General features: G+C 51.1%; 3 protein-coding genes and 1 pseudogene across 3 annotated transcripts; 2 read left to right on the forward strand and 2 right to left on the reverse strand.

The window, feature by feature from the left end:
* The first annotated feature begins 21,831 nt into the window (after positions 1 to 21,831).
* LOC136787615 (olfactory receptor 14J1-like) lies at positions 21,832 to 22,449 on the forward strand. The gene has a single exon (XM_066984928.1). The coding sequence runs from the start codon at positions 21,865 to 21,867 to the stop codon at positions 22,447 to 22,449; it is 585 nt and encodes a 194-aa protein (XP_066841029.1). The 5' UTR covers positions 21,832 to 21,864.
* Positions 22,450 to 29,221: 6,772 nt separating this feature from the next.
* Positions 29,222 to 30,584, reverse strand: LOC136787616 (olfactory receptor 14J1-like). Its single transcript, XM_066984929.1, has 2 exons — positions 29,983 to 30,584; positions 29,222 to 29,380 (listed from the first exon to the last, which is right to left on the reverse strand). Exons 1-2 carry the CDS (start codon positions 30,553 to 30,555, stop codon positions 29,222 to 29,224), a joined length of 732 nt encoding a protein of 243 aa, XP_066841030.1. The 5' UTR covers positions 30,556 to 30,584.
* Positions 30,585 to 36,984: 6,400 nt separating this feature from the next.
* LOC136787617 (olfactory receptor 14C36-like) lies at positions 36,985 to 38,274 on the reverse strand. The gene has a single exon (XM_066984930.1). The coding sequence runs from the start codon at positions 37,921 to 37,923 to the stop codon at positions 36,985 to 36,987; it is 939 nt and encodes a 312-aa protein (XP_066841031.1). The 5' UTR covers positions 37,924 to 38,274.
* Positions 38,275 to 45,864: 7,590 nt separating this feature from the next.
* On the forward strand, positions 45,865 to 46,512 carry LOC136787618 (olfactory receptor 14J1-like; annotated as a pseudogene).
* Positions 46,513 to 70,233: the final 23,721 nt, after the last annotated feature.

Consider the following 70,233-nt stretch of genomic DNA (forward strand, 5'->3'; position numbering starts at 1 on the left):
AAGACCAAGCCAGGCGCTACCAGAAAGGCAAGTCTTTTTCTGCACTCTTTGCCTGAAGACTCCTGCGGTGGAGGGGAGGCAGGTTCCATGGTAATGGTTTGTCAGGATTGTACAGGAGATTGAGACTCCTAGAGCATTGCAGAGAGGGACCAATATGCCATCAATGAACTTCATAAAGTCCCTTCCCGCACCTCAGCCCACAGACTGCACCAACATCATCATTGTGGTCCTCTCAGGCTTTATCCTAGCTGATATTTAGGAGCCGCAAACCCTCCGATGCCCAGTGCCCTGCCTTTGGGAGGTCTCTGCAGGCTTGAGGTGAGCACAGATCATTTGCAATGAGCAGGAGCTGCCTCCTCTGCAGGCAGAGCTGCAGCACAGGAGGGTGTGCTGAGTGTCCGTCTGTCCCTCCCTGGCCTTGCCTCCCCTGGCAGCAGCACGCTGCCATTCCTCCTGGCTTCTCCACCTGGCCGTGCTGCTGCTGCTCTTGTTCCCAGGCTGCCTGGGGATGGGGGTTTTACCTGCCCATGGAGTGAGCCCTCGGGGTGCTTGTGGGAAGGGGAGTACAGGGACAGGGTGAGGGATCTGGAGATGGGCACTGGGAGCCTGGATTCCTCTGCTCTCAGCAGTGTTCAAGCTCTTCTCAGGAGAACCTCCTTAGTGCAATTGTCCTGCAGTCGAAGAGATGCCAGCGCAGCTGAGACCAGCACTGATGGACAGACTGGCTGTCGTCTCTGTGGGACTCTCTGCACTAATGGGACAGTCTCTTTGCCTCTGAGGATCCACAAGGTCTTACTTGGAGTGCAGCAGAATACCCAGGATTTATGCCTTAGAATCACTCCTCAGGTGTGGTGGGGCAGCTAAAAACAAAAATACAAAACAAATAATTAAATAACTAAATCTCCACACCTCTTCTCTGCAGTTGGGTGAACTAGGAGCAAAACTGGGGAAATCTCTTTGATATCAGCAGTAAAGTGAATCGGAGAGTACCCCATGTTCCTTTCATGTTACTACCATGTTACTACCTCTGGCTGTAGTGCAGGACTGATTCTTCCATTGCCCACAGATGAGTCCCCTGCTCTCAGAGACGTTCTCAGGCAGAATCATTGAAAGAGACCTTCAAAATATGTGCCTGGAAATGGGAAATTTTTGGTGATTTTAAGTGAGAAAATGGAAAGAGTTTTCCTCTGATATGCCTGTGGTACATTATCACTGCCTTTGTCCTCCTTGTACAGGACCTGATGACCAGAATTAGCAGATGTCCAACAGCAGCTCCATCAGTGAGTTCCTCCTGCTGGCATTCGCAGACACGCGCGAGCTGCAGCTCCTGCACTTCGGGCTCTTCCTGGGCATCTACCTGGCTGCCCTCCTGGGCAACGGCCTCATCCTCACCGCCGTAGCCTGCGACCACCGCCTCCACACCCCCATGGACTTCTTCCTCCTCAACCTTGCCATCCTTGACTTGGGATCCATCTCCACCACTCTGCCCAAAGCCATGGCCAATGCCCTCTGGGACACCAGGGCCATCTCCTATCAAGGATGTGCTGCACAGGTCTTTTTCTTTCTCTTCTTTATATCAGCAGAATATTTTACTCTTACTGTTATGTCCTACGACCGCTACATTGCCATCTGCAAGCCCCTGCACTACGGGAGCCTCGTGGGCAGCAGAGCTTGTGCCCAGATGGCAGCAGCTGCCTGGGGCAGTGGCTTTCTCAATGCTGTCCTGCACACGGCCACTACATTTTCCCTGCCCCTCTGCCAAGGCAATGCTGTGGACCAGTTCTTCTGTGAAATACCCCAGATCCTCAAGCTCTCCTGCTCAGGTTCAGACTACCTAAAGGAAGTTAGACTTCTTGTGGTTAGTGCATGTTTAGCATTTGGCTGTTTTGTTTTCATTGTGGTGTCCTATGTGTTGATCTTCAGGGTGGTGCTGAAGATCCCCTCTGAGCAGGGCCAGCACAAAGCCTTTTCCACTTGCCTCCCTCACCTGGCCGTGGTCTCCCTGTTTGTCAGCACTGACGTGTTTGCCCACCTGAAGTCCCCGTCCATCTCCTCCCCATCCTTGGACTTTGTGGTGTCATTTCTGTACTCAGTGGTGCCTCCAGCATTGAACCCCCTCATCTACAGCGTGAGGAACCAGGACCTCAAGGAGGCAGTGAAGAAACTCTTTGCACACATGCTTTTGTGAACCATTAATATTCACTTGAGTTCCAGGTTTATTTCAGAAACAGGAAAATATTTTTTATTATTTGTCTTTTTTAATATTTTCTCCAAGTTGTGGTTTTCGTTGAAATAAAGTTATTCTTAACATTCTGCCCATTGTATTGTCTAACTTACTTTAACCGAATTGTGTCCTGTACTTATAAAACTGGGCTTCACGTGTAGATAAATACAGTAAAGAAGCCAGGAGAAATTCATTGTTATCAGCTGCCGTCTCTTCCCATCTCCTGTGCAGCTGGGGGAGCAGCCCCAGCACGCAGGAGGGGCTCAGGGCCCAGAGCCCAGCTGCCACAGGGAGGAGCAGCCCCGCTGGCCCTCGCGGCTGCCCCTCACTGCCCGCTGGGCTCTGCCTCTCTGCTGCCTTCGGGTCGGGGCTGCTGCTTCCCTGGAGCCATGGTCATGGCCAGCAGCAGGACGTGGCCTTTTCACTGCTGCTCTCTTCTGGCTTCCACATTGTGCTTCTTGTATTTGGATAAGCCCTGAGATCTCATGTATGTTGGTGACAGTCCTGTTATCTCTACACTGGCATCTCTTCAATCTCTCTGCACGCCTCTTGCAAACCTGGTTTCAGGAATACACCCAAGGAGCTGCTTCCTGAACAGACCTCTTGCTTTTCTGGGCCTCACAATGGATCAGAACCCCAGAGTGATCAGTGAAGGACCAAGGGCTGGACTGGGAGCTGCCTTCTTTGCTGTCCATGGCTCAGAAAACAGTAACTGGCCTTGACTGGCCTGGTACTGTCCCAGTGGTACTGGGTCTGATGGCAAATGGCATCCTGGAGAGGAATCTGGAGCTGCTCTGTGCCTGGGCCAGGCCTCTTGTGCTGGCCTGGGGAGCGGGGCTGGCCCTGCGGGGCACAGGCACTCTGTGCTGGGGATGTCCCAGGCAGGAGAGCAGGGCTCCTGCAGCTTCACGGCCCTCCATCTCCTGAGCCGTGGCTGGCCCCAGCGCGGGGGCTGCTGGGGAGGCCCAGAGCCGCCTTTGTGCCAGCAGCTGCGGTGCCTTGCGAGGGGCTGGGGCTGTGCTGGCCGTGCCCAGAGCCCTGCAGCAGCCTGCGGTGGGCACTGGCCTGGGGCCAGCCCAGCCTGGGCTGCTGGGCTGGGGAGAGGTCCGGGAGGTGGGGAGAGGTGGGCAGGGTCTGGGCTGGGCTGGGCAGTGCCCGGCAGAGGGCACCAGCAGCGTCAGGGAGCGGTGGCAGCATGCAGGGGAGGGCTCCCAGCAGGGCTTGGTGCTGCAGAGCCAGGGCTGGGGAAGGGAGCCCCGAGCTGCAGGGGCAGGGGACACGAGGCCGCTCGGGGCCCTTGCTGGCCTGGGCAGAGCAGGAAGGGGGCCCAGGGCATTCGTCCCCTCACCGCAGCCTGCCACGACCTGCACGGCGCTTACGGAGCATCCAGGGCCAGGCTCTGCCCCGTGGTGCGCAGGGAGAGGGCAAAGCCTCTCTGAAGAAGAGGCTGAAAGTGAAAAAGGTCCCTCCGCTGCCCCGTGGTGTGACAGGGCCTGGGTGGGACAGGTTACTTTTATAGGATGTAGTTCTTGTGTAATTTGCATTGGTGATGGCACAAAAAGACAGTTCCTTCACCAGTGATGTACATCCTTCTTCATGTTAGGACACAACTCAACATCCTTCACTCTGCTTTATCTCACAGATGAACTGGATTAGGTCTCCTTGATTATTCTGAGGCACAATGCAATGCTTTTTGCCTTCTGACACTCCAGCACAATATGTGTGACTTTCCCTTCCTCTGTGCATTGACCTGACGGGTCATTTCACATTTTTCACTTTCATATCCCTAGTTGGAAGGGGATGATTCCCCAGAGTGGGGCAAGCTGATGGGTTCCTTCTCAGGCATTTGAAGTGTCCTGCTCTTGAGTCTTTCAGCCCGAGTTTTCCACATGTAAGGAATGGTCCAGCAATTCGTGCTAGTAAGGGATTTGAACGGTTAACATTGAGGCCTGAGTTTAGGTGATAAGAGAAGAAAGGGATTTCTTCAGAGAAAAACTGCTGACTCTGCACGGACATTCAGTAACTTCTGACAACTGGCCAAGAGACCACTAGATATGGAGGAAGAATATGAGCCTCCCCGTCCGAGCAGCCCCCAAGAGACTAACAGAAACTGATAAGCAGGCGCACCTGGGAGGACTTTGGATTCGGGAAACCAATTATAATAACCCTGCCTCTTCTAGAAGTAGTAATGAATATGTATTAGCCTAGGAGCATAAAAAACAGCCGCCTTACGTAACAGGTGTGCGTCCTGGTGGAGCCAGGTGCACCCAGCGCTGTTTGCTTGCCTCTATTCCTTTAATAAATTGTAAACTTTGATTGTTATCCTATTTGGGACTCAGTCATTTATAACACACAGGTGACCTAGGACGGTAAATGAACGTTTAGGTGTCTACTAGGAAGGAGGGAGAGTGTCTTCGGATCCCAAAGGCCATTTCAAATTTAGGTCTATCCCAAGAAACGGCTGAAGAAGGAATTTGCCTTGAAGAGGTTTCCTGTGCTGGGCTGGGCTGCAGTTTCAAGGAGAAAGAGCACTGCTGGCAGTGGAGGTGCCCCGGAAACATCACCTGTCTCCACTTTATCCACCAACGGGCTCTGGTCTCCTGCAGGTCCTTTCAGACAGCTTCCATTCCAGGGAATTACTCTAAATGCACCAGAGCCTCTGGAGGCCTAATGATTTCATTGGAAGCAGAACCAGGAAATGGGATTTCAAGGAAATATTTCAAATGTGAGTAAACTACTCTGAAGACCTTGGCACTGGTTGTTTATGGTCAGACAGCAAAGCTCTGCCTCAGTACCCAGTATTTTCTTCAGTACCTAAGTCATAAAGCAACTACTCATTACCTCAACTGATTCAATCCCTTCCGTAAAATGTCACACAGTGTAGTTTCTCTCATGAAGAAATAGGCATTTTCAGGATGTATATTCATCACATAAAAAGAAATACTGGTGTTCACCTGTACTTGCATTGTCATCGCTTTGTCTATCATGGTGTGTTCCCTCATCTCCCAGGTACATCCACCTGTCTTGATTAAGCAGTCCATGTTGAATGTCTCTTTTCCATCTGCCTCTCTGGACTTATGCACTTCCCATTCTTCTGGTTTGCCCTCCCCTTAGTCTTTGATCATGCAGACCGCTCTCACCGATCCAGTTGCTGCTTTGGGCTTCAGGTAGAAGCAGCCCAGCTTGCCCATCTATCAGCAGTATATAATTTTTTTCCTTAGCAAGAACCTCATCATTTATCATTGAATTCATATGGTATGGATGAATACTAAGACTATTGTTTATAGTTTCCTACCTATCAGTATAAAATACTTCTTGTACAGTCATTTTTAAAAATATTTATTTATTTATTTACTGAAAATTTCTACATTTTTTCATGTTCTTTGTTTGGAAATAGGAAAATCCCTTCTGTACCTGTGTGCAGCCAAGTGTCTTTGGAAAGCAGGCAGGAGCTAGTGCAAAAGGGCTGTAACATCCAGCTGCAGCCTTGAGTGAAGTCTGGTGTAAGGAAATGAGAAGCAAGTGCCACATTGCCAAAGAGAGAAATGTCAGGGCTGGGATGGTGAGGAGCAAGGTTCTCCATGCAGTGTCAGAGCTCAAGAGTCTGCTTTTCCTCCCTATGCAGGTCTCCAAAGGAGACACCCTGGATCAATATCAGTTGGAGAATAATGCTCCAAAACGAAATTCAACTAAAGGCATCCTTAAAAAAGAGAAAAGATTTTTTTCAGGTGCTTCTTGAAATCTTCCTCCTTAACTACACCATGAAAACTCTCCCATTAGCTGCACAAGACTTGAAGAAAATTATGGGAGAGGTATGTCTGCTTAGGACGTTCTGCATTTTAATGATTTCCATGGTGTATTTTGGTGCTCAGTCTATGAAGCTCAGGTACTGAGAGGAGAATGATGCAACTGCTTGAGAAAGTAAAGTCACGAGGAAAAGTTGAAGTGACTTGGAGTATTAATGGGCCCCACTGAGGGCTGTTCCTAACAAAGCCTCCCCAGGGACTTGTTAGGGCACATAATTGGAGGCCATGATTGCAGACAGGCAAAGCGCTGTGCTGAGAAAAGTCTTGGTTGGTTTTGGTGAAGCAGAAGGGCCAAGGCCTGACCCCAGCCCTTGGGAGGGGAGATCCTGCACCCCCACATCTGGCTCAGGGTTCTTCTTGGGGTCTGTATGATGTGGTAGGCAGTGTGATGCCACGAGAAGAACTTCATTAGGACACCTCCCCACCCCTGCACAGGGTATCAAGGAAGCAAAGAGGCTCCATTGCAATGACTCTGTCTCGTCTCGTCAGAAGCTCTAGCCAAAGGGACAAAAAGGTCAGGGCTGTTGGGGCCTTCCATTCCTGCCAGCACCCTCTGCCTTCTCCTCTGCAGGCTTTCCTGTGCTGTTCCACATTTTATCCTATTTCCTTGAAGTCTGCAGACACCCATCTCTGTTCACCACCTTGATCTCATCCCGGCATTTCCATCATTTCACCCATGTTTCATCAACCCTCACCAGCTGTTCCTTGAAACACAAAGCTAGGATCTGATCATAGATACTCAACAGCATCTTCCAAGCCAGGGGCCTGCTGCTGGCCTTGCAGCTTCTTGGCTAGGCGCTGCCAAGCCTTGTGCCTCCTGCTGTCCAGTCCTGGACTCAAGCAGAAGGGACAGGACAACCCCTCTGCAGGCCTTCTTTCTGTCTGGGTCGTCCTGGGGATGGAGGCAGAGGGGATCCCACAGGCAGCATGCCAAGCAGGGGCCTTCTGCTGGCCTAGCAGGGCCACTGGCAGATGTCAGCCCCAAAGTGCAGATCCCAGGGGGAAGCCAAGGGTGACCTGCCACCTCCAGAGACAAGGGACCTCACAGTCCCTTTGCGTGACACGTTCCTGCTGCTGCCCTATCAGCTGCAGAGACAGAAGTGACCTCCCAGTCACTGCCCCAGTCCCATTCCTCCTGCTGGGGCAGGAGATCCTGAGGCAGAGCTGAGCGCAGCAGAGCATTGCCACCCATCTCCTCCTTGTGGCCCACAAGCTGATCAGATCCACGGCCCCTCACATCCATCTCTGAATGCCATGGGACTGCACAGCAACCTCGAGGCTCCTGCCTTGCCCCAAGGGGCCAAGCACCTAAAGTTAAGGGCTAAAAAGTGTCTGAAGGTGGGGGGGTTAATGCACAGGAACAAGTGCTTTCTCTGTTCCGTGTTCAGGTTTTGATTAGGGACCTGGACTCACTTTTCTGGGTTACAATTTAATCAGTTATTTCATGGGCAGGTTTGGTGTTCTGCTTACGGTGTCAAGGTCTGTGGTTAGGGTGTGACCAAGCTTTGTGGTTTAGGATTTTGTTTAGGTCTGCCAAGAAGTCTAGGGTCAAATAAAGCATTTAAATCTAGTGTTAAGGGGAGGGATCAAGGTAAGGAAAAGTGTAAGTGTAAGGTAAAGAATTTTGGCTTCAGGAGTTTCTTTGAGGTCAAGCATTAGGGTAGTAGATTGCTGTCATTGTATGGAGTAATATTTAGCTTTAGGAATTAAGTTTAAATTTATTAAGTTTTGTTTCCAGAATGACTTCTATGGTCCAGGGTTCCTTTTTCCAGGCCCTCACGCATGGTTTTGTTAAGGATGTGCAGGGATGGGATAAGGAAAGCCAAGGCACGGATGGAACTGAGCTTGGGACGGGATGCAAAGAATAACAGGAAGAGATTCTACAGATACATGGCTCAGAATAGAAAGGCCAAGGTGTTCCCCCTCTGATGGATGAGAAGGGTGAACTGGTAATGACAGCCATGGAGAAGGCTGAGGGACTCAACAACATCTTCTCCTCAGTCTTCACTGCCAGTCAGGCTTCCCAAGTCTTTCATTTCCCTGAACCCAGAGATGGAGGCTGGGGGTCAAAGTCCCGCCTGCTGGAAGTGAAGAGCAGGCTTGAGACCACCTGATGAAACTCAACACATACATGCCTATGGGGCCTGATGATTTGCACCCCAGGGTCCTGAGGGAACTGGCTGATGTAGTTGCCAAACCACTCTTCATCATATTTGAAGAGTCCTGGATGTCGGGTGAAGTCCCTAGTGACTGGGAAAAGGGAAACGTCACTCCCCTTTTGATTAAGGGTAGAAAGGAGGACCCAGGGATCTACAGAATGGTGAGCCTCACCTCTGTGCCTGGCAAGATCATGGAAAAGATCCTCCTGGAATCAATGTCAAGTCACATGCAAGAGAAAGAGGTGATCAGAGACAGCCAGCATGGCTTCACCAAAGGGTAAATCATGTTGGCCCAATCTGGTGGCTTTCTACAATGGAGTGACCACATCAGACAGCAAGGGAAGACCGACCGATGTCATCTACTTGGAATTGTGTTGTCACAGTCAGCCATGATATCCTGGTCTCCAAATTGGAGAGATACGCGTTTGATGGGTGCACCATTGAGTGGATAGGGAGTTGGCTTGAAGGTCACATCTAGAGAGCGATGGTCAGTGGCTCTATGTCCAAGTGGAGGCTGGTGATGAGTGGCATCCCTCAGGGGTCTATCCTGGGAGTGGTACTGTTTAATAACTTTATCAATGACAGGGACAGTGGGGTAGAGCGCACCCTCAGCAAGTGTGCAGATGACACCAAGCTGAGTGGTGTAGTTTATTGCAACAGAGGAAGGGATGCCATCCAAAGGGTCCTGGACAGATTTGAGAAGTGGGCCCATGTGAACCTAAGGAGGGTCAACAAGTCCAAGTGCAAGGTGCTGCACGTGGGCCGGGGAAATCCCAGACATGGGGATAGGCTGGGAGAAGAACTCATTGAGAGCAGCCCTGCAGAGAAGGACTTGGGGGTTCTGCTGCATGAAATGCTCAACATGAGCCAGCAGTGCGTGGTTGTAGCCCAGAAGGCCAACTACATCCTGGGCTGCATCAAGAGAGGAGTGGGCAGCAGGTGGAGGCAGGTGACTGTCCCCCTCTGCTCTGCACTTGTGAGGCCCCACTTGGAGTCCTGCATCCAGGTCTGGAGCCCCCAGCACAAGAAGGATCTGGGCTGTTAGAGTGGGTCCAGAGGGAGGCCACAAAGATGATCAAGGGGCTGGAGCACCTCTCCTATGAAGAAAGGCTGAGAGAGCTGGGGCTGTTCAGCCTGGAGAAGAGAAGGCTCTGGGGTGATGTCATTGCAGATTTTCAATACTTAAAGTGGTCTTATAAAGTGGATGGAGAAGGACTCTTTACTCAGGTAGATAATGATAGGACAAGGGGAAATGGTTTTAAATTAAAAGAAAGGGGAAATTCCTATTAGAGGTTACCAGGAAAGTTTTCACTCAGGATAGTGAGGCACTGGAACAGGTTTTCCACAGAGGTATTGGATGCCCCATCCCTGCAGGTCTTCAAGAGCAAGTTAAATGAAGTCCTGAGCAACTATGTTCTACTGGGAGGTGTCACTGCCCGTTTTATGGGGGTTGGAACTAGATGATCTTTGAGGTCCTTTCCAGCCCAGGCCATTCTGTGATTCCACGATTCTATTACTGCTTAAAAATATTTTTAAAACTTGTTACGCAGAAGGATAAGAATAACATTATTTCTATCAATATAACATGTTGCTAAAATATTAATAAAAATATACTTAAGGAAATCATTCTCTCAGTTTCCCAAATAACCAGGTAGTCCTGTTAGGATTATTTCTAATATTACATTTTGATAATAAATATAATGACAAAAATGATATGATAATAATCTCAATAATGAAGTCATTCTTGATGATGAAGAAGCATGTATAGAAATAGTTTCCTCACTGCATCTTTGAGCTCCTGGTTCCTCATGCTGTAGATGAGGGGGTTCACTGCTGCAGGCACCACCGAGTACAGAACTGCCACCACCAGGTCCCTGGGTGGGGAAGAGATGGAGGGGGGCTTCAGGTAAGCAAACAGGACAGTGCTGACAAACAGGGAGACCACGGCCAGGTGAGGGAGGCACGTGGAAAAGGCTTTGTGCCGGCCCTGCTCAGAGGGCATACTCAGCACTGCCCTGAAGATCTGCACATAGGACAGCACAACAAAAAAAAAACAACCGACACCTAAATCAAAGGTGACTGCAGTAAGCCCAACTTCCCTGAGGTAGGCATCTGAGCAGGAGAGCTTGAGGATCTGGGGGATTTCACAGAAGAACTGGTCCACAGCATTGCCTTGGCAGAGGGGCAGGGAAAAGGTAGTGGCCGTGTGCAGGACAGCATGGAGAAAGCCACTGCCCCAGGCAGCTGCTGCCATCTGGGCACAAGCTCTGCTGCCCACGAGGCTCCCGTAGTGCAGGGGCTTGCAGATGGCCACGTAGCGGTCGTAGGCCATGACAGTAAGAGTAAAATATTCTGCTGATATGAAGAAGAGAAAGAAAAAGACATGTGCAGCACATCCCTGATAGGAGATGTCCCTGGTGTCCCAGAGGGCATTGGCCATGGCTTTGGGCAGAGTGGTGGAGATGCAGCCCAGGTCGAGGAGGGCGAGGTTGAGGAGGAAGAAGTCCATGGGGGTGTGGAGGCGGTGGTCGCAGGCTACGGCGGTGAGGATGAGGCCGTTGCCCAGGAGGGCAGCCAGGTAGATGCCCAGGAAGAGCCCGAAGTGCAGGAGCTGCAGCTCGCGCGTGTCTGCGAATGCCAGCAGGAGGAACTCACTGATGGAGCTGCTGTTGGACATCTGCTAATTCTGGTCATCAGGTCCTGTATAAGGAGGACAAAGGCAGTGATAATGTACCACAGGCATATCAGAGGAAAACTCTTTCCATTTTCTCACTTAAAATCACCAAAAATTTCCCATTTCCAGGCACATATTTTGAAGGTCTCTTTCATTGATTCTGCCTGAGAGTGTCTCTGGGAGCAGGGGACTCATCTGTGGGCAATGCAAGAATCAGTCCTGCACTACAGCCAGAGGTAGTAACATGGTAGTAACATGGTAGGAACATGGGGTAGTCTCAGATTCACTTCACTGCTGATATCAAAGAGGTTTCCCCAGTTTTGCTCCCAGTTCACCCAACTGCAGAGCAGGGTGCGGAGATTTAGTTAATTATTTGTTTTCTATTTTTGGTTCTAGCTGCCCCACCACACCTGAGGAGTGTTTCTAAGGCATAAATCCTGGGCGTTCTGCTGCACTCCAAGTAAAACCTTGTGGATCCTCAGAGGCAAAGAGACTGTCCCTTTAGTGCAGAGCGTCCCACAGAGACGACAGCCAGTCTGTCCATCAGTGCTGGTCTCAGCTGTGCTGACATCTCTTTGAGCTACAGGACAATTGCACTAAGGAGGTTCTCCTGAGAAGAACCTGGGTACTGCTGAGAGCAGAAGAAGCCAGGCTCCAAGTGCCCATCTCCAGACCCCTCACCCTGTCCCCGTACTCCCCTTCCCCCAAGCACCCCGAGGGCTCACCCCATGGGCAGGTGAAACCCCCATCCCCAGGCAGCCTGGGAACAAGAGCAGCAGCATCACGGCCAGGTGGAGAAGCCAGGAGGAATGGCAGCGTGCTGCTGCCAGGGGAGGCAAGGCCAGGGAGGGACAGACGGACACTCAGCACACCCTCCTGTGCTGCAGCTCTGCCTGCAGAGGAGGCAGCTCCTGCTGGGGACAGCGGGGGCTTGAGGGCAGAGGCTGTGCTGGTGGCAGAGGAGAGCAGGGGGTGTCCCAGGGAAGGCGCCTGCCCTGCAGGGGATGGCAGGGAGGTGCCTGAGCCCTCCCTCGCACAGCATTTCTGGCAGCAGCTCCCTCTAACCGCCTGCCCATGTCCCTGCTGCCTGCCCGTGTCCCTGCTGGGAGCCGCTTCTGCGTCCCCACGTCTCCTCCCTGTCCATGCTCACAGACCCATCCCACAAGATGTGTACTCGGATTCACTCAGATTCCCCTCCAATGCAGGAATCTGAAAGCACAGAGTCCAAAAAATCTCTTCCCTTCAGATAAACCAAGCCTCTGTCTTCCCTTTGAAATTTCCTCTTATAAATGCCATTCTCTACAGCTTCTTCTACACTTTGCTGGAGAAAGAGAGAGACCCATCCCGACAGATGCTGTCAGGCATCGGATGTGCCAGCTGCAGAAGACCCCTCTGGCAACCCCACCTGCATGGTCCTGCAGCCAGAGACGTACCTTGTCAAGGGCTGTGCAGATTTCTCCTGCAGGCAGCTCTCAGCATCCTCCCACTGCCAACTGCCTCCAAGCCCTCTCTCCTTCTCTCCTCTCCCCGTGCCACCTGCGGTCAGAGCCCCCAGCCCTGCTGCGCTGTGCACAGGAGCTGCTCCTGGGCAGAGCTGTCTCTCTGCACCAGGGCCCTCTTGCCACGAGCTCTCTCTGTCCCACGAGCCCGGCCCAGCTCAGCACCACACGCCCAGCCCAAGGCATTGGAATCCCCCCTCGGGGGGCTTTGGGGAGGAGCCCACGAACCTCAGGCACTGAGAGACAATTGAAGCCATCTCTCAACAAGTCCAAGTCAGAGGCAAGTTTCCTGCAGTGTCCCCCTGAGGGCCAGCACTGACACAGCCTCTCTTGGAGCTTGTTAGAGCAGAGCATTGGAGGCAGTGAGGGCAAGGAGTCAAAGGCAATGTGAAGGCGGCACTGATGTGTAGGAAAACTGGATGTGTTTCACCAAGCAGAAGGGCCAGGCCTTGACCCCCAGCCCCTGGGAAGGGAGATCCTTTCCCTTCACACCTTGCTCAGGGCTCTTCGTGGGGCAGGAGGAGATGGGGATGTGCATGGGCAAGTGCAGGAGAATGGTACGAGCCCTGCCTGGTTCATGGGTGGGGGCGAGGAGGCAATGAGGCCCTGGTGCTTTACCGAGAAGCTGTCTCCTCCTAGGCCTCAGTGGCAGAGACAACAGCCAGAGCCATGGACACAAAGCCCTGGGTCCTGTTGGGACTCTCAGCCTTGCCTATTTCCTTGGTCCTCTGATGACCAGTGTATCCTACCATCTCCCAGACCTGTACTTTCTCTGCTGGCTGTAGATCCTTCTCCATGAGCTGTCATACAGGGTCTTAGCTGAGTAGCTCATATGAGACCACTCGTGGTACCCGGGCCCTCCTCCTCCTGGGCACTGCTCACTCAGCAGGGTCCCAGACTGCCCTGATGTGTGGGGTTCCTCTTCCTCTGGTGCGGGACTGGGCTCTCCTTCTTTTAAATGTCAAGATGTTTTTGTAGGCAAAATCCTGCAGTTTCTCAAGTTTTCCCTGGACAGATGCTCCCTTCTGTCAGCTGTTAACATCTGCAGGAAGACAGTTCAACCTTTGTGTGATTGTGCTATCTCTGACAAGCAGCATCAGGAGCTGCAGGAATGTTTGGATAAAACAGCACAGAGTTTGTTTGGATGAACAGCACAGAGTCATAGAAGTGCCCGGCAGAGGGCACCAGCAGCATCAGGGAGCGGTGGCAGCATGCAGGGGTGGGCTCCCAGCAGGGCTTGGTGCTGCAGAGCCAGGGCTGGGGAAGGGAGCCCCGAGCTGCAGGGGCAGGGGACACGAGGCCGCTCGGGGCCCTTGCTGGCCTGGGCAGAGCAGGAAGGGGGCCCAGGGCATTCGTCCCCTCACCGCAGCCTTCCACAACCTGCACGGCGCTCACGGAGCATCCAGGGCCAGGCTCTGCCCCGTGGTGCGCAGGGAGAGGGCAAAGCCTCTCTGAAGAAGAGGCTGAAATTGAAAAAGGTCCCTCCGCTGCCCCGTGGTGTGACAGGGCCAGGGTGGGACAGCTGACCTTTATTTGGTGTAGTTCTTGTGTAATTTGCATTGGTGATGGCACAAAAAGACAGCTCCTTCACCAGTGATGTACATCCTTCTTCATGTTAGGACACAACTCAATGTCCTTCACTCTGCTTTATCTCACAGATGAACTGGATTAGGTCTCCTTGATTACTCTGAGGCACAGTGCAGTGCTTTTTGCCTTCTGACACTCCAGCACAATATGTGTGACTTTCCCTTACTCTGCGCATTGACCTGACGGGTCATTTCACATTTTTCACTTTCATATCCCTAGTTGGAAGGGGATGATTCCCCGAAGTGGGGCAAGCTGATGGGTTCTGCCTCAGCCATTTGAAGCGTGCTATGCTCGAGTTTTTCAGCCTGAAATTGCTAGAGATGACCCAGGAAGGTAAATGGATATTCATGTGTCTAGTAGGAATAAGGAAAAGTATCTCAGGTTCCCAATGGCCATTTCTGATTTAGGTCAGTCCCAGGAACCCACTGAACGAAGGTGTTGTCTTTGAAGGCGTTTCCTGTGCTGGGCTGGGCTGCAGTTACAGGGACAAAGACCACTGCTGGCAGTGGAGGTGCCCTGGGAACTCCACCTGGCTCCACCTGATTTTCCCAAAGGGCTCCGGTCTCCTGCAGGTCTTTTCTGACATCTGCTGGTCCAGGGAAGTGCCTCAAACACAACGGGGCCACAGGAGGTTTTCCCTGGTTGTGCTTATGGTCAGACAGCAAAGCTCTGCCTGAATACCCAGTAATTTTTTTAGTACTTCACTAATAATGCGACTACTCATTACCTCAAATGATTCAATCCCTTCCTTAAAAAGTCTCACGTAAAGTGGAATTTCTATCATGAAGAAATGCTAATTTCCATGATCTATATTCAGCACTGGAGAAGAAATACTGGTGTTCACCTGTACTTGCATTGTCATCGCTTTGTCTATAATGGTGTGCTCCCTCATCTTCCAGGCACAAAACCCATCTTGATTACACAGACCCTGCTGAATGTCCCCTTTCCAGCTGCCTGTCTGGACCTATGCACTTCCCATGGTTCTCCTGCTTTGCCCTCCCCTTACTCTTTGATCACTCAGACCGCTCTCACCAACCCAGTTGCTGCTTTGAGTTTCAGTGAGTTCCAGCTCGCCCATCTCTCAGCAGTCTGTCTCATGGTTCCTTAGCAAGAAACTCATCATTTATCATTGAATTAGTATGATATGGGTTAATATTAACAATATAATTTTAAATTTCCTATTAATCAGTGTAAAATACATCATGTACCGTCATCCTTTTGGGAAGGTAAACTTCACTGGAGGGAAAAAAATGAGGAACTTGAACTTTGTTTTTTTTTGTTGTTTGAAAATTGCAGCATGGTTTCCTATTCTTTGTTTTTAAATAGGAAAAACCCTGCTCTTCCTACCCTAGGCAGAGCTCCAAAGGAGAAACCCTAGACCAGTATCTATAGGAGAATGATGCTCTAGACTGAAATGGTATAAAATTCAGACTTTAAAATGAGGAAACATTTCTGTTAGTTGCTCTTTGAAATCTTCCTCCTTAACTACACCATGAAAGCTCTCCAATTAGCTCCACAAGTCTTAAAGACGTGAAGAAAACTGTGGGAGAGATATGGCTCCTTAGGAGATTCTGTGTTTTAATGAGCTCCATGGTGTATTTTGGTGCTGAGTCAGTGAAACTTGGGTACTGAGAGGAGAATGATGCAACTGCTTGAGAAGGTAAAGTCAGAAGGAAAAGTTGAAGTGACTTGGAGTATTAATGGGCCCCACTGAGGGCTGTTCCTAACAAAGCCTCCCCAGGGACTTGTTAGGGCACATAATTGGAGGCCATGATTGCAGACAGGCAAAGCGCTGTGCTGAGAAAAGTCTTGGTTGGTTTTGGTGAAGCAGAAGGGCCAAGGCCTGACCCCAGCCACTGGGAGGGGAGATTCTGCACCCCAACGTCCGGCTCAGTGCTCTTCTTGGGGTCTGTATGATGTGGTGGGCAGTGTGATGCCACGAGAAGAACTTCATTAGGACACCTCCCCACCCCTGCACAGGGTATCAAGGAAGCAGTGAGGCCCCATTGCAATGACTCTATCTCGTCTCCTCACAAGCTCTAGGCAAAGGGACAAAAACGTCAGGGCTGTTGGGGCCTTCCATTCCTGCCAGCACCCTCTGCCTTCTCCTCTGCAGGCTTTCCTATGCTGTCCCACACTTTGCCCTATTTCCTTGAAGTCTGCAGACACCCATCTCTGTCCACCACCTTGCTCTCATTCAGGACTTTCCATCATCTCACCCATGTCTCATCAACCCTCATCAGCTGTTCCTTGAAACAAAAAGCCATGGTGTGATCACAGACACACTTTGGGTGACCTCTGGCACCACAGCACGACCCTTAGAGGGACATTTCTTCCTCCTTCTCGCCAGTGCCAACCTTCCAATATGCTCCTTGTGGCACTTTTTTCTCTCTTGCTCTTTCCTACCACCAAAGAAAGCTCCATCAGGGTGGAAACCACTCCTGAAGCAGGCATCCCAACCCATCAGGCTCCTTGCGGCCTGTCAGCCAAGCACACAGAAGTCACCTCAGCAGCATCTCCCAAGGCCTGGGCCTGCTGCTGGCCTTGCAGCTTCTTGGCTAGACAAAGCCAAGCCTTGGGCCTCCTGCTGTCCAGTGCTGGACTCAAGCAGAAGGGACAGGACAAGCCCTCTGCGGGCCTTCTTTCTGTCTGGGTCGTCCTGGGGATGGAGGCAGAGGGGATCCCACAGGCAGCATGCCAAGCAGGGGCCTTCTGCTGGCCTAGCAGGGCCACTGGCAGATGTCAACCCCAAAGTGCAGATCCCAGGGAGAAGCCAAGGGTGACCTGCCACCTCCAGACACAAGGGACCTCACAGTCCCTTTGCGTGACACGTTCCTGCTGCTGCCCTATCAGCTGCAGAGACAGAAGTGACCTCCCAGTCACTGCCCCAGTCCCATTCCTCCTGCTGGGGCAGGAGATCCTGAGGCAGAGCTGACCTCTCTCTAGACCCCTCAGTACCTATTTTTCACATTTTGTGTTAGAGATTTAGGAAAGTTTTATTGGGAGTGTTTGGTATTCTGTTTGTGGTGTCAGGTGTCCGGTTAAGGTATGGACAAGCTCTGTGTTTTAGGGTTTTTTAGGTCTCCCAAGAAGTCCAGGGTTAAATAGAGCATTTTAATGCTAGTGTAAAGGAAAGGGATGAAGAGCGAAAATGGATTCCTTTCAGAGTGTTGTGGTAGCATTTAGGTTTAGAGATTAAAATTCCTGGTTCAAGTAAGGTAAGGGCCATACATGACTGTTTTAAGTCAGTGTTAAAGCAACATCTACATTACATGAACCCTCTTACCTCTATGAAATCATAATTTCCTGCTGTCCAAGCTCTTCTTCCCACCCTGAAATCTCACATCTCTCTTGTTCAGGCTGCTCCTGACCTCCCCATATCTTATTGAGATCAGCTTTCTGATGACATTCTTGATCCTAGAGTATCTGTCTCGCCTCTGTTGGCTACTCTTGTCTTGAGAAGGAAGTGGCATTGTTGTCAGGAGGGAAAGGGCACAAAGGTCTCTAGGATCATCCTGCTCAACATGCCCATCAGCTCTGCACCTCCACAAAACTGCGTTTCCTACCTACAAGTTTTGTTTTCAGAATGGCTTCTATGGTGCAGGGTTCCTTTTTCCATTCCCTCATGCATGGTTTTTTTCGGATGTACAGGGATGGGATAAGGAAAGCCAAGGCACGGATGGAACTGAGCTTCAGAGGGAATGCAAAGAATAACAGGAAGAGATTCTACAGATACATTGCTCAGAAAAGGAAGGCCAAGGAGAGTGTACCCCCTCTGATGGATGAGAAGGGTGAACTGGTAATGACAGACATGGAGAAGGCTGAGAGACTCAATAACGTCTTTGCCTCAACAACGTCTTCTCCTCAGTCTTCACTGCCAGTCAGGCTTCCCAAGTCTTTCATTTCCCTGAACCCAGAGATGGAGGCTGGGGGGCAAAGTCCCACCTTCTGTAAATGAAGAGCAGGTTCAAAACCACCTGATGAAACTTAACGAGTACAAGTCTATGGGGCATGATAACTTGCACCCCAGGTCCTGAAGGAACTGGCCGATGTAGTTGCCAAGCCTCTCTCCATCATATTTGAAGAGTTCTGGCAGTCGGGTGAAGTCCCTGGTGAATGGGAAAAGTGAAACATCACTCCCCTTTTGATTAAGGGTAGAAAGAAAGACCCAAGGAACTACAGAATGGTGAACCTCACCTCTGTGTCTGGCAAGACCATGGAAAAGATCCTCCTGGAATCAATGTCAGGCACATGCAGGAGAAAGATGTGATCCGAGACAGCCAGCATGGCTTCACCAAAGGGTAGGTTGTGCCGGACCAATCTGGTGGCTTTCTACAATGGAGTGACCACATCAGACGACAAGGGAAGACCGACCAATGTCATCTACTTCGACTTCAGATGATCCAGATGATCTTTAAGGTCCCTTCCAGCATGGGCCATTCTGTGATTCGATGGTCTCACAAACTATATCTCAAGCATGACTCCCATCCCATCAGCCTTCCTGTGGTCTCTCACCTGATCAGAACAGAAGGTGCCTCGCCATCATCTTCAGTGCCATGTGCATGCCTCTGCCCTTTACGGTCCCTGTCTGGGCCACATTCCTGCTGCTGGTCCGTCAGCTCCAGAGACAGAAGTGACCTCCCAGCCTCCTTCCCAGCCACGTGCTTCCTGCAGGCCTAGCAGATCCTGAGGCACACCTGATCCCATCACAGCATTCCCAGCCAGCTCTTCCTCGTGGCCTCTGCTCTGATCACATACCTGTCACCTCACATGCCTCTTCCAATGCCATGCCAGTGCTGCAGGACCTCACAACCCCTGCCCTGCCACAAGGGGACAAACAGCTGAAGTTAGAGGTAGGAGTGGGGTTGAATCTGAGATGTGCTGTGTGCATGGTGGAGGGCTTTGGGGGTTAGGTGTTCAGGACAAAGATTAGGGATTAGAGGTCACCTTCCGGGGTTAAGGGAATGGCAAGGGCTTTAAGGGAGGGATTGGTGTTCTGCTCAAGGATCCTGCTCAAGGTTTAGGATAAGGGCAAGCTTTGAGTCTTATAGTTTAGTTCTTGGTTGAGGGCTAGGGTTAAGTCTGGGATTAAGCTGGTTAGACGTAATCATCCTTCTGCTTGCTCTTCTAGTAGAAAATGGGTTTAATATCTGCCTTTTCCAAGTCTCGGGGAATGTCTTTGATCAATCTGTCCTTTCCAAGGTCTTTGAGATGTGTCTTATGACGATGTCTGCAGCTCCACCAACACCTCTCTCACCCTTCCAAAACCACCTCTAAGCAATCTAAGGACTGACCAGGAGGATGATGAAGGTTTGGGAAAGGCCTTGATTAAGATCTCTGAGGAGGGCTGTTCTGCGCTTCGCACAGTGATGATGGTGTCGTAGGAAACAGTGACACTCATGAGGACAGAAGAGCAGGTGGATAAGGCCTTGGGCCTGGCAACACAGGATGCACACACTTGAAAACTGCATGGGAGGGAAGAGGAAGATTGGATCCAAAATGTAGATTATGAAAGCAAAAACTTTGAGTACCACCATGGTACTGCAAGAAAGCTCCAGTAATGGGGCAAAATCACAGAAGGTGTCCACAACACTGGGGCCAAAGCACTGTAGCTGGGAGGAGGAGAAATAATTACTGTACATGAGAGAAATTCCCCTGGTTCAGGTACAGCTGCCTTCTGGAGTCAGATTGTCCACTTCACAAGCCTTGCAGAGAACAGGGATGGCGTACAGCCCAGGGCTGACCGTAGGACATGGCCCCCAGCAGGAAGCACTCCGGTCATGCAGAAGGTGCAGCTGACAGTGCTCCCACCTCTGTGAGCAAAGGGGGTGCTGTCCCCAGCCAGGAAGCTGGCCAGCATCTGGCGCAGGGTGGTGGAGCTCTACAAGGTCTGTGAGTTGGACAAATCCCCAAGGAAGAAGGCCAGGGGCATCTGCAGGTGCTTGCTTGTAGCCACCAGCACAATGATGAGGGGGTTCCACATCCCAGTCACCGTGCTGGTCATGAGAAAGAGGAAGGAGAGATTTGTGTATGGGTAGGAGACCTGCCACATTCACAGTAGTTGAAACTCAACCAATGCTATCTTATTGTCCCGTTCCGTTTATGGAAACCCTTTTAGAGCATTCTGGTCCCCCCTCTCTTGTTAGGACACCAAGGAGCAAGATGTTTCTTTCCCAGTTCCTAAAAGAACTGGTGAAGGGTGTTCAGAGGGATAAAATGATCCCTGGCTGCCATGGCTGCAGTGTCCTGCCCTGAAGTGGGAAGGGAATAGGTGTTAAGGGAGGGAATCATTTCTTCTCGTTTGACAACCACACTCTAATAGCACAAATCACACTTCTAAAACCAGCCTCTCCCCTGTTCAGAGAGGAGCAGTCGGAGATGCCTTCAGTCTGCTTCAAACACCACAGCCCAGCAGAGACCCTGCTGCCTTCGGGAGCTGTCAGCCCTGAGGCCTTGGGGACACCTCGAGGGAGCCCAATGACACAGAGCAAGCGATGCCATGGTCGGGTGCTGTGCTGCTGAGCTGGGCCGGGCTCCTGGGCCCAAGGCGAGCTCGTGGCAAGAGGGCCCTGGTGCAGAGAGACAGCTGTGCCCAGGAGCAGCTCCTGTGCACAGCGCAGCAGGGCTGGGGGCTCTGACCGCAGGTGGCACGGGGACAGGAGAGAAGGAGAGAGGGCTTGGAGGCAGTGAGGAGCGCAGCAACAGAGGGCAGCGTGTGGCAGGACAGATCTGCAGGCTCTTGGCACCGTGAGGCTCTGGCAGCAGAACATGTAAATGGGATTTCCAAAGAGTTTTTCTGAAGCCAACACAGCTCATGGTGGATTACATCTTAGAGGATAGATCTCTCTGTTTCTCCAATATGAAGTAGACGCTGCCATTCCTCCTGGCTTCTCCACCTGGCCGTGCTGCTGCTGCTCTTGTTCCCAGGCTGCCTGGGGATGGGGGTTTCACGTGCCCATGGGGTGAGCCCTCGGGGTGCTTGGGGGAAGGGGAGTACCGGGACAGTGTGAGGGGTCTGGAGATGGGCACATTGAGCCCTGATTCAGCAGTGTCCTGGTTCTTTTCAGGTGAACATGTAGTTATCCTGCAGCTCATAGACATGCCAGCAGAAGACACCATCCTTTTTTGACAGACTGGCTGTCCCCTCGGAAGGTCAGTCTGCACTAAAGGGACAGTCCCTTGTATCTGAGGATCGACAACATTTCACTTAGAGTGCAGGAGGAATGAAAATATAAAAAGAAACAGAAATTCTCACAGCCCTGCTATGCAGTTGGGTGAATTTGGAAGAGCAATATGGATAATCACATGATATCAGGAGTGAATTTAATCAGGGATTACCACATGTTCCCCTTTCCTTATTATTACAGGTGAGGACTGATTACTACATTGACCACAGCAAAGTCCCCTTATTCCAGGGACACCCTCAGTCAGTGTCAGTTAAAACTCATGAAAGGGACCTGACTGATGTCTGCTTGAGAGGACAAAACAGAATTAGTTATTATCAGGTAATTCTGTACTATCTTACTGCGCTTTTCCTCCTTGGGCAGGACCCCATGCCCAGAGCCAGCTAATGGCCAACAGCAGCTCTGTGAGCGAGTTCCTCCTGCTGGCATTCGCAGACACGCGGGAGCTGCAGCTCCTGCACTTCGGGCTCTTCCTGGGCATCTACCTGGCTGCCCTCCTGGGCAACGGCCTCATCCTCACCGCCGTAGCCTGCGACCACCGCCTCCACACCCCCATGTACTTCTTCCTCCTCAACCTCGCCCTCCTCGACCTGGGCTGCATCTCCACCACTCTGCCCAAAGCCATGGCGAATTCCCTCTGGGACACCAGGGCCATCTCCTATCAAGGATGTGCTGCACAGGTCTTCTTTGCTGTCTTCTTGGTTGGAGCAGAGTATTCCCTTCTCACCGTCATGGCCTACGACCGCTACGTTGCCATCTGTAAGCCCCTGCACTACGGGAGCGTCCTGGGCAGCAGAGCTTGTGCCCAGATGGCAGCAGCTGCCTGGGGCAGTGGCTTTCTCAATGCTGTCCTGCACACGGCCACTACCTTTTCCCTGCCCCTCTGCCAAGGCAATGCTGTGGACCAGTTCTTCTGTGAAATCCCCCAGATCCTCAAGCTCTCCTGCTCAGATGCGTACCTCAGGGAAGTTGGGGCACTTGTGTGTAGTGTTTGTTTAGTCTTTGGCTGTTTTGTCTTCATTGTGGTGTCCTATGTGCAGATCTTCATGGCTGTGCTGAGGATGCCCTCTGAGCAGAGCCGGCACAAAACCTTTTCCACGTGCCTCCCTCACCTGGCTGTGGTCTTCCTGTTTATCAGCACTATCATGTTTGCACACCTGAAGCCCCCCTCCATTTCTTCCCCATCCCTGGACCTGGTGGTGGCAGTTTTATATGTGGTGGTACCTCCAGCACTGAACCCCCTCATCTACAGCATGAGGAACCAGAACCTGAAAGCCACACTGAAGAAAATGATTCTAGTGGAAATATTTACTTAACAATGAATTGGCTGTCTCACTTTTCTAGGTTTCTTCAAGTTAATCTGAGACAATTTTTGACCTTTATGTGTAGTATTGTTTGCAATTCTGTTTTCAGTTAAATGTTTGCTTTCATTCATCTTTTCCAGATGACCAACCCTCTGTTTGACTGAGAGGTTTTCTGTAAACATGTTTATTCCTAAATGACACCTGACCTCCATTGTGGCATCTTCTTAATAAAAGTGAAGTTGCTCAGTGCTCACGGCTCCTCTTCCCAAACTGGAGTGCAGAAGACGCTCAGGGAATGCCAGGCTCAAGGCCTCACTCTTGTGCTTGGGTGCCACCTGGACACAGGGGCAGGAGGACACGGGGTGGGGGGTGAGGGAGTCAGGGCTGGACTGAGTCGTCACTGGTGGATTCCCAGTGCCCCTGGAGGCCCTGACCGGTCAAGAAGCAGCTTCCTGGGATTGAAACGTGACAGGGCTGGCGGCATCAGGGAGGTATTGGGAGCCACCAGGATATCCTAAGGGTTCTCCTGGGATGTCGTGTGCCTTGTGTTGGGTGGGCAGCGAGTGGGTCTTCACAGTAAAGCTAAGCCAAAGGATGCACGGGCTAGGCAGAGCTCTGCCGGGCTGCACGGGCTCTGGCCTGGGCAGAGCAGGAAGGGGGCCCAGGGCATTCGTCCCCTCACCGCAGCCTGCCACGACCTGCACGGCGCTCACGCAGCGTCCAGGGCCAGGCTCTGCCCCGTGGTGCTCAGGGAGAGGGCAAAACCTCTCTGAAAAAGAGGCTGAAAGTGAAAAAGGTCCCTCCGCTGCCCCATGGTGTGACAGGGCCAGGGTGGGACAGCTTACCTTTATTTGAGGTAGTTCTCGTGTAATTTGCATTGGTGAAAAATGGTAAATGGATGTTTAGGTGTCTCCTAGTTAGAAGGGAGAGTGTCTTGGGATCCCAATGGCCATTTCAAATTCAGGTCTATCTCAAGAAACGGCTGAAGAAGGAATTTGCCTTGAAGGGGTTTCCTGTGCTGGGCTGGGCTGCAGTTTCAAGGAGAAAGAGCACTGCTGGCAGTGGAGGTGCCCGGGAAACATTACCTGTCCCCACCTTATCCACCAACGGGATCTGGTCTCCTGCAGGTCCTTTCAGACAGCTTCCATTCCAGGGAATTACTCTAAATGCACCAGAGCCTCTGGAGGCCTAATGATTTCATTGAAAGCAGAACCAGGAAATGGGATTTCAAGGAAATATTTCAAATGTGAGTAAACTACTCTGAAGACCTTGGCACTGGTTGCTTATGGTCAGACAGCAAAGCTCTGCCTCAGTACCCAGTATTTTCTTCAGGACTTAAGTCATAAAGCAACTACTCATTACCTCAAATGATTCAATCCCTTCCATAAAATGTCACACAGTGTAGTTTCTCTCATGAAGAAATAGGCATTTTCAGGATGTATATTCATCACATAAAAAGAAATCCTGGTGTTCACCTGTACTTGCATTGTCTTCGCTTTGTCTATCATGGTGTACTCCCTCATCTTCCAGGTACATCCACCTGTCTTGATTAAACAGTCCATGTTGAATGTCCCCTTTCCAGCTGCCTGTCTGGACCTATGCACTTCCCATGGTTCTCCTGACTCGCCCTCCCCTTCCTCCTGGATCACTCAGACCGCCCTCACCAACCCAGGTGCTGCTTTGAGCTTCAGGGAGTTGAAGCTTGCCCAGCTATCTGCAGTCTGTCTAACTGTGTCCTTAGAAAGCTCATCATCATTTATCATTGAATTAATATCATATGGATTAATTCTAATCTTAACACTTAAAATTTCCGGTCTATCAGTATAAAAGACTTCTGGTCCAGTCGTCCTTTTGGGAACATAAACCTCACAGGAGGCATACAGGATGAGGAGCTTGCTTTGCTTTTGGAAGATTGCTGCATGTTTTCCTGTTATTTGGTTTGAAATAAGGAGAAACCCTTCTGCGCCTGTGTGCATCCAGGTCTCTAAGGCAAGCAGGAGGGAGCTGGTGCAAAGGAGCTGTAACATCCAGCTGCAGACTTCTGTGCCAAAGTCTGGTGGAAGGAAAAGTGATGCAAGCGCCAAAGAGAGAGATGTCAGGGCTGGGGTGGTGAGGAGCAAGGTTCTCCATGCAGTGTCAGACCCCAAGAGTCTGCTTTTCCTCCCTATGCAGGTCTCCAAAGGAGACACCCTGGATCAATACCAGTTAGAGAATAATGCTCCAAACTGAAATTCAACTAAACGCATCCTTTAAGATGAGAAAAGATTTTTTTCAGGTGCCTCTTGAAATCTTCCTCCTTAACTACACCATGAAAGCTCTCCAATTAGCTGTACAAGTCTTGAAGACATGAAAAAAATTCTGGGAGAGATATGTCTGCTTAGGACGTTCTGCATTTTAATGAGTTCCATGGTGTATTTTGGTGCTGAGTCTATGAATCTCAGGTACTGAGAGGAGAATGATGCAACTGCTTGAGAAACTAAAGTCAGAAGGAAAAGCTGAAGTTACTTAGAGTATTAATGGGCCCCACTGAGGGCTCTTCCTAACAAAGCCTCCCCAGGGACTTGTTAGGGCACATAACTGGAGGCCATGATTGCAGACAGGCAAAGCGCTGTGCTGAGAAAAGTCTTGGTTGGTTTTGGTGAAGCAGAAGGGCCAAGGCCTCACCCCAGCCACTGGGAGGGGAGATCCTGCACCCCCCCGTCTGGCTCAGGGCTCTTCTTGGGGTCTGTCTGATGTGGTGGGCAGTGTGATGCCACGAGAAGAACTTCATTAGGACACCTCCCCACCCCTGCACAGGGTATCAAGGAAGCAGTGAGGCCCCATTGCAATGACTCTATCTCGTCTCCTCAGAAGCTCTAGGCAAAGGGACAAAAACGTCAGGGCTGTTGGGGCCTTCCGTTCCCGCCAGCGCCCTCTGCCTTCTCCTCTGCAGGCTTTCCTATGCTGTTCCACACTTTGCCCTATTTCCTTGAAGTCTGCAGACACCCATCTCTGTCCACCACCTTGCTCTCATCCCAGCATTTCCATCATTTCACCAATGTCTCATCAACCCTCACCAGCTGTTCCTTGAAACACAAAGCTAGGGTCTGATCATAGATACTCACCAGCATCTCCCAAGCCCTGGGCCTGCTGCTGGCCTTGCAGCTTCTTGGCTAGACACAGCCAAGCCTTGTGCCTCCTGCTGTCCAGTGCTGGACTCAAGCAGAAGGGACAGCACAACCCCTCTGCGGGCCTTCTTTCTGTCTGGGTCCTCCTGGGGATGGAGGCAGAGGGGATCCCACAGGCAGCATGCCAAGCAGGGGCCTTCTGCTGGCCTAGCAGGGCCACTGGCAGATGTCAGCCCCAAAGTGCAGATCCCAGGGAGAAGCCAAGGCTGACCTGCCACCTCCAGACACAAGGCACCTCACAGTCCCTTTGCGTGACACGTTCCTGCTGCTGCCCTATCAGCTGCAGAGACAGAAGTGACCTCCCAGTCACTGCCCCAGTCCCATTCCTCCTGCTGGGGCAGGAGATCCTGAGGCGGAGCTGAGCTTATCAGAGCATTCCCACCCATCTCCTCCTTGTGGCCCACAAGCTGATCAGATCCATGGCCCCTCACACTCATCTCTGAATGCCATGTGGCTGCAGAGAAGTCTCACAGTTCCTGCCTTGCCCCAAGGGGCCAAGCACCTTAATTTAAGGGTTAGGAGAGGGGCTGAAGGTGAGGAGGTTAATGCACAGGGACAGGGGCTTTATGTGTTAGATTTTCTTGAATGGAATTAGGGACTAGGTCTTATATTTCTGGGTTAGAGATTAAACAATGCACAGGAGTTCAGGGTTTGGATGTTAGTTGTTCATGTATGGCATTAGGGACTACGGCGAAGATTTCTGGGTGTGAGCTTAAGCAAATATTGAGTGGGAGGGTTTGGTGTTGGGCTTTGGGTTTCAGGTCTGTGGTTAGGGTATGTGCAAGCTCTTTGCTTTAGCATTTTGTTTAGGTCTGCAAGAAGGCTTGGGTTAAATAGAGCGTTTTAATGCTTGCGTTAAAGGCAGGGATCAGGGTGAGCAAGAGAGTAAAGGTAAGGCAAAGGTGTTATGGACTTATTTTGGCTTCAATGGATATTGTGGTCAAAACTTAGAGCAGTGGATTCCTGTCAGGGTGTGGAGTGGCATTTAGATTTAGGTATTAATGTTACAGGTTAAAATAGGGCAAGGGCCTCACATGTCTGCTTTAAGTCAGCTTTACTGCAGGATCAACATTACCTGAGCATTCTTACCTCTCCAAAATCATTAGCTTCTGCTGGCCAAGCTCCTCTTCCCTCCCCCAGATCTCACATCTCTCCTGGGCAGGCTTCTCCTGACTTCCCCATATCAGTCATCTTCTCAGGGGAAGCTTTCTGATGGCTTTCATGAACTCAGAGTATCTGTCTCACCTCTGTTGGCTACTCTGCTCCTGAGAAAGAAGCAGCTCCTAAGCCAGCACAGAGAAGGACACAAAGGCTGTAGGAGTACCCTGCACAATGTGTCCAGCAGCTCTGCACCACCCTGAAATTGTGCTTCCTGCCTCCAGCTTTTGGATCTAGAATGGCTCATATGGATTCAGGTTAACTTCTCCCAGGCCCTCATGCATGCTTCAGTTTGCCCCTGGCATCTTGGAGGCAGTGGCCGCTTCTTTGTAGAGACCTGAAAGCAGTCCTGAAGGATGACTTTAGGCAAAAGCCAACACCTCTGACATGACGACCCCTGTCCAAGACCTCTTCCTCTATGGGGCCTACCCAATACTTAGGAAGAGAGGATCTCACAAACTGTGTGCAAAGCAGATGCATCTGCTGGCCTATCATGGAGCCTGGCAGATGTGAGCCTAAAGGCACAGATCCCAGCCAGGAGCCAAGGGGTGACCTGTCGGCTGTTTCAGAAAGAGCTCAACTCACAATCTGCTTTAGAGACATTGACTTAGGAACAGATTAGGAATTTCTGAGGCAACACTTACCTCATAATACCACACCTACAAAACACCCCCTTTTTGGCCCAGAATCTGCCCAGGTAAAAGTGATCTGGTCGTGACCTGTCAAGCCCGTGGCACTGCTGCTGGACTCCCAGCCTCTCTGATGCATGGGAGCCAGTTCCGTGCCGGTCCTGGGAGGCGCTAGGGCAGGAGGGACCTTGCAGGCAATGTTCCAGCCCCGTGCCTGTTGGTGGTCTCTCAGCTCCTTGCACACAGTAAAGAACACACTCACATCCAGAAGCCATGTGCCTGAAGCTGGCCTAGAAGACACTCAGGGGAAGCGCCCTCCCAGCCCCAGCCCCAGCCCCAGCCCCAGCTGGCGGTGTTGCTCTGCAGAGCGAGGGGGCTGTGGTGCCCGGGGCACAGGGGCAATCTGCAGGGCCGTGCTGGGCAGGCTGGGAGGCAGACCCAGCTCATGGGGTCACTGCCGTTGCCCCAGGGCTGCAAGGAATCTCTCGCCAGACTCCTTTGCTGGGGCTGCTGCATGCCCTGGGGCTGCAGAGCTCTCCTCTGCCTGCTCACAGCAGACTGAGCACTTGAGCTCTGGTCAGTCCACCTTGGACAGGCTCACGCTCTGCAGGCTCCATTCACTGCTGTCTCCCATGCTCACGCTGCCCCTGCAAATATCCCCAAATGCTTTGCACACACTACTCTTGCCCACAGGTCCCACGTGGCTCTCCAACCTTCCCCTCTTCCCCTGCAGTAGTGGCATCTCACTGGAGGAGGTTTGTGCATCCCCCTCAGCACATGGCCCCTCAGATTTGACTTTTCCCTTTCCAGACTTTTCTTTGGATGGTCACTCATTTTATGAAGTTTTCTATTCACAACCCACTGAGCACATTGTCCCTGGAGATCCCCTGACATCTCCTGCCAGCTCCAGATTCCTCTCCAGGCTGGAATCTGGCATCAGCCCCACTGCAGGGGGCACGGTCCCATGCCAGTGAGTCCAAGACCAGTTGTCATCTCCTTAGGCAAGTGCCGCCATAACGGGAGCTCTTAGTCCTGCCCTTGGTCCCTCAGGGACCACCCTGGGACTTTCAGCCTGTGTCCTTCACTCCATGAAGAAGCCCAGGAAACAGAAGAGCAGGGAGCAACCCCTTGGCTCTATTCCTGATAGCACATTTGGAAGAGGTGCCCAGGCTTCTGGGTTTGCCCTGAGCAGCCCCTTTTGTTACTGTGGTGCTAGCAGGGAGGCCAGCTGTGACCCAGGGCTGCACAGTGCCTGCTGCTGCCTGCAGCCACAGGGATGTCACTGCAGAGAGAACAGGACTGTCACCAAGGTACATGAGACCTCAAGACTAACACAGATACAAGAGCACAAGAAAACAATGAGGAACGAAAAAGAGAGCAGCAGTGGAAAGGCCACGTCCTGCTGCTGGCCATGGCCATGGCTCCAGGGAAGCAGCAGCCCCGACCCGAAGGCAGCAGAGAGGCAGAGCCCAGCGGGCAGTGAGGGGCAGCCGCGAGGGCCAGCGGGGCTGCTCCTCCCTGTGGCAGCTGGGCTCTGGGCCCTGAGCCCCTCCTGCGTGCTGGGGCTGCTCCCCCAGCTGCACAGGAGATGGGAAGAGACGGCAGCTGATAACAATGAATTTCTCCTGGCTTCTTTTCTGTATTTATCTACATGTGAAGCCCAGTTTTACATGAGACTATTGGGTCAAAGTAAGTTAGAAAAAATAACAGGCAGAATGTCAAGAATAACTTTATTTAAATGAAAACCACAACTTGGAGAAAATATTCATAAAGACAAATAATAAAAAATATTTTCCAGTTTCTGAAATAAACCTGGAACTCAAGTGAACATTAATGGTTCAAAAAAAGCATGTGTCCAAAGAGGTTCTTCATGGCCTCCTTGAGGTCCTGGTTCCTCATGCTGTAGATGAGGGGGTTCAGTGCTGGAGGCACCACCGAGTACAGAACTGCCACCACCAAGTCCGGGGTTGGGGAAGAGATGGAGGGGGGCTTTAGGTAGGCAAACATGGCAGTGCTGACAAAGAGGGAGACCACAGCCAGGTGAGGGAGGCACGTGGAAAAGGCTTTGTGCCGACTATGCATATTAATAATAATAATAATAGTAATAATAATAATGTGTACAAACAAGTGATGCACAATGCAATTGCTCACCACCCGCTGACCGATGCCCAGCCTATCCCCAAGCAGCCGGCCACCCTATCATGGCCAGTACCCCCATATAAATTGTTCAGCATGACATCAGATGGTATGGAATACCCCTTTGGCCAGTTTGGGTCAGCTGTCCTGGGTCTGTCCCCTCCCAGCTCCTGCTGCACCCCGAGCCTGCCTGCTGGCAGGACAGAGCGAGAAGCTGAAAAGTCCTTGGCTTGGTGTAAGCACTGCTCTGCAACAATTAAAACATCAGCATGTTATCAGCGCTCTTCTCATCCTAATCCAAAACAGAGCACCCTACCAGCTACTAGGAGGAAAATTAACTCTGTCCTAACTGAAACCAGGACAAATGCTACACCTAAAGGTCACAACTTGCCTGAGATTAACTTGAGTTAAACTAGAAAGGAGAGATAGACAGTTCCTTAGTAAGTAAATAATACAACTAGAATCAGTTTCTTCAGTGTGGCTTTCAGCTCCTGGTTCCTCATGCTGTAGATGAGGGGGTTCACTGCTGGAGGTACTACCACATATAAAACTGCCACCACCAGGTCCAAGGATGGGGAGGAGATGGAGGGGGGCTTCAGGTAGGCAAACATGGCAGTGCTGACAAACAGGGAGACCACGGCCAGGTCAGGGAGGCACGTGGAAAAGGCTTTGTGCCGGCCCTGCTCAGAGGGCATCCTCAGCACGGCTCTGAGGATCTGCACATAGGACAGCACAATGAAAACAAAACAGCCAAATGCTAAACATGCACTAACAACCAGAAGTACAACTTCCTTTAGGTAGTCTGAACCTGAGCAGGAGAGCTTGAGGATCTGGGGGATTTCACAGAAGAACTGGTCCACAGCATTGCCTTGGCAGAGGGGCAGGGAAAATGTAGTGGCCGTGTGCAGGACAGCATTGAGAAAGCCACTGCCCCAGGCAGCTGCTGCCATCTGGGCACAAGCTCTGCTGCCCACGAGGCTCCCGTAGTGCAGGGGCTTGCAGATGGCAACGTAGCGGTCGTAGGACATGACTGTGAGAACATAAAATTCTGCTCCAATCAAAAAGGCAAAGAAAAAGACCTGTGCAGCACACCCTGGATAAGAGATGGCCCTGGTGTCCCAGAGGGCATTGGCCATGGCTTTGGGGAGAGTGGTGGAGATGCAGCCCAGGTCGAGGAGGGCGAGGTTGAGGAGGAAGAAGTCCATGGGGGTGTGGAGGCGGTGGTCGCAGGCTACGGCGGTGAGGATGAGGCCGTTGCCCAGGAGGGCAGCCAGGTAGATGCCCAGGAAGAGCCCGAAGTGCAGGAGCTGCAGCTCCCGCGTGTCTGCGAATGCCAGCAGGAGGAACTCGCTCACAGATCTGCTGTTGGCCATTTCCTGACTTTGGACACAGCTGTCTGTTGAAGAGGATAAGGCAGAAAAAAGTTAAAACAGACTTCTCTGAGGAAAACCTATTGCAAGCCTTAGAGCACCCCTAGCCCAAGCCTCTCTCTTCGCAGGAGAACCTTTTTGCAGCTCTCCTGCTTCAGCTGCAGCTGGTGCTGGCTGAGAGTGGCCCTGGGAGCAGGGGCTGCTGTGGGCTCCAGAGGAGTCCTTCCTGCTGTGCAGCAGGAGGAAGGCAGGAACATGGGGGAAACTCAAGTTCAGTCCACTGGTCAGACCAGAAGATTTGCAGTGTTGCTTCAAGGAAATTATCCAACGATTGTGTAGAACAAGAGGCATTTATTTGCTTCATTTTCTGGTAGCTACGCCTGTAATGTTTAGGAAGAACCATCTATTCGGTTTTCCCCTGAGAAGAAACTACCGACAGCTGGGAGCAGAGAAGCCCCAGACCAAGTGCAGCTGGACAGGATCCTCACCTGGTCTTGCATGAGCAGGATCTCAGCTTTTCCCTCTTCACCAGGGCTGCAGAGGCCTCACTCCAGCTGCCCAGAGACAGCCATCCAGCAGCACGGACATGGCCTTAGCACAGAGGTGTCTTCTCCTTGGGGCACCTGGATAACACAAGGATGCCACGAGAGAGCTGCATCCTGCTGGAGAGCAGCCTGCAGACCAGAAGAACACCCCACAGACAGACATGAATATCTGCAGTCCGGGCTGTTCCACTATCCCATCTGCATCCCCTGCAGTATCTGGAGGAGGATTGGCCACTCCAATCTTGCCTGACCAGGGGCAGCTGGGTTATGACACCCCAAGGGGCTTCTGCCAGACTTCCTCACCTCGCAGTGCCATCCAGCAGGACCCCCAAAGCCTACTGCATTGCCCACTGCCCTCCCAGCAACAAGACCCAGCAGGAGACCCTTCCAGGACGTGCAGCTGCATGGCCCTGCAGCCAGAGACGTACCTTGTCAAGGGCTGTGCAGATTTCTCCTGCAGGCAGCTCTCAGCATCCTCCCACTGCCAACTGCCTCCAAGCCCTCTCTCCTTCTCTCCTGTCCCCGTGCCAGCTGCGGTCAGAGCCCCCAGCCCTGCTGCGCTGTGCACAGGAGCTGCTCCTGGGCAGAGCTGTCTCTCTGCACCACGGCCCTCTTGCCACGAGCTCTCTCTGTCCCACGAGCCCGGCCCAGCTCAGCACCACACGCCCAGCCCAAGGCATTGGAATCCCCCCTCGGGGGGCTCTGCTCAGGAGCCCACGAACCTTTGAACAATTGAACAATTGAAGAATCACGAACAATTGAAGACATCTCTCAACAAGTCCGAGTCAGAGGCAAGTTTCCTGCAGTGTCCCCCTGAGGGCCAGCACTGACACAGCCTCCCTTGGAGCTCGTTAGAGCAGAGCATTGGAGGCAGTGAGGACAAGGAGACAAAGGCAGTGTGAAGGTGACCCTGATGTCACTTTTGCAAGCTGGATGAATTTCATCAAGCACAAGGGTCAGGCCTTGACCCCTGGAACCCTGGAAGAGAGACCTGTTCCTGTCAGACCTTGCTCAGGGCTCTTTCTTGGGCAGGAGGAGATGGGGATGTGGATGGGCAAGTGCAGGAGAATGCTACGAGCCCTACCTGGTTCATGGGTGGGGGCAAGGAGGCAATGAGGCCCTGGTGCTTTACCAATAAGCTGTCTCCTTGTAGGCCTCAGTGGCAGAGACAACAGCCAGAGCCATGGACACAAAGCCCTGGGTCCTGTTGGGACTCTCAGCCTTGTCACAGCCCTTGCTGCTCTCCACACTAGGCTGTCCTAGGGACTTCCAGACCTGTACCTGTTTTCTTGCTGGCTGCAGACCCTTGTCCATGTGGTATCTCAGAGGATCTGAGCTGAGTCTGATAACTCAGATCTTCTTGGTGGCCATGCTCCTCGTAAGGCAGCTCTGTAGGAAGCTGGCCTGGTTCCCGGTGAGCAGCACCACTGCTCGGATGGCATCCCTCGTGGTGCCCAGGCCCTCCTCCTCCTGGGCACTGCTCACTCAGCAGGGTCCCAGTCTGCCCTGATGTGTGGGGTTATTGTTCTTCTGGTGCAGGACTGGGCTCTTCTCCTTGTAAATGCCACGATGTTTCCGTAGGCAACATCCTGCAGTTTCTCAAGGTTCCCCTGGACAGATGCTTCTTTCTGTCAGCTGTTAACATCTGCAGGCAGACAGTTCAACCTTCGTGTGATTGTGCTTTCTCTGACAAGACAGCGGCATGAGGAGCTGCAGGAAGGTTTGGATAACACAGGAGTAACCAGCTGAATGGAATCGCAGCACAGAGTCACAGAAGGGCAGGGGATGGAAGGCTGCCAGGTTCCACCTCCTCTGTGCTTCCTTCTCATGCATGCTGTCAGTTTGTCTGGAGCTGTGTCCGGAATGTTATGGGGCTGTGCAGGTCAAAGTTAGAAGGGCCAAAGCGCTGGTAGAGCTCAATCTGTCTATTACTGTCAAAGACAATAAAAACCGTTTATATAAACAGTTTAATAAAGGAGGACTAAGAAGACTCATCATCCTTTAATGGATGTGGGGGTAAACCTGGTGACAAGAGATGAGGTAAAGGCTGAGGCACTTAATGTCTTCTTTGCCTCAGTCTCTAGGAGCTAGACCAGTTGTTCCCCTGGATATTTCTTCCTCCTCATGGCCAGTGCCACCCTTCCTAAGTGATTCTGTGGCAGTTTTTTCTCTCCTGCTCTTTCCTACTACCAAAGAAAGCTCCATCAGGGTGAAAACCACTCCCGAAGTAGGCATCCCAACCCATCAGGCTCCTTGCGGCCTGTCAGCCAAGCACACAGAAGTCACCTCAGCAGCATCTCCCAAGGCCTGGGCCTGCTGCTGGCCTTGCAGCTTCTTGGCTAGACACAGCCAAGCCTTGTGCCTCCTGCTGTCCAGTCCTGGCCTCAAGCAGAAGGGACAGGACAACCCCTCTGCGGGCCTTCTTTCTGTCTGCGTCCTCCTGGGGATGGAGGCAGAGGGGATCCCACAGGCAGCATGCCAAGCAGGGGCCTTCTGCTGGCCTAGCAGGGCCACTGGCAGATGGCAGCCCCAAAGTGCACATCCCAGGGAGAAGCCAAGGCTGACCTGCCAACTCCAGACACAAGGCACCTCACAGTCCCTTTGCGTGACACGTTCCTGCTGCTGCCCTATCAGCTGCAGAGACAGAAGTGACCTCCCTGTCACTGCTACAGCCACATTCTTCCTGCTGGGGCAGGAGATCCTGAGGTAGATCTGACCTCTCTCTAGACCTCTCGTTACCTGTTTTTTCTTTCTGGGGTAGACATTAAGCAAAGTTTTAGTGGGAGTGTTTGCTGATCTGCTTGTGGTGTCAGATCTGTGTTTAAAGTATGGACTAGCTCTATGCTTTAGGTTTTTGTTTAGGTCTCCCAAAAAGTCTAGGTTTAAATAGAACATTTTAATGCTAGTGTTAAGGGAAGGCATTAGGATTAGCAAGAGAGAAAACTGATTCCTGTCAGAGTGTTGGAGTAGCATTTAGGTTTAGGGATTAAAATTCCTCGTTCAAGTAAGATAAGGGCCATACGTGACTGTTTTAAGCCAGTGTTACCGCAGCATCAACATTATATGACCCCTCTTACCTCTGCGAAATCATTAATTTCTGCTGGCCAAGCTCTTCTTCCCACCCCAAAATCTCACATCTCTCTCGTCCAGGCTGCTCCTGACCTCCCCATATCTTATTGGGATCAGCTTTCTGATGACATTCTTGATCCCAGAGTGTCTGTCTCACCTCTGTTGGCTACTCTAGTCTTGAGACAGAAGAGGCATTGTAGTCAGGATGGAAAAGGACACAAAGGTCTTTAGGATCATCCTCCACAACGTGCCCATTGGCTCTGCACCTCCACAAAACTGCGCTTCCTACCTACAAGTTTTGTTTCCAGAATGGCTTCGATGGTCCAGGGTTCCTTTTTCCCAGGCCCTTATGCATGGATTTGTTTTGGATTTGCAGGGATGGGATAAGAAAATCCAAGGCACGGATGGAACTGAGCTTATCAAGTGAAGCAAAGAATAACAGGAAACGATTCTACAGATACATGGCTCAGAAAAGAAAGGCCAAGGAGAGTGTTCCCCCTCTGGTGGATGAGAAGGGTGAACTGGTAATGACAGACATGGAGAAGGCTGAGGGACTCAGCAACGTCTTTGCCTCAGTTTTCACTGCCACTCAGGCTTCCAGGGTCTTTCATTTCCCTGAACCCAGAGATGGAGACTGGGGGTCAAAGTCCCACCCACTGTAAGTGAAGAGCAGGTTTGGGAACACCTTGTGAAACTAAACACGTACAAGTCTATGGGGCCTTATGACATGCACCCCAGGTCCTGAGGGAACTGGCTGATGTAGTTGCCAAGCCTCTCTCCATCATATCTGAAGAGTCCTGGCAGTCGGGTGAAGTCCCTGGTGACTGGAAAAAAGGGAAACATCATTCCCCTTTTGATGAACGGTAGAAAGGAGGACCCAGGGAGCTACAGAATGGTGAACCTCACCTCTGTGTCTGGCAAGACCATGGAAAAGATCCTCCTGGAATCAGTGTCAGGCACATGCAAGACAAAGAAGTTATCCGAGACACCCAGCATGGCTTCACCAAAAAGTAAATCGTGCCATATCGAATTGGTGGCTTTCTACAATGGAGTGACCACATCAGATGACAAGGGAAGACTGACCAATGTCATCTACTGAGACTTCTGTAAGACCTTTGACACGGTCCCACATGACATCCTGGTCTCCAAATTGGAGAGAGACGCATTTGATGGGTGCACCATTCAGTGGCTAAAGGTCAAAACCACAGAGTGGCAATCAATGGATCTATATCCAAGTGGAGGGTCGTGACAAGTGCTTTACCTCAGGGGTCTGTCCTGGGACCAGTACTGTTTAATGTCTTCATCAATGACATAGACAGCGACATTGAGTGCAGATGACACCAAGCTGAGTGGTGGATACTATAGATACTATAGTGATATACTAGTGATACTATAGAAGGAAGGGATGGCATCCAAGGGGTCCTGGACAGGCTTGAGCACTGGGCCCATGTGATCCTTATGACGTTTAGGAAGTCCAAGTGCAAGGTGCTGCACCTGAGCCAGGGAGATCCCAGACATGGGGATAGGCTGGGAGAAGAACTCATTGAGAGCAGCCCTGCAGAGAAGGACTTGGGGGTTCTGCTGCATGAAATGCTCAACATGAGCCAGCAGTGAGCACATACAGCCCAGAAGGCCAAGTGCATCCTGGGCTGCATCAAGAGAGGAGTGGGCAGCAGGTGGAGGCAGGTGATTGTCCCCCTCTGCTCTGCACTTGTGAGGCCCCACTTGGAGTCCTGCATCCAGGTCTGGATACCCCAGCACAAGAAGGCTGTGGGCTGTTGGAGTGGATCCAAAGGAGGGCCACGAAGATGATCAAGGGGCTGGAGCACCTCTCCTATGAAGAAAGGCTGAGAGAGCTGGGGCTGTTCAGCCTGGAGAAGAGAAGGCTCTGGGGTGATGTCATTGCAGATTTTCAATACTTAGAGTGGTCTTATAAAGTGGATGGAGAAGGACTCTTTACTCAGGTAGACAGTGATAGGACAAGGGGAAGTGGTTTTAAACTAAAAGGGGAGATTCCTATTAGAGGTTAGAAAGAAAGTTTTCACTCAGAGGATAGTGGGGCACTGGAACAGGTTTTCCACAGAGGTATTGGATGCCCCATCCCTGCAGGTCTTCAAGAGCAAGGTAGATGAAGTCTTGAGCAACCACGATCTCTTGGGAGGTGTCACTGCCCATGGTAGGGGGATTGGAACTAGATGATCTTTGAGGTCCTTTCCAGCCCAGGCCATTCGATGATTCCATGATTCTATGACCGGATGAAAATAATTTTATAACTTGTTATGTAGAAAGATAAGAATAACATTATTTCTATCAATATAAAATGTTGTAAAAATATTAATAAAAATAGACTTAACGAAATCATTCTCTCATTTTCCCAAATAAACAGGTAGTCCTGTTAGGATTATTTCTAATATTATATTTTGAAAATAAGTATAATGACAAAAATGATATGATAATAATCACAATAATGAAGTCATTCTTGATGATGAAGAAGCATGTATAGAAATATTTTCCTCACTGCATCTTTGAGCTCCTTGTTCCTCATGCTGTAGATGAGGGGGTTCACTGCCGGAGGCACCACTGAGTACAGAAATGACACCACCAGGTCCAGGGATGGGGAGGAGATGGAAGGGGGCTTCAGGTAGGCAAACAAGCCAGTGCTAACAGTCATAGAGACCACGGCCAGGTGAGGGAGGCACGTGGAAAAGGCTTTGTGCCGGCCCTGCTCAGAGGGGATCCTCAGCACTGCCCTGAAGATCTGCACATAGGACAGCACAATGAAAACAAAACAACCAACACCTATACAGAAGCTGACAGCAGTAAGCCCAACTTCCCTGAGGTAGGCATCTGAGCAGGAGAGCTTGAGGATCTGGGGGATCTCACAGAAGAACTGGTCCACAGCATTGCCTTGGCAGAGGGGCAGGGAAAAGGTAGTGGCCGTGTGCAGGACAGCATTGAGAAAGCCACTGCCCCAGGCAGCTGCTGCCATCTGGGCACAAGCTCTGCTGCCCACGAGGCTCCCGTAGTGCAGGGGCTTGCAGATGGCAACATAGCGGTCATAGGACATGATGGTGAGAACATAAAATTCTGACAAAATCAAGAAGACAAACAGAAAGACCTGTGCAGCACATCCTTGATAGGAGATGGCCCTGGTGTCCCAGAGGGCATTAGCCATGGCTTTGGGCAGAGTGGTGGAGATGGATCCCAGGTCGAGGAGGGCAAGGTTGAGGAGGAAGAAGTACATGGGGGTGTGGAGGTGGTGGTCACAGGCTACGGCAGTGAGGATGAGGCCGTTGCCCAGGAGGGCAGCCAGGTAGATGCCCAGGAAGAGCCCGAAGTGCAGGAGCTGCAGCTCGCGCGTGTCTGCGAATGCCAGCAGGAGGAACTCGGTGATGGAACTTCTGTTGGACATCTGCTGTTTAGAGGCATTGGGTTCTGCTCAAAGAATAGAAAGACATTCATAATGTACAACCGACTTAGCAGAGGAAAACTCCTACCATTTCTCATTTAAACCTCCCCAAATGATTCTCCACATCCAGGCAGGCATATGGCAGGTCCCTTTCCTGAGTTCTACTTGGTCCTGCCTTAGGGTGTCCCTGGGAGCAGGAGACTTTGTTGTGGGCAATGGAAGAGTCAGTCCTGTCCTACAGCCAGACATAAAGAGGAATTTGGTTTTATCTCAGCTTTACTTTACTCCTAATACCAAAGACTTTTGCCGCAGTTTGGCTCACATTCAAACCAACTGTTGAGGAGTGCTGTTGGGATTTTTTATTTTTATTTTGTATTTTTTATTCTAGCTGCCCCAAGACACCTGAAGGCTGCTTCTAAGTCTGAGTTAAGGCCCGAAGTCCATCAGTCCTGCTATCAGCTGCCCTCTGTGGGCATTTCTTTGATCTACAAGACAGCTGCACTCAGAAGAACATCTCAAAAAAAACATGGACGCTGCTCAGAGCAGAGGAAACCAGGCTCCCAGTGCCCATCTCCAGACCCCTCACCCTGTCCCCATACTCCCCTTCCCCCAGGCACCCCGAGGGCTCACTCCATGGGCATATGAAACCCCCATCCCCAGGCAGCCTGGGAACAAGAGCAGCAGCAGCACGGCCAGGTGGAGAAGCCAGGAGGAATGGCAGCGTGCTGCTGCCAGGGGAGGCAAGGCCAGGGAGGGACAGACGGACACTCAGCACACCCTCCTGTGCTGCAGCTCTGCCTGCAGAGGAGGCAGCTCCTGCTGGGGACAGCGGGGGCTTGAGGGCAGAGGCTGTGCTGGTGGCAGAGGAGAGCAGGGGGTGTCCCAGGGAAGGCGCCTGCCCTGCAGGGGATGGCAGGGAGGTGCCTGAGCCCTCCCTCGCACAGCATTTCTGGCAGCAGCTCCCTCTCACCGCCTGCCCATGTCCCTGCTGCCTGCCCGTGTTCCTGCTGGGAGCCGCTTCTGTGTCCCCACGTCTCCTCCCTGTCCATGCTCACAGACCCATCCCACAAGATGTGTACTCGGATTCACTCAGATTCCCCTCCACTGCAGGAATCTGAAAGTACAGAATTCAAAAAAAGCTCAGATAAACTGATGCTCAGTCTTCCTCTTGAAATGCCCCCTTATAAATGACATTCTCTACAGCATCTTCTACACTTTTCTGGAAAAACAGAGATACAACTATCCCGACAGATGCTGTCAGGCATCGGATTTGCCAGCTGTAGAAGACCCCTCTGGCAACCCCACCTGCATGGCCCTGCTGCCAGAGACTCACGGTGCCAAGAGCCTGCAGATCTGTCCTGCCACACGCTGCCCTCTGTAGTTGGCTCCTCACTGCCTCCAAGCCCTCTCTCCTTCTCTCCTCTCCCCGTGCCACCTGCGGTCAGAGCCCCCAGCCCTGCTGCGCTGTGCACAGGAGCTGCTCCTGGGCACAGCTGTCTCTCTGCACCAGGGCCCTCTTGCCACGAGCTCTCTCTGTCCCAGGAGCCCGGCCCAGCTCAGCACCAGACGCCCAGCCCAAGGCATTGGAATCCCCCCTCGGGGGGCTCTGCTGAGGAGCCCACGAACCTCAGGCACTGAGAGACAATTGAAGACATCTCTCAAGAAGTCCAAGTCAGAGGCAAGTTTCCTGCAGTGTCCCCCTGAGGGCCAGCCCTGACACAGCCTCCCTTGGAGCTCGTTAGAGCAGAGCATTGGAGGCAGTGAGGACAAGGAGACAAAGGCAATGTGAAGGTGGCACTGATGTGTAGGAAAACTGGATGTGTTTCACCAAGCAGAAGGGCCAGGCCTTGACCCCCAGCCCCTGGGAAGGGAGATCCTTTCCCTTCACACACTGCTCAGGGCTCTTTGTGGGGCAGGAGGAGATGGGGATGTGCATGGGCAAGTGCAGGAGAATGCTACGAGCCCTGCCTGGTTCATGGGTGGGGGCGAGGAGGCAATGAGGCCCTGGTGTTTTCACGATAAGCTGTCTCCTCCTAGGCCTCAGTGGCAGAGACAACAGCCAGAGCCATGGACACAAAGCCCTGGGTCCTGTTGGGACTCTCAACCTTGGTAGAATCCTTGATCCTCTCCATACCAGGCTGTCCTAGGGAATCCCACACCTGTAACTTGTTATCTGCTCATGTAGACCACTGTGTGGTGGTGTCTCACTGAATTTGAGCTGAGTATGTTAAGTCAGATCTTTTTGATTGCCATGCTCTTCGTAAGGCAGCTCTGTAGGAAACTGGCCTGGTTCCTGGGGAGCAGCACCACTGCTCGTATGGCATCCCTCGTGGTGCCCAGGCCCTCCTCCTCCTGGGCACTGCTCACTCAGCAGGGTCCCAGTCTGCCCTGATGTGTGGGGTTCCTCTTCCTCTGGTGCGGGACTGGGCTCTCCTTCTTTTAAATGTCAAGAGGTTTCTGTAGGCCAAATCCTGCCGTTTCTCAAGGTTCCCCTGGACAGATGCTGCATTCTGTCAGCTGTTAGTGTCTGCAGGCAGGTGGCTCACCCTGATTGTGGTGATCCGGGGAACTACAGGCCTGTCAATGTGACCTCTTTGCCAGGTAAACTCATGGAGCAGATTATCTTGAGTACCATCACGCAACACTTCCAGGACAACCAGATGATCAGGCCCAGTCAGCATGAGTTTACCAAAGCAGGCCCTGCTTGACAAGTCAGATCTCAATCTATGACAAGGTGATGTGCTCAGTGGACAAGGGAAAGGCTGTGGATGTTGGCTACCTAGGCTTCAATAAGGTTTTTGAAACCACTTCCCAAAGCATTCTCCCAGAGAAACTCAAGGCCTGGATGGTCGTAGACTTCATTGGGTTAAAAAGTGTCTGAGTCTCCAAGTCCAAAGCATTGTGGTGAATGGGGCCAAAGGTAACTGGAGGCCAGTCACTAGTGGTGTCCCCCAGGGCCCAGTAGTGGGGCCAGTTCTCTTCAATATCTTTAACAGTGATCTGGATGGGGGGATCGAGTGCACCCTCAGTATGTTTGCAGGTGACACCAAGTTCAGAAAGAGTGTTGATCTGCTCGAGGGTAGGAGGGCTCTGCAGAGGGATCTGGATAGGCTGCACCCATGGGCTGAGGTCAACTCTCTGAGGTTCAACAAGGACAAGTGCTGGGTCCTGCTCTTGGGGAACAACAACCCCAACCATACAGGGAGAGGAGAAGCTGGACAGCTGCCTGGTGATAAGGTCCCTGGGGATAGTGGTAGATAGTTGGCCGAGTATGAGCCAGCAGTGTGCTCAGGTAGCCAAGAAGACCAACAGCATCCTGGCTTGTACCAGAAATACATTCAGCAGGATGAGGGATATGATTGTCCCTCTGTAACTCAGACCTGGTGTGGCCAAACCCCAAGTTCAGCTCTGGGGCCCCCTGTGTAAGGACACAGATCTATTAGAATGAGTCCAAAGGAGGGCCATGAGGATGATTAAGGGGCTGGAACACCTCTCCTATGAAGACAGGCTGAGGGAGTTGGGGTTGTTCAGCCTGGAGAAGAGAAGGCTCCGGGGAGACCTTACAGCGGCCTTCCAGTACCTAAAGGGGCCTACAGGAAAGCTGGGGAGGGACTCTTCATCCAAGAGAGCAGTGATAGGACTAGGGGTAATGGTTTAAACTGAAAGAGGGTAGATTCAGATTAGACATTAGAAAGAAGTTCTTTACTCAGAGGGTGGTGAGGAACAGGCTGCCCAGAGAAGTTGTGGATGCCCCATCTGTGAAAGTGCTCAAGGCCAGGTTGGATGGGGCCTTCAGCAACCTGGTCTAGTGGAAGGTGTCTCTGCCCATGGCAGGGGAGTTGGAATGATGCGATCTTTAAGGTCCTTTCATTCCCAAACTGTTCTGTAATTTTGTAAATATGAAACACAGCACCATACCAGCTACTAGGAAGAAAAATTTACTCTTCTGCAGCAAAAACTAGGACAATATTCACCACTTATTCCATACCATGTCTGTCATGCTCAGATCTAACACTTTCCAATTAATCACCACCAGCCATCTTTTCTGTCTTTTGATATGCTCACAAAAATACCATTTCCTTAGTCTATTTGTGTCAATAATAATAATAATAATAATAAATTAATAATAATATATTATTGATAATAATATATTAAGAATAATAATATATAATAATAACAATATATTATTGTTGTTGTTGTTATTGTTATTATGCTTTTATATCAACCCATAAATGGTTTTTGTTTTTTTTTTTTCCTCCCAGTTCTCTCCTCCATCCCAGTGGATGAATAGCTTTGTAGTGCTGAGCTGCCTGCCGGGTCAAACCACAGCAAGTCTTCTTGGTGCCTAGTGTGGAGCACAAAGGTTGAGATGACAGATCTGACCAGAGCGTTTTAAAAGTAAGTTGTTCTAAGCATTAGATCAGTTTAACAGTTGCTGATCACAATGTCGATCTTTTTGATCTGGGGTCTGTTGTGCTTGTTTTCAGAATTGTGTTGTATAGCACATTGCTAACTGTCTGTCTTCCATGTCAGGCTGTTCATCAGTTCTGGGGGCTGGTTTAAGGTACTCTTTTGCTGTATTGGATAGCACTGACTTATGATAGGATAAAATTATTGCCCCCTCAATACCTCAGGAATCATCTCTTCATTTCTTAGAAATTATTTAGAATTACACTCTTTTATACTCTTTGCCTTTTCTCCTCAGGGAGTAAATCTATGGAGGGTGGGTGATGATGGTGGGTGGAACTGGTATGGACAGTGGGGGATGCTTTTCACTACTTCTTCCCTCTCCCTTTCTCCTGCACCTCCCCCTTCTCCTCCAGGACAGGCATATAGCCTGTCCAAAGCCACTCCAAACATTGCAACAAGCATTGCAGGCACTCCAGCTCCTGAGGTGCACCCAAAGTTTAATCGACCCCTGTGACAGGCTCTGGAGCCACTCCCGAACCTGCAATAGGCCCTGCAGCCACTCCAACTGCTCTGAAAGGCCCTGCAGCCAGAACAACTCCTGTGATGGGCCCTGCAGCCACTCCAGCCCCTGCAATGGGCTCCATGGCTGGGCCAGAGAACCAGCCTGTGCCACTATTGGTTGCCTCTTTATGCAAGAGAAAACAATGGGTGTGGAAGTCAGTTTTTCTTTAGAAAGGAAAGAAACTCCTACCCAGTCAAGAAAGGAGGGAGAAGATAAGGCAGGTTTCCTCAAAGCTGGGCCATCGTGGAAGCAGGATGACAAAGAAGAAGAGATCATATAAGCATCAGAAACCAACTTGTCCCTATCCCAGTGTTAGCTAGGAGATATGGGAAAAGATTTCAGCCATCATCTTGGTGAGCACATTGTCACCTGGCTGCTCCAGTGCTGGGAGAACAGGGCCAATAACCTGGAATTAGAGGGCAGGGAAGCCAAACAGCCGGATTTTGATTGACAAAGCCATTGGAAAAGGACACAAGGAACTTAATCCTGTCATGCTTGAACGAAAGGTATTCCTTCAAGAAAGATCTTGTATGACAACCAGGAAAGTGGACCAACATGGAGAGGGGTATCTGGTTCCTGAGGGAATTAGCCATGTCGGAAGTGATTGATAGTAACCTAGACAACAAACAGCTGTCCAAAGATCCAGATGAAGTCAAGTGCACACGACCCATGTGGCAGACGTTTGTACACAGTGCACCATCATCATATGCCAGCTCATTGGCAGTAATGACCTGGAAAGACCAAGAGGAACCCACATGGATGAATCGGCTAGCCAACTCTGGCATTACAAAGAAAGTCTCTCTTCTTCCCTATGAGCCTGTGTCTCATCTAAGGAGAAACTTTCTCATGAGTTCCAACAACTACAAGAGGATGTATCTTCCTCCCCACCTGCACGAACCAATAGCTCAGCTATCAGGTGTAAGTATACATCTGCTCAAGAAAGTTGATATAGTGGGTGCATACTACGTGCAACCCTGCGGTTTTAATTGTGTGACCATGGAAAGGCCATGAGAAAATGGGATGCATAAATCTACCTCCATCCTAGAGGCACGGATACATGAAGTGCAAGTGGCCAGGTTCAGGGGGACCCCTGCTTGGGGAAAGGCTGGGCATCGGTCAGTCTGTGATGAGCAATTGCATTCTGCATCACTTGCGTTATACGTGGAATAATAATAATAATAAAATGTGTTATTCTTTATTATTATTGTTACTGTTATTCTTATATCTTTATTTTCTGTCTTGTTAAACTGTCTATATTTCAACAAATAAGCTTTTGAGTGGTGGGTGTGATCTAACAGCTCTGTATTGCTTCGGTGCCTGACAGGTTAAAGCACAACATGTTTGACAACCACAGTTCAACGGCACAAATCACACTTGTAAAAGTCATCTCTCCTGTGTTCAGAGAAGGGCAGTCGGTGATGACTTCAGTCTTCTTGAAACACCACAGCCCAGCAGAGACCCTGCTGCCTTTGGGAGCTGTCAGCCCTGAGGCCTTGGGGACACCTCGAGGGAGCCCAATGGCACAGAGCAAGCGATGCCATGGTCGGGTGCTGTGCTGCTGAGCTGGGCCTGGCTCCTGGGCCCAAGGGGAGATCCTGGCAAGCGGGCAGCACTACAGAGAGACAGCTCTGCCCAGGAGCAGCTCCTGTGCACAGCGCAGCAGGGCTGGGGGCTCTGACCACAGCTGGCACGGGGAGAGGAGAGAAGGAGAGAGGGCTTGGAGGCAGTGAGGAGCGCAGCAACAGAGGGCAGCGTGTGGCAGGACAGATCTGCAGGCTCTTGGCACCGTGAGTCTCTGGCAGCAGGGCCATGCAGGTGGGGTTGCCAGAGGGGTCTTCTACAGCTGGCACATCCAATGCCTGATGGCATCTGTTGGGATGTCTGTTTCTCCAGCGAGGAGTAGAAGATGCTGTAGAGAATGGCATTTATAAGGAGGCATTTGAAGGGGAAGACTGAGGCTTGGTTAATCTGAGATTTTTGGATTCTGTGCTTTCAGATTCCTGTTGTGGAGGGGAATCTGAGTGAATCTGAGCACATGGACTGTGGGATGGGGTCTGTGAGCATGGACAGGGAGGAGACGTGGGGACACAGAAGCGGCTCCCAGCAGGGACACGGGCAGGCAGCAGGGACATGGGCAGGCGGTGAGAGGGAGCTGCTGCCAGAAATGCTGTGCGAGGGAGGGCTCAGGCACCTCCCTGGGACAATCGCTGCTCTCCTCTCCCACCAGCACAGGGCAGCTGAGACCAGAACTGATGGACAGACTGGCTGTGCCCTCTGAAGTACACTCTGCACCAGAGGAATAGTATCTGTGACACTGAGGATCCACAAGGTTTCACTTGTAGTGCAGCAGGAATGACAGTATAGAAAAAAGAAATCGCCATAGCCCTTGTCTGCCGTTAGGGGACTTGGGAGTAAAAATTTGTTCACATCAAGAGTTAAAATCATCTGAGAATACTCCATGTTCCTCTTTACTTCTTTTTATAGGTAGGGACTGTTAACTACACTGCCCACAGCAGAGTCCCCTCCTCCCAGGGACAGCCTCAGGCAGCCCCAGTCAGAGCTCGTGAAAGGGACCTGCCTAATGTCTGGTTAATAGGCTGAAATTGAATCACATATTAACAGACAATTCTGTTGTATTTTCTTACTGCCTTTTCCCTCTTTGGTCAGAACCCCATGCCCAGAACCAGCAAATGCCCAACAACAGCTGTGTGAGCGAGTTCCTCCTGCTGGCATTCGCAGACACGCGGGAGCTGCAGCTCCTGCACTTCGCGCTCTTCCTGGGCATCTACCTGGCTGCCCTCCTGGGCAACGGCCTCATCCTCACCGCCGTAGCCTGCGACCACCGCCTCCACACCCCCATGTACTTTTTCCTCCTCAACCTCGCCCTCCTTGACCTGGGCTGCATCTCCACCACTCTCCCCAAAGCCATGGTCAATGCCCTCTGGGACACCAGGGCCATCTTCTATCAAGGGTGTGCTGCACAGGTCTTCTTTTCTGTCTTCTTGGTTGGAGCAGAGTATTCCCTTCTCACCATCATGGCCTACGACCGCTACGTTGCCATCTGCAAGCCCCTGCACTACGGGAGCCTCGTGGGCAGCAGAGCTTGTGCCCAGATGGCAGCAGCTGCCTGGGGCAGTGGCTTTCTCAATGCTGTCCTGCACACGGCCACTACCTTTTCCCTGCCCCTCTGCCAAGGCAATGCTGTGGACCAGTTCTTCTGTGAGATCCCCCAGATCCTCAAGCTCTCCTGCTAGGATGCCTACCTCAGGGAAGCTGGGGCACTTGCGTTTAGTGTTTCTTTAGTCTTTGGTTGTTTTGTCTTCATAGTGGTGTCCTATGTGCAGATCTTCAAGGCTGTTCTGAGGATGCCCTCTGAGCAGGGCCGGCACAAAGCCTTTTCCACGTGCCTCCCTCACCTGGCCGTGGTCTCCCTCTTTATCAGCACTATCATGTTTGCACACTTGAAGCCCCCCTCCATTTCTTCCCCATCCCTGGACCTGCTGGTGGCAGTTTTATATGTGGTAGTACCTCCAACAGTGAACCCCCTCATCTACAGCATGAGGAACCAGGACCTGAAAGACACACTGAAGAAAATGCTTCTAGTGGTAATATTTACTTAGCAATGATTTGGCTATCTCACTTTTCTAGTTTTACTCAAGTTAATCTGAGCCAAATTTGACCTTTATGTGTAGTATTGTTTGTAATTCTGTTTGCAGTTAAATATTTGCTTTCATTCCTCTTTTCCAGATGACCAACCCTTTGTTTGACTGAGATTTTTTCTGTAAACATGTTTATTCCTAAATGACACCTGGCCTCCATTGTGGCATCTGGGTACTAAAAGTGAAGTTGCTCAGTGCTCAGGGCTCTTTTTCCCAAACTGGAGTGCAGAAGATGCTCAGGGAATACCAGGCTCAAAGCCTCACTCATGTGCTTGGGTGCCACCGGGACACAGGGGCACGAGGGCACGGGGTGGGGGGTGAGGGAGTCAGGGCTGGACTGAGTCGTCACTGGCGGATTCTCAGTGCCCCTGGAGGCCCTGACTGGTCAAGAAGCATCTTCCTGGGATTGAAACGTGACAGGGCTGGTGGCATCAGGGAGGTATCGGGAGCCACCAGGATACCCTAAGGGTTCTCCTGGGATGCCGTGTGCCTTGTGTTGGGTGGGCAGCGAGTGGGTCTTCACAGCAAAGCCAAGCCAAAGGATGCACGGGCTGATGGGAGCTCTGCAATGCCAGGACACACAGCGAGGCCACAGCACAAAGGTCTCAGAGGCCTTCAGTGAACAAGCGGAAAGGACCTAGACTGGGTGACCAGGCAAGGACCGGGAGGTGGGGAGAGGTGGGCAGGGGCTGGGCTGGGCTGGGCAGTGCCCGGCAGAGGGCACCAGCAGCGTCAGGGAGCGGTGGCAGCATGCAGGGGAGGGCTCCCAGCAGGGCTTGGTGCTGCAGAGCCAGGGCTGGGGAAGGGAGCCCAGAGCTGCAGGGGCAGGGGACACGAGGCCGCTCGGGGCCCTTGCTGGCCTGGGCAGAGCAGGAAGGGGACCCAGGGCATTCGTCCCCTCACCGCAGCCTACCAGGACCTCCACGGCGCTCATGGAGTGTCCAGGGCCAGGCTCTGCCCCGTGGTGCACAGGAAGAGGGCAAAGCATCTCTGAAAAAGAGGCTGAAACTGAAAAAGGTCCCTACGCTGCCCCGTGGTGTGACAGGGCCAGGGTGGGACAGCTTACCTTTATTTGATGTAGTTCTTGTGTAAATTGCATTGGTGATGGCACAAAAAGACAGTTCCTTCACCAGTCATATACATCCTTCTTCATGTTAGGACACCACTCAACGTCCTTCACTCTGCTTTATCTCACAGATGAACTGGATTAGGTCTCCTTGATTACTCTGAGGCACAGTGCAATGCTTTTTCCCTTCTGCTACTCCAGCACAATATGAGTGACTTTCCCTTCCTCTGCGCATTGACCTGACGGGTCATTTCACATTTTTCACTTTCAAAACCTTAGTTGAACGGGGACCATTTCCAAAGTGAGACAAGTTGATGGGTTCTGGCTCAGCCATTTGAAGCGTGCTATACTTGAGTTTTTCAGCATGAGTTTGCTAGAGATGACCCAGGAAGGTAAACGGGTGTTCAAGTGTCTCGTAGGAATAAGGGGTATCACGGGTTAAGTAGGAGTAAGAATATCATGGGTTTCCAACAGGCATTTCAAATCTAGAGCAGTCCCAGGAACCCACTGAAGAAGGGATTTGTCTTTGAAGGGGTTTCCTGTGCTGGGCTGGGCTGCAGTTTCAAGGAGAAAGACCATTGCTGGCAGTGGACGTGCCCTGGGAACTCCACCTGGCTCCACCTGATTTTCCCAAAGGGCTCCGGTCTCCTGCAGGTCTTTTCTGACATCTGCTGGTCCAGGAAAGTGCCTCAAACACAACGGGGCCACAGGAGGTTTTCCCTGGTTATACTTATTTTCACACAGCAAAGTTCTGCCTCAATGCCCAGTAATTTATTTTAGTACTTAACTAATAAAGCAACTACTCATCAGCTCAAATAATTCAACCCCTTCCATTAAATGTCTCACATGAATGATAATTTCTATCATGAAGAAATGTGAATTTTCAGGATGTATATCCATCGCAGGAGAAGAAATACTGGTGTTCACCTGTGCTTGCATTGTCGTCGCTTTGTCTATCATGGTGTGTTCCCTCATCTTCCAGGAAGAAAACCTGACTTGATTACACAGACCCTGCCGTATGTCCCTTTTCCAGCTGCCTGTCTGGACCTATGCACTTCCCATAGTTCTCCTGCTTTGCCCTCCCCTTACTCTTGGATCATTCAGACCGCTCTCACCAACCTAGTTGCTGCTTTGAGTTTCAGTGAGTTCCAGCTCGCCCATCTCTCAGCAGTCTGTCCAATGGTTTCCTTAGCAAGAAACTCATCATTTCTCATTGTATTAGTATGATATGGATTAATATTAACACTACTATTTAAAATTTCCTATTAATCAATGTAAAATAAATCTTGAACAGTCATCCTTTTTGGAAGGTAAACATCACTGGAGGCCAAAAAATAAGGTACTTTAATTTTTTTTTTTTTTTAAATTGCAGCATGGTTTCCTATTCTTTGTTTTCAAATAGGACGAACCCTGCTCTTTCTACCTAAGCAGGGCTTCAAAGAAGAAACCCTAGACCAATATCTATAGGAAAATGATGCTCCAAACTGAAATGCAACAAAATTCAGCCTTTAAAACGAGGAAAGATTTCTATTAGATGCTCTTTGAAATCTTCCTCCTTAACTACACCATGAAAGCTCTCCAATTAGCTGAACAAGTCTTGAAGACTTGAAGAAAACTGTGGGAGAGATATGGCTGCCTAGGAGATTCTCTGTTTTAATGAGATCCGTGGCGTATTTTGGTGCTGAGTCTATGAAACTTGTGTACTGAGAGGAGAATGATGCAACTGCTTGAGAAAGTAAAGTCAGGAGGAAAAGTTGAAGTGACTTGGAGTATTAATGGGCCCCACTGAGGGCTGTTCCTAACAAAGCCTCCCCAGGGACTTGTTAGGGCATATAACTGGAGGCCATGATTCCAGACAGGCAAAGCGCTGTGCTGAGAAAAGTCTTGGTTGGTTTTGGTGAAGCAGAAGGGCCAAGGCCTGACTCCAGCCACTGGGAGGGGAGATCCTGCACCCCCCCGTCTGGCTCAGGGCTCTTCTTGGGGTCTGTATGATGTGGTGGGCAGTGTGATGCCACGAGAAGAACTTCATTAGGACACCTCCCCACCCCTGCACAGGGTATCAAGGAAGCAGTGAGGCCCCATTGCAATGACTCTATCTCGTCTCGTCAGAAGCTCTAGCCAAAGGGAGAAAAACGTCAGGGCTGTTGGGGCCTTCCCTTCTTGCCAGCACCCTCTGCCTTCTCCTCTGCAGGCTTTCCTATGTTGTTCCAGACTTTGTCCTATTTCCTTGAAGTCTGCAGACACCCATCTCTGTTCACCATCTTGCTCTCATCCAGGACTTTCCATCATCTCACCCATGTCTCGTCAACCCTCATCAGCTGTTCCTTGATGATCACAAAGCCTGTGTCTGATTAAAGACACTCTTTGGGTGACCTCTAGCACCACAGCACGACCCTTTGAGGGACATTTCTTTCTCCTTGCCGCCAGTGCCACGCTTCCAAGGTGCACTTTGTGGCAGTTTTTCCTCTCCTGGTCTTTCCTACTACCAAAGAAAACTCCATCAGGGTGGAAACCACTCCTGAAGCAGGCATCCCAACCCATCAGGCTCCTTGCGGCCTGTCAGCCAAGCAGACAGAAGTCACCTCACCAGCATCTCCCAAGGCCTGGGCCTGCTGCTGGCCTTGCAGCTTCTTGGCTAGACACAGCCAAGCCTTGGGCCTCCTCCTGCTGTCCAGTCTTGGCCTCAAGCAGAAGGGACAGGACAGCCCCTCTGCGGGCCTTCTTTCTGTCTGGGTCCTCCTGGGGATGGAGGCAGAGGGGATCCCACAGGCAGCATGCCAAGCAGGGGCCTTCTGCTGGCCTAGCAGGGCCACTGGCAGATGTCAACCCCAAAGTGCACATCCCAGGGAGAAGCCAAGGCTGACCTGCCACCTCCAGACACAAGGCACCTCACAGTCCCTTTGCGTGACACGTTCCTGCTGCTGCCCTATCAGCTGCAGAGACAGAAGTGACCTCCCAGTCACTGCCCCAGTCCCATTCCTCCTGCTGGGGCAGGAGATCCTGAGGCAGAGCTCACCCAGGGGAGTCGTAGCTGACCTACAGAGTCCCCTCAGTACCTGTATTTCACTTTCTGGGTTAGAGATGAAGCAAAGTTTTAGTGGGAGTGTTTGGTGTTCTGCTTGTGGTGTCAGCTCTGTGGTTAATGTATGGACTAGCTCTGTGGTTTAGGGGTGTTTTAGGCCTGCCAAGAAGTCTAGGTTTAAAGAGACCATTTTAATTTTAGTGTTAAGGGAAGACATTAGGGTTAGCAAGCGAGAAAATGGATTCCTTTGAGAGTGTTGTAGTAGCATTTAGGTTTAGGGATTAAAATTCCTGTTTCAAGTAAGGTAAGGGCCATACCTGACTGTTTTAAGTCAGTGTTACCACAGCATCTACATTACATGAACCCTCTTAGGTCTACCAAATCATAAGTTTCTGCTGGGCAAGCTCTTCTTCCCACCCCAAAATCTCACATCTCTCTTGTCCAGGCTGCTCCTGACCTCCCCATATCTTATTGGGATCAGTTTTCGGATGACATTCTTGATCCCAGAGTATCTGTCTCACCTCTGTTGGCAACTCTGTTCTTGAGACAGAAGTGGCATTGTTGTCAGGAGGGAAAAGGGCACAAAGGTCTTTAGGAGCATCCTCCAAAATGTGCCCATGAGCTCTGCACCTCTAGCAAATTACGCTTGTTGTGGTTTTACCCGGCCAGTAGCAAAACACCACACAGCCGTTCGCTCACCCTCCCCCCTCCCTCTCTGGGATGGGGGAGAGAATACGGGAAAGTGAAGCCTGTGAGTTGAGATAAAGACAGTTTATTAAGACAGGAAAATTAATAATAATAATAATAATAATAATATTACTAATAATAATGTGTACAAAACTAGTGATGCACAATGCAATTGCTCACCACCTGCTGACCGATGCCCAGCCTATCCCCGAGCAGCCGGCCCCCCACCCCGGCCAGCCACCCCTATATATTGTTTAGCATGATGTCAGATGGTATGGAATACCCCTTTGGCCAGTTGGGGTCAGCTGTCCTGGGTCTGTCCCCTCCCAGCTCCTGCTGCACCCCCAGCCTGCCCGCTGGCAGGACAGAGCGAGAAGCTGAAAAGTCCTTGGCCTGGTGTAAACACTGCTCTGCAACAATTAAAACATCAGCATGTTATCAGCGCTCTTCTCATCCTAATCCAAAACATAGCACCCTACCAGCTACTAGGAGGAAAATTAACTCTCTCCTAACTGAAACCAGGACAGATATCCACCCCTGATTCCATACCATTTTATGTCATGCTCAGGTTACACTCTTTCCAATACCTTGTAATTAATCACCATTTTCATCTATGGTATATAGCAATCATGGTAGTGACGACATACAGTAATATATAATAATTAACATACTACAATTCAACTCATGGGCTATTCTCACCCAGTATTAAATCCCCTTGAGGTACACACCGGACCTCCCCATCCTTTTGCATTACCCACCAAGTGCATCCAGGTCCCTGAGCAAAAGCAATTCCACGAATGGGTTTGCCTTTTCCTGCGGCAGGAGTAGCCCAGACTGTTTTACCCAGCATGTTTCTTACGTGCACTACAGGAATTTTATCCCCTTCTACAGTGCGTAACAGGCTTGATTGGGCAGGTCCAGCTCGGCTGGCAGATCCCCTAGTATTGACTAACCAGGTGGCCTTTGCCAAATGTGTATCCCAATTTTTGAATGTCCCAGCACCCATTGCTTTCAGTGTAGTCTTCAACAGTCCATTGTATCCTTCAACTTTTCCAGAGGCTGGTGCATGGTAGGGGATGTGATACACCCACTCAATACCATGTTCTTTGGCCCAAGTGTCTATAAGGTTGTTTCGGAAATGAGTCCCGTTGTCTGACTCAATTCTCTCTGGGGTGCCATGTCACCACAGGACTTGCTTTTCAAGGCCCAGGATAGTGTTCCGGGCGGTGGCATGGGGCACAGGATATGTTTCCAGCCATCCGGTGGTTGCTTCCACCATTGTAAGTACGTGGCATTTGCCGCTACGGGTTTGAGGGAGTGTGATGTAATCAATCTGCCAGGCCTCTCCATATTTATATTTCAGCCATCGTCCTCCATACCAAAGAGGCTTGGACCGTTTGGCTTGCTTGATTGCAGCACATGTTTCACAGTCATGAATAACCTGTGCTATAGTGCCCATGGTCAGGTCCACACATCGATCACGAGCCCATCTGTATGTTGCATCTCTACCTTGATGGCCTGAGGTGTCATGGGCCCATCGGGCTATAAATAATTCACCTTTATGTTGCCAGTCCAGGTCCACCTGAGCCACTGCAATCTTAGAAGCCTGATCCACCTCCTGGTTGTTTTGATGTTCTTCAGTAGCCCGATTCTTGGGCACATGAGAATCCACATGGCGTACCTTTACAACCAGGTTCTCTACCCGGGCAGCAATATCTTGCCACAATGCCGCAGCCCAGATGTGTTTGCCCCTGCGCTGCCAGTTGTTCTGCTTCCATTGCTGTAACCACCCCCACAGGGCATTTACTACCATCCATGAATCAGTACAGAGATAGAGAACTGGCCACTTTTCTCATTCAACAATATCTAAAGCCAGCTGAATGGCTTTCACTTCTGCCAACTGACTCGATTCACCTTCTCCCTTAGCAGCTTCTGCAACTCTTCGTATAGGACTCCACACAGCAGCTTTCCATCTCCGATGCTTTCCCACAATACGACAGGACCCATCAGTGAACAGGGCATATTTCTTCTCATTTTCTGGTAGCTTGTTGTACAGTGGGGCTTCTTCAGCACGGACCACCTCCTCCTCTGATGATATCCCAAAGTATTTGCCTTCTGGCCAGTCCATAATCACTTCCCAGGTTCCTGGGCGACTGGGGTTTCCTATTCAAGCCCGCTGAGTAATCAGTGCAACCCACTTGATCCATGTAGCATCAGTTGCACGATGTGTAGAGGGGACCCTTCCTTTGAACATCCAGCCTAGCACCGGCAGTCGGGGTGCCAACAGGAGCTGCGCTTCAGTACCGACCACTTCCGAAGCAGATCGAACTCCTTCATATGCTGCCAATATCTCCTTTTCGGTTGGAGTATAGTGGGCCTCAGATCCTCTGTATCCCCGACTCCAGGGGTCGACCTCGACTTTCACCAGGTTCTTTCTGCCAGAGGCTCCAGGTGGGACCATTCTCCCCGGCTGTGGTGTAGAGCACATTCTTTACATCTGGTCCTGTTCGGACTGGCCCGAGGGCTACTGCATGAACTATTTCCTGCTTAATTTGTTCAAAGGCTTGTCGTTGCTCAGGGCCCCATTCAAAAGCATTCTTCTTACGGGTTACTTGGTAGAGCGGGTTTACAATCAGACTGTAATTTGGAATATGCATTCTCCAAAACCCCACGGCACCTAGGAAAGTTTGTGTTTCTTTTTTGCTAGTTGGTGGAGACATAGCTGTTATTTTGTTGATCACATCCATTGGGATTTGACGACGTCCATCTTGCCATTTTAATCCTAAAAACTGGATCTCTCGTGCAGGCCCTTTAACTTTATTCTGTTTTGTGGCAAAACCGGCCTTCAGAAGGATTTGGACTGTTTTCTTCCCTTTCTCGAAAACTTCCTCTGCAGTGTCACACCATACAATTATGTCATCGATGTACTGCAGGTGTTCAGGAGCTTCCCCCTGCTCCAGCGCAGACTGGATCAGTCCATGGCAAATGGTAGGGCTGTGTTTCCACCCCTGGGACAGCTGATTCCAAGTATATTGGACTCCCCTCCAAGTGAAAGCAAACTGTGGCCTGCACTGTGCTGCTAGAGGGATGGAGAAAAATGCATTAGCGATATCAATTGTGGCATACCACTTGGCTGCCTTTGATTCCAGTTCATACGGGAGTTCTAGCATGTCCGGCACTGCAGCACTCAGTGGTGGCGTGACTTCGTTCAGGCCACGATAGTCCACTGTTAGTCTCCACTCACCATTAGACTTTCGCACTGGCCATATGGGACTATTAAAAGGTGAATGAGTCTTGCTGATCACTCCTTGGCTCTCCAGTTGACGAATTAGCTTCCGGATGGGACTCAGGGAGTCTCGGTTGGTGCGATATTGCCACCGGTGCACAGTTGTGGTAGCGATCGGCACTTGCTGTTCTTCAACCCTCAGCAACCCCACAACAGAAGGGTCCTCTGAGAGACCGGGAGAGGTAGACAACTGTTTAACATCCTCTGTCTCTAAGGCAGCTATGCCAAAAGCCCAGCAGAACCCTTTTGGGTCCTTGAAATATCCTCTTCTAAGATAGTCTATGCCAAGGATGCACGGAGCATCCGGGCCAGTCACAATACGGTGCTTTTGCCACTCATTCCCGGTTAGACTCACCTCAGCCTCCAATACAGTTAACTGCTGGGATCCCCCCGTCACACCATAAATACAAATGGGCTCTGGCCCTTTATAGCTTGATGGCATTAGAGTACATTGTGCACCGGTGTCTACTAAAGCCTTATACCTCTGTGCGTCTGACGTGCCAGGCCATCGAATCCACACAGTCCAATAAACTCGATTGTCCCTTTCCTCCCCCTGGCCGGAGGCAGGGCCCCTCTAGTCCTGGTCAGAATCTTTGTTTCTGTTTTTAAAGGACTGCCTGCTGGAAGTTGGAGCAGCAAACTTTTCAGAGAACCCCTTTTTCCCAATTGTTTTCTTTTGCAACTCACGTACCTGTGCCTCTAGGGTCGCAGTAGATTTTCCATCCCATTTTCTCATGTCCTCTCCATGGTCACGTAGGTAAAACCACAGGGTGGCGCGGTGTGTGTGCCCACCATATTGTCTTTCTTGCACAGATGAACGTTTACCCCTAATAGCTGAGACACTGGTTTGTACAGGTGGGGAGGAAAATAATCTCTCTTCAAGTTGGTGGACCTCTTCAGAAAGTTTCTCCAAAGCATTCTCTTTTAGCTGGTGGACACTGGTTCGTTCAGGTGGAGGGGAAGATAAATTCTCTTTAAGTTGGTGGAACTCTTCAGAGAGTTTCTCCACAGCCGAGACACAGGCCTGTAGGGAAGAGGAGAGATTTCCTTCCTACTGCCGGAGTATTTTAGTCACTTCATTCACTGGGGGATTCTCCTCCTCTTTCCAGGTTAGTATTGCCAATGAGCTGGCATATGATGACGGTGCACTCCGTACGAACTTCCGCCACATGGGTTCTGTACACCGGACTTCATCTGGATCTGTGGATGTTTGTGCGTCGTCTAGGTCCTTATAAATTACTTCCCGTACGGCCAATTCCCTCAGGTACTGAATTCCCTTCTCCATGGTGGTCCATTTGCCTGGTAGACATACAAGTTCCTCCTTGAAGCGATACCTTTCCTGCACAGCTGACAGGAGACGCCTCCAGAGGCTGCGAGATCGTGCTCCATCTCCAATTGCTTTGTCAATACATGCATCCCTAGCAAGGGATCCCAGCCGCCTGGCTTCCTTGCCCTCTAATTCCACACAATTGGCTCCGGTGTCCCAGCACCGGAGCAGCCAGGTGACAAGCTGCTCACCTATACAGAGACCAAAATCTTTTCGCACATCTCGTAGTTCACGCTGGTATAGAGTCCGGGTAGTTACTGTTGATTTTTCGACATCCCCATCCTCATCTTCAGTCTCCTGCACCTTTGATGGCCCAGCCTCATCTTCACTATGCCCAGACTTAGCAGAAGACTGTCTGCATTCTAAACGACCTGAGCCTCTATACCATTTTTTCACCTTGTCTACAGGGGCAACTTGCACTGCTACAGCTCGTTTCTCTGACCCAGACACAGGGTCTGCCACAGGGGTTGGAATACCCTCTGTGGGGTCAACTTGCACTGCTACAGCTCGTTTCTCTGACCCAGCCACAGGAGTGGGAGCAGCTGCAGGAGCTGGAGCAGCTGCAGGAGCTGGGGCGGCTGCAGGAGCTGGAGCTGGAGTGGCTGCAGGAGCTGGAGCGGCTGCAGGAGCTGGAGCGGCTGCAGGAGCTGGAACTGGAGCGGTTGCAGGAGCTGTCACTAGGTTGATAGTAGCATCAATTGCAGCTCGATAGGCACAAGCCAGACCCCAGCACGCTACAGTGATTTGTGTCACTTTGGCACTGCCAGAGTCATGACACCTTCTTTTCAAGCATTCTGCCAGCTTTTTAGGATTTTGCAGTTGTTCAGGGGTGAATGTCCAAAACACTGGAGGTGACCACTGCTCTAGAAACCTGCCCATATCCTCCCACACTCCCTGCCACTCGCAACTATCCCGCCTCAAGACAGATCTCCGGATGAGATTCCTAAGTAGTTGTTTAACCCTCAACAAAACCTGAAGCGCATTCAGGAGACATAACAACAAGAGCAGGCTGGTCTGAGTATCCCAAGGATATTCAACATCTCGGAGAACCACCGTAACTAGCTCGGGGGATAAGAGGGTGGTGGTGAAGGAGAAAGGGAGAGTGAACAGGGAGGGAAACATGTCTTCCCCTGTCCCCTTCACAGATTGGCTCCCTAACGAAAACAGGCAATAGGTGTAATTGCTAATAGTTTCCAAGATATGGTTTCCAAAGTATAGAGTCGACGTCAGTGCTGAGTACAAATACCAGGTTGAAGTCGTGACCAGATATTTCATCATTTCATAAGCCATTGTTACACCGCACAGTACCATAACAATCTTAAACCAGGGCCCGGAAAGGATAAACAGTGCAACAGGGAGCACATACAGAAAGTAACGCGCTATAAAACTCAATTTGGAAAACAGGCACAGCAGACCGGAGATTAAGGCAATCAACATCGTGACTAGCAACTATTAAGCAGGTCCAATACTTATACCAATTTTAGTTTAACACACTCTGGACAAATTGGTCGATATCTCAACTCTTCGAGCCCCACGTTGGGCGCCAAAAGGACTGTTGTGGTTTAACCCGGCTGGCAGCTAAACACCACACAGCCGTTCGCTCGCCCTCCCCCCTCCCTCTCTGGGATGGGGGAGAGAAACGGGAAAGTGAAGCCGGTGAGTTGAGATAAAGACAGTTTATTAAGACAGGAAAATAATAATAACAATAATAATAATAGTGATAATGATAATAGTATTAATAATAATAATGTGTAAAGAAACAAGTGATGCACAATGCAATTGCTCATCACCCGCTGACTGATGCCCAGCCTATCCCCGAGCAGCCGGCCCCCCCACCCCGGCCAGCCACCCCTATATATTGTTTAGCATGACGCCAGATGGTATGGAATACCCTTGTGGCCAGTTTGGGTCAGCTGTCCTGGGTCTGTCCCCTCCCAGCTCCTGCTGCACCCCTAGCCTGCTCGCTGGCAGGACAGAGCGAGAAGCCGAAAAGTCCTTGGCCTGGTGTAAACACTGCTCTGCAACAATTAAAACATCAGCATGTTATCAGCGCTCTTCTCATCCTATTCCAAAACATAGCACCCTACCAGCTACTATAAGGAAAATTAACTCTGTCTTAACTGGAACCAGGACAGCATCTAATAAGTATCTCTCCAATTTGGAGACCAGGATGTCATGTGGGATCGTGTCAAAGGTCTTAGAGAAGTCCAAGTAGATGACATCGGTCGGTCTTCCCTTGTCTGATGTGGTCGCTCCATTGTAGAAAGCCACCAGATTGGTCCAGCACAACTTACCCTTTGGTGAAGCCATGCTGGCTGTCTTGGATCACGTCTTTCTCTTTTATGTGCCCGACATTGATTCCAGGAGGATCTTTTCCATGGTCTTGCCAGGCACAGAGGCGAGGCTCACTGTTCTGTAGTTCCTTGGGTCCTCCTTTCTACCCTTTTTAGAAATGGGAGTGATGTTTTCATTTTCCGGTCACCAGGGACTTCACCCGACTGCCAGGACTCTTCAAATATGATGGAGAGAGGCTTGGCAACTACATCAGCCAGTTCCCTCAGGACCTGGGGTGCATGTCATCAGGCCCCATAGACTTGTATTTGTTTAGTTTCATCAGGTGTTCCCAAACCTGCTCTTCACTCACAGTGGGTGGGATTTTGCCCCCCAGCCTCCATCTCTGGGTTCAGGGAAATGAGAGATTTGGGAAGCCTGACTGGCAGGGAAGACTGAGGAGAAGGTGTTGCTGAGTCCCTCAGCCTTTTCCATGGATGTCATTAACAGTTCAGCCTTCTCATCCATCAGAGGGGGTACACTATCCCTGGCCTTTCTTTTCTGAGCCATGTATCTATAGAATCTCTTTCTGTTACTCATTGCTTCACTTGATAAGCTCAATTCCACCTGTGCCTTGGCTTTCACAGAATCACAGAATCACAGAATCATCTAGGTTGGAAGAGACCTCCAATATCACCTAGTCCAACCTCTGACCTAACACTAACAAGTCCTACACTAAACCATATCACTAAGCTCTACATCTAAATCTCTCTTAAAGACCTCCGGGGATGGTGACTCAACCACTTCCCTGGGCAGCCCATTCCAATGCCTAACAACCCTTTCAGTAAAGAAGTTCTTCCTAATATCCAACCTAAACCTCCCCTGGCGCAACTTTAGCCCATTCCCCCTCGTCCTGTCACCAGGCACGTGGGAGAATAGACCAACCCCCACCTCTCTACAGCCTCCTTTAAGGTACCTATAGAGAGCGATGAGGTCATCCCTGAGCCTCCTCTTCTCCAGGCTGAACAATCCCAGCTCCCTCAGCTGCTCCTCATAAGACTTGTTCTCCAGACCCCTCACCAGCTTCTTTGCCCTTCTCTGGACTCTCTCTAGCACCTCCATGTCCTTCTTGTAGTGAGGGGCCCAAAACTGAACACAGTACTCAAGGTGCGGCCTCACCAGAGCCAAGTACAGGGGACAATCACCTCCCTAGACCTGCTGGCCACGCTGTTTCTTATACAATCCAGGATGCTGTTGGCCTTCTTGGCCACGTGAGCACCCTGCTGGCTCATATTCAGCCAACTATCAACCAGTACTCCCAGGTCCTTCTCTGCGAGGCAGCTTTCCAGCCACTCATCTCGCAGCCTGTAGCTCTGCTTGGGGTTGTTGTGCCCCAGGTGTAGGACCCAGCACTTGGCCCTGTTGAACTTCATACATTTGACCTCAGCCCATCGCTCCAGCCTATCCAGACCCTCCTGCAGAGCCTTCCTACCCTCGAGCAGATCGACACACGCACCTAACTTGGTGTCATCTGCAAACTTACTGAGGGTGCACTCAATCTCCTCATCCAGGTCATCGATAAAGATATTACAGTGGACTGGCCCCAGTACTGAGAACTGGGGGACTCCACTGGTGACCGGCCTCCAACTGGATTTGACTCCATTCACCACAACTCTTTGGGCCCGGCTATCCAGCCAGTTTTTAACCCAACGAAGCTTATGCCAGTCCAAGCAACAAGCAGCCAGTTTCTTGAGGAGAATATTGTTGGAAACGATGTCAAAAGCCTTACTGAATTCAAGGTAGACCACATCCACAGCCTTTCCCTCATCCACTAAGCGTGTCATTTGCCTTATCCCATCCCTGCACATCCAAAACAGAAGCATGCGTGAGGGACTGGGAAAAGGACCCTGGATCCATAGAAGCCATTCAGGAAACAAAAGTTACAGGTAGGAAGTGTGATTGTGTGGAGGTGCAGAGATGATGGGCACATTGTACATTATGCTCCTAAAGACCTTTGTGTCCTTTTCCCTCCTGACTACAATGCCACTTCTGTCTCAAGACTAGAGTAGTAAACAGACATCAGAGAGACACTCTTGGATCAAGAATGTCATCAGAAAGCTGATCCCAGTAAGATATGGGGAGGTCAGGAGCAGCCTGGACAAGAGAGATGCGAGATTTTGGGGTGGGAAGAAGAGCTTGGCCAGCTGAAATTAATGATTTCGTAGAGGTAAGAGGGGTCATGTAATGTTGATGCTGCAGTAACACTGACTTAAAACAGTCATGTATGGCCCTTACCTTACTTGAACCAACAATTTTAATCCCTAAACCTAAATGCTACTCCAACACACTGACAGGAATCCATTTCTCTAATGCTTGAACTCAAAGTATCACTTAAAGGAAAACTCAGGCCATACCCCTTTCCCTTACCTTTACTCTCTTGCTCACACTGATCCCTTCCCTTAATACCAGTATTAAAATGCTCTGATTAACCCTAGACTTCATGGCAGACCTGAAAAAAAAAACAACAACAACAAAAAAACATAAATAACAGAACTTACTTAAAAACAGACCTGATACCCACAGAAGAACACCAAAACTTCCCAGTAAAGTTTTGTTCACTCTCTAACCCAGAAAGGTGAGCCCTAGTTGCTTGGGAACCCTGCCAGTATAACTTTGCTGAAACTCTAACCCAGAAATTGAAAACCAAGTCCCCAGGGGACTAGAGAGAGGTCAGCTCAGCCTCAGGATCTCCTGCCCCAGCAGGAGGAATGTGACTGGGGCAGTGACTGGGAGGTCACTTCTGTCTCTGCAGCTGATAGGGCAGCAGCAGGAACGTGTCACGCAAAGGGACTGTGAGGTCCCTTGTGTCTGGAGGTGGCAGGTCACCCTTGGCTTCTCCCTGGGGTCTGCACTTTGGGGCTGACATCTGCCAGTGGCCCTGCTAGGCCAGCAGAAGGCCCCTGCTTGGCATGCTGCCTGTAGGATCCCCTCTGCCTCCATCCCCAGGAGGACCCAGACAGAAAGAAGGCCCGCACAGGGCTTGTCCTGTCCCTTCTGCTTGAGTCCAGGACTGGGCAGCAGGAGGCACAAGGCTTGGCTGTGTCTAGCCAAGAAGCTGCAAGGCCAGCAGCAGGCCCAGGCCTTGGAAGATGCTGCTGAGGTGACTTCTGTGTGCTTGGCTGACAGGCCGCAAGGAGCCTGACGGGTTGGGATGCCTGCTTCAGGAGTGGTTTCCACCCTGATGGAGCTTTCTTTGGTAGTAGGAAAGAGCAGAAGAGGAAAAACTGGTCTATCTCTGGATATTGGTCTACAGTTACTCCTTTGAAGCCCTGCTTAGGTAAGAAGACCAGGCTTTTTCCTATTTAAAAAGAGGCAACAGGAAATCATGCTGAAATTTAAAAAAAAAAAAAAAAAGTTCAAGTTCCTTTTTTTTTGGCCTCCAGTGAAGTTTACCTTCCCAAAGGGATGACGGTTCAAGATGTATTTTACACTGATTAATAGGAAATTTTAAATAATAGTGTTAATATTAATCCATATCATAGTAATTCAATGATAAATGATGAGTTTCTTGCTAAGGAAACCAGTAGACCGACTGCTGAGAGATGGGCGAGCTGGAACTCACTGAAACTCAAAGCAGCAACTGGGTTGGTGAGAGCGGTCTGAATGATCAAAGAGTAAGGGGAGGGCAAAGCAGGAGAACCATGGGAAGTGCATAGGTCCAGACAGGCAGCTGGAAAGGGGGACATTCAGCAGGGCCTGTGTAATCAAGATGGGTTTTGTGCCTGGAAGATGAGGGAGCACACCATGATAGACAAAGGGATGACAATGCAAGTACAGGTGAACACCAGTATTTCTTCTCCCGCAATGTATATACATCCTGAAAATTCACATTTCATCATGATCTTCTTCGTGAGACATTTAATGGAAGGGGTTGAATCATTTGAGCTGATGAGTAGTTTTTTTATTAGTTAAGTAGTAAAAAAATTACTGGGTATTCAGGCAGAGCTTTGCTGTCTGACCATAAGCATAACCAGGGAAAACCTCCTGTGGCCCCGTTGTATTTGAGGCACTTCCACGGGCTGGCAGATGTCAGAAAAGACCTGCAGGAGACCGGAGCCCTTTGGGAAAATCAGGTGGAGCCAGGTGGAGTTCCCAGGGCACCTCCACTGCCAGCAGTGGTCTTTGTCCCTGTAACTGCAGCCCAGCCCAGCAGAGGAAACCCCTTCAAAGACAACACCCTAGTTCAGTGTGTTCCTGGGACTGATCTAGATTTGAAATGGCCATTGGAAACCCATGATATTCTTACTCCTACTTAACCCATGATACCCCTTATTCCTACGAGACACTTGAACATCCATTTACCATCCTCGGTCATCTTTAGCAAATTCAGGCTGAGAAACTGAAGTATAGCATGCTTCAAATGGCTGAGCCAGAACCCATCAGCTTGCCCCACTTTGGGGAATCATCCCCTTACAACTAGGGATATGAAAGTGAAAAATGTGAAATGACCTGTCAGGCAAAGCACAGAGTAAGGGAAAGTCACACATATTGTGCTGGAGTGTCAGAAGGCAAAAAGCACTGCACTGTGCCTCAGAGTAATCAAAGAGACTTAACCCAGTTCATCTGTGAGATAAAGCAGAGTGAAGGACGTTGAGTTGTGTCCTAACATGAAGAAGGATGTACATCACTGGTGAAGGAACTGTCTTTTTGTGCCATCACCAATGCAATTTACAAAAGAACTACATCAAATAAAGGTAAGCTGTCCCACCCTGGCCCTGTCACACCACGGGGCAGCGGAGGGCCCTTTTTCAGTTTCAGCCTCTTTTTCAGAGAGGCTTTGCCCTCTCCCTGCGCACCACGGGGCAGAGCCTGGCCCTGGATGCTCCGTGAGCGCCGTGCAGGTCGTGGCAGGCTGCGGTGAGGGGACGAATGCCCTGGGCCCCCTTCCTGCTCTGCCCAGGCCAGCAAGGGCCCCGAGCGGCCTCGTGTCCCCTGCCCCTGCAGCTCTGGGCTCCCTTCCCCAGCCCTGGCTCTGCAGCACCAAGCCCTGCTGGGAGCCCTCCCCTGCATGCTGCCACCGCTCCCTGACGCTGCTGCTGCCCTCTGCCGGGCACTGCCCAGCCCAGCCCAGCCCCTGCCCACCTCTCCCCACCTCCCGGACCTCTCCCCAGCCCAGCAGCCCAGGCTGGGCTGGCCCCAGGCCAGTGCCCACCGCAGCCTGCTGCAGGGCTCTGGGCACGGCCAGCACAGCCCCAGCCCCTCGCAAGGCACCGCAGCTGCTGGCACAAAGGCGGCTCTGGGCCTCCCCAGCAGCCCCCGCGCTGGGGCCAGCCACGGCTCAGGAGATGGAGGGCCGTGAAGCTGCAGGAGCCCTGCTCTCCTGCCTGGGGCATCCCCAGCACAGAGTGCCTGTGCCCCGCAGGGCCAGCCCCGCTCCCCAGGCCAGCACAAGAGGCCTGGCCCAGGCACACAGCAGCAACATATTTCTCTCCAGGATGCCATTTGCCATCAGACCCAGGACCACTGGGAGAGTCCCAAGCAGATAATTCAAGGGCAAGTTATTTTTTGCTGGGCCATAGGCAAGCAAGAAGGCAGCTCCCAGTCCAGCCCTTGGTCCTTCACTGATCATGCTGGGGTTCTGATCCATTGTGAGGCCCAGAAAAGCAAGAGGTCTGTTCAGGAAGCAGCTCCTTGGGTGTATTCCTGAAACCAGGTTTGCAAGAGGCGTGCAGAGACATTGAAGAGATGCCAATGTAGAGGTAACAGGACTGTCACCAACATACATGAGATCTCAGGGCTTATCCAAATACAAGAAGCACAATGTGGAAGCCAGAAGAGAGCAGCAGTGAAAAGGGCACGTCCTGCTGCTGGCCATGGCCATGGCTCCAGGGAAGCAGCAGCCCCGACCCGAAGGCAGCAGAGAGGCAGAGCCCAGCGGGCAGTGAGGGGCAGCCGCGAGGGCCGGCGGGGCTGCTCCTCCCTGTGGCAGCTGGGCTCTGGGCCCTGAGCCCCTCCTGCATGCTGGGGCTGCTCCCCCACCTCCAGAAAAGATGGGAAGGGATGGATGCTGAGACTAGTGAATTTCTGCTCAACTCTTTTTTGTCTTTATCCAAACGGGAAGCCCACTTCCATACGTACATGAGATACTTGGTTCAAAACTAAAATAGAATGATAAACACCTAGGATAGTAAGTAGATCATTACTGAATGAAAATCACAAGGTTCAGAAAATAGTTTAAAAGTGAAGTAAGACTGTTCCAACACATTAAGAAAAAAGAAAAAAAAATCGTGTCCTGTTAGGACTTTGCCCCGATTCTTAATGATGAATAAATGTATCCAAAGAGTTTCCTCAATGCGTCCTTGAGCTCCTTGTTTCTCATGCTGTAGATGAGGGGATTCATGGCAGCAGGAACCACCGAGTACAGAACTGCCACAACCAGGTCCAGGGATGGGGAGGAGATGGAAGGGGGCTTCAGGTAGGCAAACATGCCACTACTGATAAACAGGGAGACCACGGCCAGGTGAGAGAGGCACGTGGAAAAGGCTTTGTGCTGGCCCTGCTCAGAGGGCATCCTCAGCACAGCCCTGAATGTCTGCACGTAGGACAGCATAATGAAAACAAAACAGCCAAATGCTAAACAGACACTAACTACATTAAGCCCAACCTCCCTGAGGAATGACTCTGAGCAGGAGAGCTTGAGGATCTGAGGAAGCTCACAGAAGAACTGATCAAGCTCATTACCTTGGCAGAGGGGCAGAGAAAATGTAGTGGCCGTGTGCAGGACAGCATTGAGAAAGCCACTGCACCAGGCAGCTGCTGCCATCTGGGCACAAGCTCTGCTGCCCACGAGGCTCCCGTAGTGCAGGGGCTTGCCGATGGCAGCGTAGCGGTCGTAGGCCATGACAGTGAGAATGGAATATTCTGCTGATATGAAGAAGACAAAGAAAAAGACCTGTGCAGCACATCCCTGATAGGAGATGGCCCTGGTGTCCCAGAGGGCATTGGCCATGGCTTTGGGGAGAGTGGTGGAGATGCAGGCCAGGTCAAGGAGGGCGAGGTTGAAGAGGAAGAAGTACATGGGGGTGTGGAGGCGGTGGTCGCAGGCTACGGCGGTGAGGGTGAGGCCGTTGCCCAGGAGGGCAGCCAGGTAGATGCCCAGGAAGAGCCCGAAGTGCAGGAGCTGCAGCTCCCGTGTGTCTGTGAATGCCAGCAGGAGGAACTCGCTCACAGAGCTGCTGTTGGCCATTTCCTGAGTCTGGACGCAGTGGTCTGTTGAAGAGGATAAAGCAGAAAAAAGTTAGAACAGACTTCTCTGAGGAAAACCTGTTGCAGTCTTAGAGCACCCCCAGCCCAAGCCTCTCTCTTTGCAGGAGAACCTTTCTGCAGCTCTCCTGCTTGAGCTGCGGCTGGTGCTGGCTGAGAGTGGCACTGGGAGCAGGGGCTGCTGTGGGCTCCAGAGGAGTCCTTCCTGCTGTGCAGCAGGAGGGAAGCAGGAACATGGGGGAAACTCAACTCCATTCGACTTGTCCATTGTTGCAAACAAATCATCTGAACACAGAGCTGAGCTGTAGGGATTTTGTTTGCTTTATTTTATCCCAGTAGGCCCTGTAACGCTTAGGATAGGTATTGGATGGTTGAATGTCCTCACATTTCCTGGACACTCCTGCTGATATTTTATGGGAGTGTCCATTAGTGAAGACTGAGAAGAGCCCTTCTGTCCACCAGTCCTGTTCTCAGCTGCCTTGTGTCACCCCTCTCTCAGCTGCACTATCATCCCATTCAGGTGTTTCCCTGAGAAGAAACAGGAGAATTCTGCTGAGGAAGAAGGGCCACAGCAAGCCAGATGGAGTTTGGGAGCTTCTCTTCTTTCCATGGCTGCAGGAGCTCTGGGGCAGCTGGCAGAGAGCCCGGCCTGGCCAGGCAGGGCAGGGTGTTCTGGGCTGACCGGGGGCACCTGGCTTCGGGCACTCCGAGGGGCTTCTGCCAGACTTCCTCACCTCGCAGTGCCATCCAGCAGGACTCCCAAAGCCTACTGCATTGCCCACTGCCCTCCCAGCAACAAGACCCAGCAGGAGACCCTTCCAGGACGTGCAGCTGCATGGCCCTGCAGCCAGAGACGTACCTTGTCAAGGGCTGTGCACATTTCTCCTGCAGGCAGCTCTCAGCATCCTCCCACTGCCAACTGCCTCCAAGCCCTCTCTCCTTCTCTCCTGTCCCCGTGCCACCTGCGGTCAGAGCCCCCAGCCCTGCTGCGCTGTGCACAGGAGCTGCTCCTGGGCACAGCTGTCTCTCTGCACCAGGGCCCCCTTGTCACGAGCTCTCTCTGTCCCACGAGCCCGGCCCAGCTCAGCACCAGACGCCCAGCCCAAGGCATTGGAATCCCCCCTCGGGGGGCTTTGCTGAGGAGCCCACGAACCTCAGGCACTGAGAGACAATTGAAGCCATCTCTCAACAAGTCCAAGTCAGAGGCAAGTTTCCTGCAGTGTCCCCCTGAGGGCCAGCCCTGACACAGCCTCCCTTGGAGCTCGTTAGAGCAGAGCATTGGAGGCGGTGAGGACAAGGAGACAAAGGCAGTGTCAAGGTGACCCTGATGTCACTTTTCCAAACTGGATGTGTGTCACCAAGCGCAAGGGCCAGGCCTTGACCGCCAGCCCCTGGGAAGGGAGATCCTTTCCCTTCACACCTTGCTCAGGGCTCTTCCTGGGGCAGTAGGAGATGGGGATGTGCATGGGCAAGTGCAGGAGAATGGTATGAACCGTGCCTGGTTCATGGGTGGGGGCAAGGAGGCAATGAGGCCCTGGTGCTTTACCGATAAGCTGTCTCCTCGTAGGCCTCAGTGGCAGAGACAACAGCCAGAGCCATGGACACAAAGCCCTGGGTCCTGTTGGGACTTTCAGCCTTGTCACAGCCCTTGATCTTCTCCACACCAGCCTGTCCTAGGGACTCCCAGACCTGCACATCTTTCCCTGCTGGCTGTAGACCCTTACCTGTGTGGCGTCTCAGCGGATCTGAGCTGAGTCTGATACCTCAGATCTTCTTGGTGGCCATGCTCCTCGTAAGGCAGCTCTGTAGGAAGCTGGCCTGGTTCCTGGGGAGCAGCACCACTGCTCGTATGGCATCCCTCGTGGTGCCCAGGCCCTCCTCTTCCTGCGCACTGCTCACTCAGCAGGGTCCCAGTCTGCCCTGATGTGTGGGGTTCCTCTTCTTCTGGTGTAGGACTGGGCTCTTCTTATTGTAAAGGTCATGACGTTCCTTCATGCACAATCCTGCAGTTTCTCAAGGTTCTCCCGGACAGATGCTTCGTTATGTCAGCTGTTCATGTCTGAAGACAGAGAGTTCAACCTTCATGTGATTGTGCTATCTCTGACAAGACAGCAGCATCAGGAGCTGCAGGGAAGTTTGGATAATACAGGAGTAACCAGCTGAATGGACCTGCAGTACCGAGTCACAGAAGAGCAGGGGATGGAAGGCTGCTAGGTTCCACCTCTTCTGTGCATCCTTCTCATGCGTGGTTTCATTTTGGTTGGATCAGTGTCCCAAATGTTAAGGGACTGTGCAGGTCAAAATTAGAAGGGCCAAAGCCCTACTAGAGCTCTATCCGTCTATTGCTGTCAAAGACAAAAAAAAAAAAAAATAAAAATAAAAAACTGTTCAGATAAATACTTTAAATAAAAGAGGATTAAGGAGAATCATCATCCTTTACTGGATGTGCGGGAAAAGTGGTGACAGGAGATGAGGTAAAGGCTGAGGCACTTAATGCCTTCTTTTTCTCAGGCTCTAGCAGCAAGACCAGTTCTTCCCCTGGACATTTCTTCTTCCTCATGGCCAGTTCCAACCTTCCAAGGAGCAATTGTGGCAGTTTTTTTCTCTCCTGCTCTTTCGTACTACCAAAGAAAGGTCCATCAGGGTGAAACCACTCCTGAAGTAGGCATCCCAACCCATCAGGCTCCTTGCGGCCTGTCAGCCAAGCAGACAGAAGTCACCTCAGCAGCATCTTCCAAGGCCTGGGCCTGCTGCTGGCCTTGCAGCTTCTTGGCTAGACACAGCCAAGCCTTGTGCCTCCTGCTGTCCAGTCGTGGACTCAAGCAGGAGGGACAGGACAAGCCCTCTGCGGGCCTTCTTTCTGTCTGGGTCCTCCTGGGGATGGAGGCAGAGGGGATCCCACAGGCAGCATGCCAAGCAGGGGCCTTCTGCTGGCTTAGCAGGGCCGCTGGCAGATGTCAGCCCCAAAGTGCACATCCCAGGGAGAAGCCAAGGCTGACCTGCCACCTCCAGACACAAGGCACCTCACAGTCCCTTTGCGTGACACGTTCCTGCTGCTGCCCTATCAGCTGCAGAGACAGAAGTGACCTCCCAGTCAGTGCCCCAGTCACATTCGTCCTGCTGGGGCAGGAGATCCTGAGGTAGAGCTCACCACTTTCTCTAGCCCCCTCGGTACCTGTTTTTCACGTTCTGGGTTAGAGATTAATCAAAGTTTCAGTGGGAGTCTTTGGTGTTCTGCTTGTGGTGTCAGGTCTGTGGTTAAAGTATGGACAAGCTCTATGGTTTAGGATTTTTTAGGTCTCCCAGGAAGTCTAGGGTTAAATAGACCATTTTAATTTTAGTGTTAAGGGAAGACATTAGGGTTAGCAAGAGAGAAAATGGATTCCTGTCAGAGTGTTGGAGTAACATTTAGGTTTAGGGATTAAAATTCCTGGTTCAAGTAAGGTAAGGGCCATACATGACTGTTTTAAGTCAGTGTTACCGCAGCATCAACATTACATGAACCCTCTTAGCTCTACGAAATCATAAGTTTCTGCTGGCCAAGCTCTTCTTCCCACCCCAAAATCTCACATCTCTCTTGTCCAGGCTGATCCTGACCTCCCCATATCTTATTGGGATCAGCTTTCTGATGACATTCATGATCACAGGGTATCTGTCTCACCTCTGTTGGCTACTCTAGTCTTGAGAAGGAAGTGGTGGTGTTGTCAGGAGGGAAAAGTACACAAAGGTCTTTAGTAGCATCGTCCAAAATGTGGCCATCAGCTTTGCACCTCCACAAAACTGCGCTTCCTACCTACAAGTTTTGTTTCCAGAATGGCTTCTGTGGTGCAGGGTTCCTTTTTTCAGGCCCTCCCACATGGTTTTGTTTTGGATGTGCAGGGATGGGAAAGGAAAGCCAAGGCACGCATGGAACTGAGCTTGGGAGGGGATGCAAAAAATAAAAGGAAGAGATTCTATAGATACATGGCTCAGAAAAGAAAGGCCAAGGTGTTCCCCCTCTGATGGATGAGAAGGGTGAACTGATAATGACAGACATGGAGAAGGCTGAGGGACTCAGCAACGTCTTCTCCTCAGTCTTTACTGCCAGTCAGGCTTCCCAAGCCTTTCATTTCCCTGAACCCAGAGATGGAGGCTGAGGGGTCAAAGTCCCACCTGCTGGAAGTGAAGAGCTGGTTTGAGACCACCTGATGAAACTAAACATGCTCAAGTCTATGGGGCCTGATGACTTGCACCCCAGGTCCTGAGGGAACTGGCTGATGTAGTTGCCAAGCCTCTCTCCATCCTATTTGAAGAGTCCTGGCAGTTGGGTTAAGTCCCTGGTGACTGGGAAAAGGGAAACATCACTCCCCTTTTGATTAAGGGTAGAAAGGAGTGAAGGGAATGACGACACGGACTCCAAGATAGTCGAGAAATGGAGACCCTTTATTGTCCCAATGCCAGATCTTATATAGTTTTTCTGAGCCCCTACATGCGCTGCACGTGGCTGGCAAACGTAGTTACAGACTTCTGATTGGTGTATTCCTTTTGATCACGCGTAGCCCTCTATAGGCCCGTTTGAACCTATCAACTCCTTCTTATTGGTTCCCACTTTGTCTTATTCTAGCCTGGTTACCACTCTATGCCTTAGTGCACCGCCGTATCAATCAGCTCCAGTTTGTCACCAAAATGGTCACCCATAATTCCCCCTTTTTTTTTTTTCTAGAAGCCAAATCATGCGCAACGAACATTTAATCATTTTTTGCAAACATTGCAACAGGCTT

Source organism: Anser cygnoides, chromosome 30 (genome assembly GCF_040182565.1).
Source record: "Anser cygnoides isolate HZ-2024a breed goose chromosome 30, Taihu_goose_T2T_genome, whole genome shotgun sequence".
NCBI classification, from domain to species: Eukaryota; Metazoa; Chordata; class Aves; order Anseriformes; family Anatidae; genus Anser; species Anser cygnoides.

What these genes read in the sequence shown, in the direction of transcription:
- LOC136787615 (XM_066984928.1), top strand. Translation starts at nt 21,865, where the DNA reads ATGGCCTACGACCGCTACGTTGCCATCTGTAAGCCCCTGCACTACGGG.
- LOC136787616 (XM_066984929.1), bottom strand. Translation starts at nt 30,555, where the DNA reads ATGTCCTACGACCGCTACGTTGCCATCTGCAAGCCCCTGCACTACGGG. An exon ending in TGAAGAAACTGATTCTAGTT is followed by an intron (nt 29,381 to 29,982) that starts GTATTATTTACT and finishes GCCTACCTAAAG; the next exon opens with CCCCCCTCCATCTCTTCCCC.
- LOC136787617 (XM_066984930.1), bottom strand. Translation starts at nt 37,923, where the DNA reads ATGTCCAACAGAAGTTCCATCACCGAGTTCCTCCTGCTGGCATTCGCA.